The sequence below is a fragment of the Colius striatus genome, chromosome 3 (genome assembly GCF_028858725.1).
Source record: "Colius striatus isolate bColStr4 chromosome 3, bColStr4.1.hap1, whole genome shotgun sequence".
In the NCBI taxonomy this organism is placed as follows: domain Eukaryota; kingdom Metazoa; phylum Chordata; class Aves; order Coliiformes; family Coliidae; genus Colius; species Colius striatus.
In genome coordinates, this window is record NC_084761.1 from 53,488,824 (window position 1) to 53,560,912 (window position 72,089).

General features: G+C 38.1%; 1 protein-coding gene across 1 annotated transcript; it reads right to left on the reverse strand.

Annotated features, from left to right (window-relative positions):
* Window positions 1-6,371: 6,371 nt before the first annotated feature.
* Window positions 6,372-31,129, reverse strand: MAP9 (microtubule associated protein 9). The gene is made up of 11 exons (XM_061992971.1): window positions 30,990-31,129; window positions 30,106-30,190; window positions 28,710-29,135; window positions 20,779-21,011; window positions 18,961-19,019; window positions 16,631-16,796; window positions 15,029-15,118; window positions 14,166-14,327; window positions 13,584-13,729; window positions 12,989-13,121; window positions 6,372-6,592 (listed from the first exon to the last, which is right to left on the reverse strand). The coding sequence occupies exons 1-11, from the start codon at window positions 31,041-31,043 to the stop codon at window positions 6,470-6,472; spliced, it is 1,677 nt and encodes a 558-aa protein (XP_061848955.1). The 5' UTR covers window positions 31,044-31,129; the 3' UTR covers window positions 6,372-6,469.
* Window positions 31,130-72,089: the final 40,960 nt, after the last annotated feature.

Consider the following 72,089-nt stretch of genomic DNA (forward strand, 5'->3'; position numbering starts at 1 on the left):
AAGATTTTGTTAATGAAAAATGATAAACCTATGAGTGAATTTTCACTTCTGTAAATGAATAATTAATGAAAAAACTTTCTTCTAGTTGGAATATACTCGGCAATAAGAGCATCATAGAAAAAGATTATTCATAAATGAAATAGTCATAAAAAAGAAAAATACCTTGCAATATCAAGGGCTTTTATCAGAACTTTTCTTCTGTTTTGAGTTTGGGTGTTAAAATTATGTGTTATGTTGAAAACACGGCTTAACTGAATGCAAATTCTAGAAATTCTTCTTGAAAAGCCAGAGGTATCTGAAGGTGGAAGTGTAAGTACCATCTGAAAGTGTTGATCTAAGGAGGTGCTTAGGACCTTGCACAACTACGGAGATGAAACAACTACGGAGATGAAATAGTTTGAGTTGTGGACATTGATGGCTGCTTTGCTGAAACAACTCTGAGACTGAGAAGCATTAAATCCTTTAAGCAGCAAGCAAGACAAATGGTAGAACCACAGCCTTGGACTTCAGGACAGCTTCTGAAGATGATAGTTTGCTCAGAGAGGAGGCTGTTTGAAAAGATCTCACAGGAGTCTGCCCTGGAGAGCAAAGGGACTCGGGAGAGTCAGTTGACCTTCAAGATCATCCTCATCAGAGCACAAGAGCAGTCCATCCTGACACGTGGGCAGTTGAGCAAGTGTGGCAGGCAGTCAGTGTGGAGGAACAGGGTCTGAGTTCAGACAGTAAGCAAGCACAAAGATGGTGGAGAGCACTTGCCACCCAGGAGCAATAGACACATCACTTGAGTGAGCATGGAAGGATTTAGTAAAGCCAAAGCTCAGCAGGTGTTAAAGCTCATAAGTGATTTGAAGGGCAACAGAGGGGCTTCTACAAGTACATTGACAGTGAAGAAAAACACGTTGCTTGCTGCTCAGGGTGGTAGGTGACTTACTGCCTCAGACACGGAAAAGACTGAAGTGCTTGATGCTTCTTTTCCTTTTTTTCCTTTTTTTTTTTTTTTACTGGTGGGGTCTGCCCCCAGGCTCTGAAGCATTGAAGAGGAAGACAGAAATGTGGAGCATTTCAGCCAAGTGAACATAGCTAAGTCCATGAAGCCAAGTAGTCTGTTCCTGAGGGAGCTGGAGAAGTAGGCTGATGGGAAAACTTAAGTTTAACAAAGGCAGAGTAGGTCCCACACCTAGGGTCAAACAACCCTACACACAGCATGGGCTGAGCCTCAAAACGATAGCAGCTTTGCAGGAAAGGAGCTACGGGTACCAGGAGACAAGAAGCTGAATGTAGTAGCCATTGGGGCATTTAGAGCAAAGAATGCCACGAGCATTCTGGGCTGTATCAGCAAGACCGTAGCCAGCAGGCTGATAGAAGTCATTGTTGCTGTCTATTTGGCACATGTGAGACTGAGTTTGGATGCGAGGCTGCATCTGGAACACCATGTTCAGTTTTGGGGTCCCCAGTGCAAGAAAGATATGGACATATTGGAGTAAGTCCAGCTTTTGACTTGCAGCCAAGACTGCCATCAGCATTCACAACCCAAACTAGTTCATCCCTGTTAGTCAGACTCAAGTTCAACACCCAATTAACTGAAACACAGCAGTCTCTGATATACAGACCAGGTAATGTGACCTAGTATTTTGTGAATATGAAAGAAAAAGAAGATATGATGGAGAATCACATAGCATCTTTCTTACCCACAATGAGAAAATTAGAATAGAAAATAATTAATCATCAACTGGTCCCTTTAGTGCACCAAGACAACAACCTAATGCCCAATTGAAATACCCTGGGAAAAAAATGAGAGATACTGATCATCTTCCAGGTTATTATTTGGCAACCCCCACAGTACTTACATGTTTGTTTGCACTGCTGTGGCAGCAAGAAAAAGCGAGTGTCAGTAGCTGGAGGGAGGAGTTTTAGTGCCAGAAGCTCTGACTTCAGTGGGATACAGTTTCTTGTCTACTTGTCACATTAACAGTGATGAAAGAATAACTTGTGCTTAGGGATGCTGCCTACTTCATTTAGAAGCATTAAAGCTTTAAATAAAGACTTGTATCCCAGGATCTGATGAAAACATTGAGGACATCATGCTAAAATATACTTTATTAAATACAAATTATTTTCCCTCTGTCATCAATAAACATATTAACAGGATTTATACACATAAGTATACATTTTTATAAAATAATGTACATATGTTCTTATTTTTGTCTCCTTTTCTATGACATTTGCATCATGCTGTACTTTATCCAAGTTTTACAGTGTAAAACTAGACAAAGCCCCCAACATTTTATAATAAAAGTTAAACACACAATTGTATCAATTATTTTTCCATGCCTACAGATCTTCAGCATTTCCTTCTAATGGAAAAGTTGTAAATTTATGTGAGTGCCAGGTAGATCACTCCTCTGAAAAATGTCACCAACATCTTCCCACTTCTATTTTCTATCAAAATCTTCTACTCAATCAGCCAAGGGCTCAAAGCCAGTAAGGATGCAGCATTCACCTTAGGCACAGGCACATGACAAACCCTTTTCTGGCTCTGCCACTACCTCTACCATACTTTTCACCTGCATCCCTCAAGTGTAGGCCTCTCAGCACAGGCACTTACCTTACTCGCTCTAGCTGGACACTGTAAAAATCAAGATCCAGACAATTTGTTTCTCAAAGGCTGCACACTTTGCCTTAGACTGTCCTGATACGATCAGGACAGCTGTACAGCAAACTCTCCTGTGTGCTACACATTTCATCTTCTTCCTGAGATTAGAGCTATAGTTTCTTAACACACTAAACCTGAACTCAAGACTCCAAGTTCTAGAAGCACAGAGCACCAATAATGAGCACCACTGCTCAGGCCTAAGTGCCTGCACTTGCTCCTGACTTTTTCCATAACATTTGGGTTGGTCAGTTTCGAGTTGGCAATTCTGTTCCATTCTGCCTCTCTTGTAATTCTGCTACCTCTCCTGCTGGTATCTGTAATTTTACCATACCTCTTAGGTTGCCCACTGAAGCAGCACTAGTTGGGCATATTCTCAACTTTAAAGTTTCTGTTGGCGGTGGCTATTGATATTTCTCTTTGGATACCAATACTGTTGTTGTAATACCACTACTGGAAAAGATGCCTGACAGCCATAGCCAGACCCAAGAGTCAATGACAGCCCCATATTCACTTGTCTGAAATACCTGTGTTATAGCCTGGCTTAAGCCAGATACAAATCTGGATTTGCTGGATCTCTGCAAAACACCAAAGGTGCACGATTCTCCAACTGGGAACTTCTGTGGTAATACAGTGCACTGGAATCCTGCAATGCAGGAAGCTCAGCGTGGGTACTGCTGTGAAGACAGCCTACAAAAAAAACCCCCACAATGGCCTAGGAACACAATCTGACTCCAAGGGCTCTGCAGGAGTGCACTGCAGGCCTCAGGGTACTTCTGAAAGCTCTAGCTTATCTATTGCCCTCTCCTTGACCAAAGTCATCCTCCCCTCAAACAAACAAACAAAAAAAGATAAGCTTAGCATGAACCTGTACAAATTCTGCCCTGCCCACAAATTCAGCATTTGAGTGATGACTCTTGGCACAAATCTGAGTCTCGTACAAAAGGAAAAACAGTCACCACTGTCATTAAGGTCCACATCAAGTGTGCATTACCTGCAGAATGTACATAACCAAGGGATGGGAGTCATGAAGGTCCCTACCTTCTCTACATTCTTCAGTGGAACAAAACTGTTCCAGCCACAGCACCTCCAGGTGAACAGCCCAGTAACAGAAGGCTAGAAACAAACCTCCTTCTGAGGAAAACACAGAACCCAAAGCAAGAGGCAGGATCAGCAGAAACCTGCTCACAAATCCCAATGCACAACAGGGTCACTGTGAACAAGGTGCATGGCAGCTAACTGGAAGCTGGGACATGCAATATAAAATACCAGGCAGTACACTCGAACTTGATGCTGCATTAAAAATACTTCATAATCTAGCAGCTGTATCAAATCTGCAACCACTCTTACACTGGATCAAATCTGATCTGTCAGATGAATTGGCCATACACAAACCCAGCACAGCTACTAGTCAAACCTCAACATTATTCTCAAGATTAGCAAACACTTCTTGACACTCTTAACAAATGATATGCAACAGAAATATTGCACATTTTCTAAGCCTTCCTCTACACTTGCTTACTGATAGAAATTAGGTTAATGGTGGTAACGACAATACTACCTACTGTTCTAACAAATATACCTTATATTTTTTCTTTCTAGCATCCACTTCTGCCTGTCATAAAGTTTGCAAAAGGTCAGGATTAGGAATTCACAGAACTATGGTTCATACTAACAACAGGACCATACTGAACAATGAGACAGAACAGGTACCCTTCTGATTTCACCTTTACATACATACCAGCAATAAATTTCCTCTGTACAGTGTTCCAGTAATAGAAACAGTTATTGCCAAAGCAAATACCTTTAAATCCTCAGTGGCTCTCACTAAAATGTCAAAAAACAAGCAAGAAACATCGGGAAACTAAAGAAATTCATCTAGCTGCCAGTCTTGTGATTTTTCTTTTCTGAGGAGATGCCCCAAGTGCTACAAGAAATGCAGAATTAATGAGTATCTCAGTGATTTATGAACAGCACAGGATTGAGAGAAAAAGGCAAGTCTACTCAAATGCTCCTCTGACTGGAAGTCATCAGTCTAACCAGGAGCAAGATTCTCACTTGAGAAAATACATTTATAATTTAAAGACTCTAGTTTTTTACTTCTTGGTTGGTGGTGTTGTTTTTATGAAGAACAAACACATGAGAAGCAAACCTGATCTGGAATGATTACTGAAATTCAAAATATGAAATCACAAATATAAGTTACAACTTGAGTTTAGACAGTTAGGAAATAAGAGATTTGGAGATCTCTGAAGACATGTATGTAGTCTTGCCATCATTTCCAAAATAGTGAAGCAAATAGCCATGAAAATCCAGAATTGTTAATATTTTACTACACCATCAGCTCACCAGCAATGAGGAAAAACAGTGTGGGAAGGACTTACTGGATCATCTAAAAACAACCACAGAAGCCTTTAAATTAAGTTCAAAAGAAAAAAAGATTTTCAGTGTTTAAGGTTGTCTCATAAGAGCATGACTGTTCTGCCCTTGCAGTTTTTATGCAAGATTTTGTGTAAGCTGCAAAACAGGTCTCAAAAAACACTGTTTGCTGTAGGAAGCAGGAAATCTATGGAATGTACATCAAGACCTGAAATGGAATGAACACCTACAGATTTACTTAGTCCTGGATCATTTTAGATTACAAGGATTTCAGTTTAATTCTTTCATGCTGACTGGCTGACTGGTTTTGGCCTCATGAAATCCTGTTTCTGCTTGATGCAGTTTTAATTTAAAAGCTGTTTTTATATTTTGTAACACAACAATCTAAAAATTATGTTCTCTTTAAGTTGTCTCTTTGTGTATGAAAACTATGTCCCTCTACCATACTGCTCAGCCTTTTGTCTTCTATCATCACCAGAGAGCCAACATCTTGCCTGTCATCTTCCACCACCTTCACAAGGCATTTCTTCCAGACTTAATTGTTGAGCGGATGAGGTGGCCGAGTGGTTAAGGTGATGGACTGCTAATCCATTGTGCTGTGCACGCGTGGGTCCCATCCTCGTGGAGGAGCTTCAGTTTGCCCCTCATTTCAAGGACAGGGAGCTGCTGGACAGAGTTCAGTGCAGGGCCACCAAGATGGTTGTGATGAAAGGCTGAGGGAGCTGCAGCTCTTTAGCTTGGAGAAGAGACTGAAGGGTGATCTCATTAATGTTTACAAATATGTAAAGGGTGGGTGTCAGGAGGATGGAACAGCCAGGCTGTTCTCAATGATGGCCAATGATGGGGCAATGGGTATAAACTGGAACGCAAGAGGTTCCAAAAAATACAAGGAAGAATTTCTTCACTGGTGAGGGTGAGGGAGCCTTGGCACAGGCTGCCCAGAAGGGTTGTTGAGCCTCCTTCCTTGGACGTCTTCAAGATCTGTCTGGACCTATGTGACCTGATCTAGGTTGACCTGCTTCTGCAGGGAGGTTGAACTAGATGATACCTAAAGGTCCCTTCCAACCCCTACCATTCTATGATTCTATGATAACTCCCCAGCAGTGTGGCCTAGTAACTTAAAAATAACCATTGTGCTACTTATTGGGTGAAAAAAAGCCAGAGCTCAGCCTTATGTATCCCAAATCTATGCTTTCACCCAAAAGGAACAGAGATTCAGATTTAGCAGTACTAAATTAAATGTGGAATTAAAAAAAACTAGTACTTTTTCTAAGGCAATGGAAAGGGACAACTGATCTATTCAACAGAGATCAAATAAACCAAAAAAGAAAGGATGCAACATTTATAACGATCTAATGAAAATTAGCTGTTATTGAAATAATGACTAGCCACTGTCAGAACTTTGTGGATCATCTTTTTTCACAGAAGGCAATGGGCTGCTCAATAATTCCTTGAATATGTGACTTTGCCAGGTGGACTCCAGGGAGAAGGTGCTTCATCCCCATGGACAGCCTGCAACTTCTTTTGCTTCTTCTCAAGCTGCTCTCTCCTCTCCTTCTTTTCCTGAGAACAAAATGTGTCAAAAAAACCTCAATAAAATCAAATAAACAAACCAACCAACCCCACAAAGAAATGACTCCACCAACAGAAGTGCCAACTATTGTCATGCCTTCCTTGTGTCAAACAAAGAGTTAACATGCAATGGATATTTGCCCTTTGGAGCTTAACTCATCCCTTCTAGGGATTCAGTCACACACTTGTGCAATGCAACACAAAGGGCTCCACACATCTGCTGTAATTTATGATTAAGGTGACTGTCTCAAGGATGGTTTGTTTTTGTGCACTACTTAAACAAAAAGCCCAACAAAAGGCCTAGTGGAATAGGTATTGTATTTGTCTTCTATATAATTAGTCTCATCGTAATTACTTAACCTTTTCATTAAGAGGATATCCAAATCACAGTGCTAAATATGTTGTTCTCATTACCTGAGAACATCGATGTATCTTTGTAACTTTCTATACTTACTAAATCACATTTGCGTGTACTAGAACAAACTGGGATTAAACAACTTAATAATAAACAACTTAATTATTAAAAATATCTAACTTATAATAGAAACACTGTAATGTTCTGACGATATTTTATATTGTTTCAAACTGCGATGGGCAATTAGGATGATAAAGGATAAGCAAGATGCCTGGGATATTATTTTTGTGCCTGAATAACTAATGACTTAAGACACATCATTAAAAAAATAATTTGCAATGATTTATAATAATTTTTTATTTCTTATATTGTTCTGTTATACAACATAAGGTAAGTATTCCTCTTTATAAAGATGACTGCCATTTCACCCTTGTAAGGACCAGGGTGCATCTGCATTAGCAATATAGTACAATGAGGAGATCGTTATTCGGTACAAATTTTCCTTGTATCATACTTGCAGGTTTGTGATGCGTGCTTAAGCACACCACTTACTGACTTTAAGATGTTTCTTTCTTGGTGGAATCAAGGTTGACATTACAGATCGGAGCATAACTTACAGTGTCTGACTTGATGGTTAAATAAAAGGTCTCTTGAGCAGCTGTCTGGCTGACACATGGACAGTGCATTTATTCTCAGGACCAACAACTGGCATACATGTCACACAATCACAGAATGGTAGGGGTTGGAAGGGACCTCTAGAGAACACCTAGTCCAACCCCCTGCAAAAGCTGGTCCACCTAGATCAGTATGCACAGGAATGTGTCCAGGCAGGTTTGAAAACCTCCAAAGACGGAGATGCCACAACCTTCCTGGGCAGCCTGTGACAGAGCTCCCTCACTTGAACACTAAAGAAGTTTCTCCTCAAGTTCAAGCAGAACTTCCTGTGTTCCAGCTTGTGCCCATTATACCTTGTCCTATTACTGGACACTACAGAAAAAAGACTCATCCCATCCTCTCAACACCTGTCCTTTAGGTATTTATAAGCATTGATAAAGTCCCCCCTCAGTCTTCTCTTCTGCAGGGGCTAAACAGCCTCAGGTCTTGCAGCCTCTCCTCATAAGAGAGGATAAATGTAACCAAATCTAACCCTGTCCCTTTCCTCTTTTGCAACCTATCAGTCAGTATTTTGAAGCACCATAAAAGTTTCATGTTTTCACATGTACGAACTGCATAGCAGTGGAGGTACTGCTCCTTGAAGGTAGTTGTAAGATAACTGTCACTCTCACATAACTCATGATCCTACCCCTTTGAGAGACACTGTATATCCTCAGATCCCCAAGACAGTAGCAGTGTTTGCCTGTTATTCATAAGAGAAAAGAGAAATAGTGAGGCAACTGTGGCTAAGACAGTAGACTTGTGAATGGGAGTAGAAGCAGTGCTGTAAAAAAGGGAGCTTGAGTGTAAGTTTTCTTGTTTTGCACATATGCAGCACTCAAACTGCACTAATGCAAGCTACACATATGTAGCTAGCATTTAACGTGGACATTTGATGAATCACATTTGATATGGACAAAAACTTAAAAATGCAGAACATGCATTGAAAAGTCAACCATATCAACACGATTTTAATGTGTGCCCTTTAGGTCTCTGTTAGCATAAATCTGAAGATCCGATTCAGTTAGGAATGTCTGGTCTGGCTCAATAAATGCACATTTCATGTTGTTACTAGTAAAGCTGATTAAAAGCAAGGCAAGGTTTGCATGGGGAAGTAATGCTCCACTGAAACAAGTGACACAAAAGTTCATTAGAGTTAATTCTAATAAAAACATATTATTTCTCCATACAAACTGTATCTTTCTGGATTATATGGAGTAAATTAAGACAAACTGGGCATGTAGCTCTGTAAGACTATGACTCTTCTGTGTCATCCTGTACTTCTGCCCTCTTTCTCCTTCCATAGAGATCTTCCTCAGATGAACATAACTAGTGGCTTTCAGTCTTTAGAACAAGTTCAAGATTTTTTTCAGGAATTCTTAAAGGGAGTAGTTCGTACCTCAAGGTACTATCACTGCACTTACCAGAGTTATTTTGCAATAAAGATGACAAGATACGTGCGAGCAAGCAGTACAGATGGGCTTGGGAGCAATGTGCTCTGTAATGGAACACATACAGGATTCATGTTCCCGTTTTGGAGTATTTGCACATATACAGCCAATTATTTTTCTAGCATAATAATTTCATCGTTTCCTACGATTTAATCTTGGAATCAGAATCTGTGTGTGACATTCAAAGATACACCAGGACAGGTAATCGAAAACTCATTAAAAGTAGGACTTAGGGGAGCAGTATTGGCAGTTGAGAAATCACATGTTCCAAATAAATGTGCACATTTTAGGTTTATAAAGCACTCTTCACTGAACATACGTTGTGCAACAGACACATGTATGACAAACCCAAACCAAAGACAAAGCATGCACCCACCCAGAAAGGGAGATAAAGTCACTTTGGAATTTTTAATCATGTCTCAGTTTTGAATGTTTAGGTTTGAATATCCAATTTTTGTGAAAGAATCCTGTGCCAAGAGTTTTGACTTAACTGGTTTTTAGAAGATTAAATTTGACAAAAAGACTTATTGCCTTCTTCCCTGCCTTCAACACACATAAAGCTTTTAATCTTCTAGTTTAGACCAGAGTTCACATTCTCACAAGACATAAATGATAGAAATCTTTCCTAAAATAATAAGCAAGATGTTATTCGCACTAACAGGAGGAATGTAACAGAAATAGTTAAGGATGCAATCAGTGACTGTAGCTTGTCATACACTAGACAGGCTTGGTTTTACATCTGTACTTCTCTGTGGAAGTTTCCCACTCAGTAGCCCAGTAAGATGAATACATTTTCACTTACAAAATTCTGGGAAGACCACACTCTTTAGCAGTATGAAAGCCACATAGGATTTTAGATAGTATAGCTTTAAAACATTTAGGAGAAGTACTAACAGCCTTATTTATTACGTATTGCAACGCTGGGAGATGAAAATACCAATACCGAAAGTATTTTCAGATAGATCTTACTAAATCACATGAAATTAATAATCTGCATCACCTGTTTCTAACCCAGAGAAGCAACAAATCAATGAGACTCATCGGTACATCATTTCCTGATGCTTTTAAACAGCCTTAGAATACCAAACACAGGTGTTGAGCATGGTCAACCTCAAGGTAGAGTTTCAAACTTCTTCTAGGGTATTTAACCGTACTATGTTGACCTTTAACAATTATTTGAGACCAGCTTTACTTCTCATCAACTGATATTAGGTTAATGTCTACCACATAAAATGGAAAACATATATTTAGGATACTTGCTTTTGTCTGCAGAGAACAGGCATCAAGATTACGATTTCCAAAACAATGGAAAATAAACTGATCTGTTTTTATAAACTTTCTATGAGATTCTTCTCCACGTTCCACTTCTGAGAACTGGTGCATGTCATTAAGAAGTGTCAGATACTTGTATTATGTACTGAGTAAAAAGATATAATTTATCAAGCAAAACATCTAGATTGGCTTGAGGAGCACTTAGTGAATAGCAAGAGACAAATACTATGAAAGAAACAAAAAGATCAGATGCTTAAATTTCCTCAGCAGTACTAATGTATCTCAGCTTGTGATTATCCTTTTTATGTTAGCATTTTACAAGTGTTAATAGCCTCTTTCAGGGTATTCTTTTTCATGCTTAAAAAGTAATCTTTTCCATGCACTTATCCAACATTCACACAATGACCTCTAAAGTACAAGTAACAGAACGTCTATTAATATAAAAGTGGAGTGTTTTTTACATTTTTGAAGAACTACGAGGAGATTTTATGTCTGTTTTACCCACATCTGGTTCAGGAAAGCTGAGGATGACATAACATATTTCTGTACAGATTTCTTTTGACTCTAAATGAAAATACATTAAAATATTTCTGACTATATTACTCCTATTTTATTTCCCCTCAAACAAAAATCATCTTATTTGAAAGAATACAATTAAAAGCCCTCTACAATTTTGCTTCTCAGATTTGATGCCTCTTGATCTACTTGTAGACAGATATCATCTTAGTTCCCTTGACGACACATTGACAACTTTACAGGCATTTCTCTACCACAGTTCACTGAAGATATGTATTTTCTCTATTAGCATGCAAAGTGAGATAATATTCTGGCTAAACATGATGACAGAGCCACTGTCTGATATGCTTTCTCAAATGAAGGTGTGTTAGCTGAAAAAAAACAAAAACAAACCCAAAACCAAAAAAACCCTCCACCAAAAAAACCCCACAGGATTTTTGAGAGTAAAAATGCAAAGACTGGGCATGAGACACATCAGTCAACACTTGCACATATGCACTGAAAATGAGATCATTTTAGAGGTTTCTCTGTCAGTCAATTCAGTGCCTATCACATCCTGCAATGCCTGCTTAATTTTCAAACTGCTCCTCTCATGTAGGCCCATGTACATCCATTTAGATCTGGTCATTCCTCCAACCGCTAACATTTCTATTAATAATCCCACTGAAGAGAAGTGATGACCTCAGGATTTCATACACAATTTCAACAGCAGAACCTGTGCCAGGCAGCATATTTTCTATCCCTCAAAAAAGGGATATGTATTTTTTTTACCTTCAAACAGAGTCCAAGGCAAATGTACAATGGGAAGTAACATTCACTCTTTGGTACAGCTATGCTGAGGATAGTCTCAGTAAGCAGAGCATACCAGGAATATTGACTATGGAAGAAATAATCTAAGATTGGACACTAACCACTAGACAAAACTGAGCTGGATATTAGCTGACAAAGGAGACCAGAGAAAATGCTTTGTTACAGAAATCAGAGGTACTCCAACAAGAGACCATGTCAAAGAAGATCTTAAATGACTTAAGCTTATGTCTAAAAAAGTCTGAAAATAGAAAGGAAAACATGCAGGCTCTTGCTCTTCTACACAACTGCTCTTTCTGAGTTAGTCAAGGACGATTGTCCTTTTAAAATCTGTCCCTCACTCATACATCTGCCTGCCTCAGGTCTCATCTACACCCCAACCCTGTCCCCCATTCAAAAAAGAAGAAAAACAAGCCCACTCAAGCCTGTGGAAAAAAACCAAAAAATAGGCCACTGACTGTACAAATGAATCCCTGTAATGATCTTAAGCCAGCTGAGTTGCAAGGTCTCATTCTTATAAATAGCAACAGAGACCATATGTAACAGGTCACATGCCAGAAATCACAAGGAGGAAACACTCTCAAACTAAGAAAACTTTGAAAGTTAGTATGATGAATGACTGTGGCACAGGGTGAGGATGAAAAACGCAGGTTTTTCTTTAACTAGCAAGTTACACATCTTTAAGAAGACAATATATGCTAAGAATATTAGTGATCTCTCCTCTAGTTTATCTTTCTGCAGCAAGAAAAAAACCCTACCTTATTGTTGTGACTATTGTTGTGTACTATTGTGTTGTACTAGATTAGTCTGCTGGTTATCAACTCTGACTAAAGTATGCTCTTGTAGGAAAAATAGAATTGGGAGCATCAGAGCTACATCCTTTCCAGTAAATGGAAATAATCTCAAACCTCATTACAGGTACTTTTAGCAATTTTAAGATATACAAGTCTCCACTTTAAATGCTTCCTTGAATATGTATGCACTCACTGTTGCAGCTGGTGAAGCTGCTTAGCTTTGCAGGTTTTGTGCTGCGGTGAGTTGGCTCTTCAAAGATGGTTGCTCCTGACGTGGAAAGTCAAAAAATTAAGACTAACTATGAAATTCAGAACTCTGTGACATGTAAGTAGGGAGAATATATGCACACTAAATACCAAGACCATCGCAGTTTATCGTGATTTTGCCCAAGCTATGTAATGCCGCCATCATCTGGCCTCTCTCAAAACAGCATGAAAAACCAAGAGTATACCTGTGTATACACACACACACACAGTGTTCACACTCATTACTACATTAACCTTTTTGGTTTTGACAAAGTGAAAAAAGAATAAATACCAGCCATCTTTCATATTCCTCCACAGCCCTTTTATTTTTTTCTTCTTTCTTTGCCTGTTGTATTTCTTGCTTTCTTCTCTCTAGGATTTTTTCTGCTTTCTTCTGTTTGATATATTTTTTCTTTTTTTCATTCCTTTACAGTGAGAGGGAAGAACAGGAGATTATCATGTAAGAGAATAAATGCTGCATCTGTGACTGATAACTGAGTCAAAAGAGCTATCTATCTCATTTGCTTATGAATACATCTACACTCATTCATTGTATTCCACAAAACTTTAAGATACTTACCTTCTTTCTCATGGTTTAGTAATGAAGCACGAGACTAATCACATAAACCATACTACTCTGTGAATATTCTCAAGTGCAGTGTCTCTGCCTGGGCTTAGTCAGTAGCCTTTTGGGGAACAAAGCATTTAAGTCACCAAAAGGAAAGAAGCTGTGCTGCTTGTTCTCATTGTTAAGACTTATTCTCCCTTGGGACTCAAGATCCTATTGTCTCCCCATTAAAAGCACATGAAGCACTCACAGAACAACTACTGAATATATAGCAAACATTTGGGGAACCACGATATTCCAAATCCCAGTGGAGTAGTACCATTTTTCAACTGCTGACACGCTGTCTCTCTTCTTCTCTGCAACCAGTTCCTCTTCTTTCTTCTTCTGGATTCTTTCAGACTGCTTTTCCTTTCTGCATTGCTCTCTTAAATATTCCACTTTTCTTTCTTTCCATTTTTCGAATGCCTGAATAAAACCACAGATTCATTAGAGATCTTACTCCTTACCTTTTTGTCAATACTCTACTTGCTTGAACGTGTAATTTCTACACATTCCGATTTTGTAATATTTGTTTGTAGCATTGCTAGGAAGTCAGTATCGCTATTCCTAAAGTAATAGATTTTTTTTCCCCCAGTAAGGGTTAATTGCCACTGTGTTTACATGGAGCTTATTTTATGTTAATAGAATGAATACATGGAAAAATGCCTGTTTGTGTGCAAATGTAAATATTACATACTTCCAACAGAACAGAATCTAATATGAGCTTTTTTCAAAAATTAACCATGTTCAGGTTTTAGAATCTAGTTTGTTTCCATCTCTTGCTGGATTAATCAAAGTTATTCTCAACAATCTCCCAAAGCATATCCAATACACATTTATTTATGTACATATTTCACATCACCTTCTGTGCTGCTTCTATTTTCTCCTCATTCTGCTCTGCTTCTTTATTTCTCTGAATCTCCTCAAGCTTCTTTCTTTCACTTAGCTTCTTTGCTTCTCTTCCTTTCTTTTTTTTCCAAGCTTCAAAAGATGCAATTGCTTCCTCTCTTTTAACAGCTTCCTTCTAGAAGGAAAAGAACAATCAGCATTGAAATACATTTAAATATAAAACTATAATTGAAATAGTATGCTTAAACTCATTGTCAAACATAGGATGAGATGGAACAATGAAGAAATGGAAACTGATTTGCAGGAAACATTCCAAGTAATTCTCAAAATTAAATTTGAACTATTTAGAGCAGTTTTTTTCTGGGCTCATTTTTAACTTAACTTAATCAAATGAGACAAACTTCTCCTGCAAAACAGATGTAGAAGAATACGAAATACATGTTAAATGCTTAGAAGTAAATCATATTGAATAAATCAAATGAGAAAAATCTAAGAGTCACGTGTGGTACTATTTGAAATACAGTCCTCTGAAGATAAACACCTCTTAAGATAGGGATCCAACTCATTTTCTGACAGATGACAAATTAAAGCTTAACACCTGAAGTGTTGACCATCCTAAGGTCTTTGTAAACAAACTTGAAAATTAATCTAAGCAGCACACTTTTAACATACCTTACGTGTTTTCATCAGCCACACTCTTTATAGCAATCACAACAAGTGGGACGTCATTTACTGTTTCAACTCACCTCGTACTGTTTAGAGAAAACTTGATGCCTGAGAATAGCAGGGTGATGTAATTAGGCAGAAAGCACAGGAAAGCATACTTCAAAGTATTATAGTTGGTCAACTTAATTTTAAACAACAATGTAAACAAACCTCTTCAGTATTGTTCCTTAGACTTTCAGCTTTCTCCTTTTCAATTCTTTTTAATTCCAGTAAAACGCCCTTTTTCTTTTTCAACCAATTCTGTAAGAATCATTAGAAGACTTCTGTACTTTTAAAGTCTTTTTGAGGTATAACTAAAACAATTCTGTTAAAACAGACAAACATTATTAGATCAGCACCAATATAATGACCACCAAAACTACTCTTAGTTCTTCAACATGCTACATAAATAACTACCCCATGTGGAAGACTAAGCTGTGGTGACATAAATACTGTGATCAAAAGCGTCTAAGGTTCATAGTTAAAAAGCACAAAAAAGCTCAAGGATCTTTAAAAGAAATCTTTGAAAACCCACAAAAAATTTAAGCCAAAGAAGATTAGAATACAGATTCTTATCACCTGGTCTATTCTACAGGAATACTACTTACAGAATCACAGAATCTTAAGGGTTGGAAGTGACCTCAAAATATCATCTAGTCCAAACCCCTCCCAGAGCAGGACCACCTAGAATAGGTCACACAGGAACTTGTCCAGGTGTGTTTTGAATGTCTCCAGAGAGGAGACTCCACAACCCATCTGGGCAGCCTGTTCCAGCGTTCTGTCACCCTCACAGTGAAGAAATTCTTCCTTGTATTTCTTTGGAACCTCTTACGTTCCAACTTGTACCCATTGCTCCTTGTCCTATCATTGGACATCATTGAGAACAGCCTGGTTCCATTCTCCTGACACTCACTCTTTACATCTTTGTAAAAATTAATTACATTTACATCTTTGTAAACATCAGTCTCCTCCAAGCTAAAGAGCCCCAGCTCCCTCAGCCTTTACGTTTATTGTCTCTCTTGAAAATACCTATAATTAAAGAGAATAAAATCCAATTGGGAAGAATGAGATGTCAGGCATCCTAAAGTCTAATGAGTCATTTGCAGAATCAGTCTTAAATTTTCCAAGTTTAACTATATTCTTGGTATGCTGCTTAGAGAGAGATGTGCCCTAAATGAAGCCTACTTTACCTTTAAAAATTACAGAGAAAATATAAATACAGATTTGAAGTTCTAAATTTTGTTCTAGAACTACACCAAGTATTAAAAGCACATACTGATTGGAACAGCAACTGTTAATGAAAGTTTTTCTCACACTGATTAAGTAGCAAAAACCTGTTGGAAACCACAAACTAATTGTTACAGAACTCTGTATAGAATCCCCAGATTATCCTTCTAGAGAGAATATTGGGCTTTTTTCATTTTTCCTGAATGCCAACTGAACAGAACATACCAGGAAAAGAAACTTTAAACTACACATTTACTTATGTTAAGGACGAAGCAGAAATAAAGGAAAGTATTATATTTGTCTGAAAACAGTCTGACAATAAATTTTGAACCACAGCATGTCCCTCTCATCTTTTTACTTCATAATTTGATAAAAGAAATAGCTAACAGAATCAAAGGATTACTACAGCTGTATGCATTTGCAAGAAATATACTCAGTACTGATTTCAAGAAAATAAGACATGTTGACTCCTATACCAGGACCTTTACAGGTATAGTTTTGTTGGTTGGTTGTTTTGTTCATTTTTTGTTTGTTTTTAAGATCTACCTGGAAAACAGCTGCTCGTAAACTGTCTGCTTTGCCAAATTCTGTACTGCTCTTCTGCACGTGTTTGTCCTCCAACACCTTTAGCGTTCCCAGATATTGAGATGAAACAGGTGTAGCTGATGGAACTGCTTTCGCCTTTTCCTTTGAGTGTGCAGAAGACAGAGCCCTGTAAAAATACAGAGATACAAACATATTCATGGTCTTTCCATTTGTTGCAGATGATACTAAGTAGTGTTCCTTTTATTTCAATGTATACCAGAAGTTACTGTGGCTTTGTTGTTCATGCACTTGGCTGGGGACAAGGAAAAACAAAAGGAGGAAGAAGTCTGCTTTCTTCTGAGGACTTTATTATTGCTGAAATGAGCCACTACTCACCATATAGAGCCCAAGGAAATTCATAAGTTCCTTACACTTCTGCAAAACAATTTAGAACTTGTAAAGACATCACGGACTGGATTCACTGGTAGACACACTCATCATAACCACCAGCAAAATACTTGGAATCTGATCTGACATAACTCTGAGAAAGGCTTGTGGTAACATTCCACATCTACTAAACTGTTTTCCACAGATAGTCAGAGGTTGTCAGCAGTGAAGACAATGCTGACAGAAAACAAGAGTGAGGCATCATTGTCAGGGCACTTAAATCATAGAATCATAAAATGGTAGGGTTGGAAGGGATCTTTAGACATCAACTAGTCCATCCTCCCTGCAGAAGCAGGTCCACCTAGATCAGGTCACATAGGAACATGTCCAGGCGAGTCTTGAAAACCTCCAAGGAAGGAGACTCCACAACCCCTCTGGGCAGCCTGTGCCACTGCTCCCTCACCCTCACAGTGAAACAGTTTTTTCTTATATTTAAATGGAACTTTTTGTGTTCCAGCTTCATCCCATTACCCCTTGTCCAGTTGCTAGCTACAATAGAAAAAAAGGATGCCCCAACCTCCTGACACCCACCCTTTAGATATTTGTAAATGTTAATAAGATTCCCCCCTCAGTCTCCTCTTTTCTAGATTAAACAGCCTTAGTTCCTGCAGCCTTTCCTCGTATGAAAGACGCTCCAGTTCCCTGATCATCTTGGTGTCCCTGTGCTGGACTCTCTCCAGAAGTTCCCTGACCCTCTTAAGCTGAGGAGCCCAGAACTGGACACAGTACTCCAGGGTCTCACTGTACACAGGCCTCACCAGAGTAGAGGGGGGAGAAGAACTGCCCTTGACCTGTTGGCTACACTCTTCTTGATGCATCCCAGGATGCCTTCTTGGCCACGAGGGCACATTGCTGGCTCATATTTAGTTTATTATCAATCAGGACTCCCAGGTCTCTGTCTGCAGAGCTGCTCTCCAGCAGGTCAATCCCCAGCCTGTACTGGTGCATGGGGTTGATCCTTCCCAGATGCAGGACTCTGCACTTGTCCTTGTTGAACCTCATGAGGTTCCTCTCTGCCCAACTCTCAAGCTGGTCGAGATTCTGCTGAATGGCAGCACAGCCTTCTGGGGAATCAACCAGTCCTCCCAGTTTGGTGTCAGCAACGAACTTGCTGAGGATACACTCTGTCCCCTCATCCAGGTCGTTGCTGAAGATGCTGAACAAGACTGGCCCCAGAACCCATTCCTGTGGAACCCCACTGGCCACAGGCCACCAACTCGATTCTGTGCCATTGATTACCACTCTCTATGCTCTATCATTCAGCCAGCTCTCGATCCACCTCACCACCCACTCATCCAAGCCACACTGCTTGAGCTTTCTGATGAGGATGTTGTGGGAGACAGTGTCAAAAGCCTTGCTGGACTCAAGGCAGATAACATCCGCTGCTCTCCCCTCATCTAGCCAGCCGGTTATGCACTCATAGAAGGATATCAGGTTGGTCAAACAGGATTTCCCCTTGGTGAAGCCATGTTGACTCCCCCTGATAACCATCTTTTCCTTCATATGTTCAGTGATAACATTCAGGATGAGTTGTTCCATCACTTTTCCAGGGATGGAGGTGAGGCTGATGGGCCTGTAGTTTCCTGGGTCATCCTTCCTGCCCTTTTTGAAGGCTGGAGTGACATTGGCCTTTCTCCAGTCCTCAGGCAGCTCGTCCGTCCTCCATGATTGTTCAAAAATGATGGAGAGGGGCTTAGCAATCACATCAGCCAGCTCCCTCAGCACTCTAGGATGCATCCCAACAGGACCCATTGACTTATGAGCCTTAAGCTTGGCCAACAAGTCTTTAACTTCTTCCTCTTCCACCCAGGGCAAGTACTCTGCTGTCCTGGCTATCCTATTATCCTTGCTGGACTAGGCATCTTAGTCTCTGTAGAATGTGATACATAGCATCCTTCTCTTACCTGTCAGATAAAGCAGCTTTGGGGTTTTGTAGAAGTTTCTCCTTTGTTTCATTTAGTTTCTAAGAAACACAGAAGTAAAATTATAGAGCTTATCAAGCGCAGAACTACATAAGTATGTAACAGATTTTTTGCAGGCTAACAAGATGCTGGGAGTTGATCTGATGATCCTTATGGGTCTTTTCCGACTCGAGATACTCTATGATTCTGTTATGTTAGAAAAATATGCAAGACGACCACTCTAACACAGAAAGGGTATAGTAAAGGGTAAGAAAGTAAAAAAACCCACCAACAAAACAAACAAGCAAACTTGCAGAATACCTGCATCTTTTTGGAATGGCACCTAGAAATGTTTCTTTGTTTCATATAAAAATATAGTCTATAGTTCAGAAATACAAAGGAATAAAAAGAACCCAGCTAGGCTGTGGCTTTTACAGAAACACAGAATCTCAAGGGTTGGAAGGGACCTCGAAAGATCATCAAGTCCAACCCCACTGCTAGAGCAGGACCACCTAGAGCAGGTCACAGAGGAACTCGTCCAGGTAGGTTTTGAATGTCTCCAGAGAAGAAGACTCAACAAGCCATCTGGGTAGCCTGTTCCAGTGTTCCATCACCCTCACAGTGAAGAAGTTTTTCCTTATGTTTCTTTGAAACCTCTTGTGTTCCAGCTTGTACCCCCTGTCCTATCACTGGACAGCACTGAGAAGTGTCTGGCTCCATCCTCCATCCTCCCGACACCTGCCCTTTACATATTTGTAAACATTACTGAGATCACCCCTCAGTCTCTTCTTCTCCAACCTAAGGAGCCCCAGCTCCCTCAGCCTTTCATCAGAAGGAAGATGCTCCACTCCATCATATTAGTGGCCCTGCACTGAACTCTCTCCAGCAGTTCCCGGTCCTTCTTGAACTGAGGCCCTGAACTGGACACAACGTTCCAGATGTGGTCTCACGAGGGTAGAGTAGAAGGGGAGGAGAACCTCTCTCAACCTACTAATCACAGCCCTTCTAATACACTCCAGGATGCCATTGGTCTTCTTGGGCAAGAGGGCACATTGCTGGCTCATGGTCATCCTGCTGTCCACCACGACCCCCAGGTCTCTTTCCCCTATGCTACTTTCTAAGAGTTCATTCTCCAGCCTATACTGGTACATGGGGCTATTATTTCCCAGATTAAAGACTCTACACTTGCCCTTGTTGAATTTCATCAGATTTCGCCCCTCCCAAGTCTCCAACTGTCCAGGTGTCGTTGAATGGCAGCACAGCCTTCTGGTGTGTCACCCACTTCCCCCAGTTTAGTATCATCAGCAAACTTGCTGGCAGTGCCCTCTGTTCTTTCATCAAGATCATTGCCGGTCCCAGCACCAACCCCTGAGGACTCCACTACCAACATCCGTTTAATGGTTTTTTTAGCATCTAGCTTTAACAATTACATATATCTACACATTTTCTTTCTGACCTTAAAGGACAAACTGCTTTGCATCTTGTCCATTATTCAGGTCACATCATGGATTCCATCCTCTGCCAACACTGCTCATTCCAATTTACAATAGAGATTTGACATTTTCACTTGGATAAAGGTATTTCCTCAAGACTGGAAACTGCACATTTCAATACCTTTACGTGGCTTAAATGATTTGTGTAAAAATCATTCCCTGAATCTTTCATAAAACTATACAGAATTTGTAAGAGCCTCAGCTCTGGAAGCTGAGATAATCTGTCAGCTTTACATAGTTCTACACATTTAAGCTACCAACAGTACTTCTACAAAACTTTTCACCTTGCTTATAGGACATTGTTCTAAACAATGTTAAAAATCCATACCTTGACAGAGTCCTTTCCCTCCCCATGCTCAGACTGATCATTCACAGATACCTCCTGCATCCTATCAGTTACTATTTGCCCTTCGGCTGTTTTCACTGTTTCATCTGAACTGTCATCCACTGACTTCTGCAATTTCTTTGTCTTCTCATATACTGTGGTCATCATTACAACAGAAGGAGATTTTCTATTGTCCTCAGGTTTCAAGTCATTGGTGCTGATCTTCTGATCTTGACCTAACAGGCAAAAAAACAATTGAAAGGATGCATCACAAGAATGTCACTGCTATTTCTGAACTAAAAACTTCTGATTATGAAACATACTACTAAATTTGATACATTTTCTGTATACTTCCTTCTGAGAACTATATAGACTAATAAGAAGAGTATTCACTTGTATTGTATTTAAATGTAAGACTGGAGTAGCAACTGAAGTTTTAACAAATATACAACATGAGAGAATAACAAAGGCAAATCTTCCCGTCTGTTTGACCACCCACATATGGTTCTAGTGAAGAAATGAAAAGCAAGAGCCACCACAATCACAGCAAGTGTTCCTCTCACATCTTCATCTATCAATGAAGCCTGTATGTCAATTTGGGTAACGAAAACTACTTTGTGTTTTTCAGGGGTGTGGCATACATAAGAAAATAACAGAAAGATTTTGAGGTCTGGATTTAAACTAAATGTCACCTCAAATTAAATGTATGCCTAAGTGGTGACAATGTAATTCACAAAACACTTTATTAACAATACTTACAAATATTTTTATCAGATCTGAACTGCCATTAATGCAGAGATCTAAATTTGCAAAACAATTCAGCCACAAAGCAAAAAAGGCCATGGCAAATTCTGAATTACAGGCTTCCACAATTTTCTGACGGAATTCTTCAAAGAAATAGAAATTGTGGATGAGCAATTTAACTGCTAGATACTTGAAGAAAGGATTATCAGTGCTGACAATCAAAGAAATTTCACCTAGATTGATAACTGTGAAGGTGACCTTGAATTAGATTTCCAAAAATATACGAACCATTTTCTATCCTCAGTTAATTTGTAAACTTTCATATTTAACTTCACACTTACTAGATAACACAACTGTATATAAACTATAGGCATCAGAAATGGTACAACTCTAACTAAGGTTCATCTCTTAGTGCATAGGACACTGGCAACAGCAGGTTTACTGCCAACTATGAGCATTTTGGATCACGAACTTCACATGCAAGTCAGACTGGCTCTGTTTGCAAAACAGATACAAAATGCTAACCTTCTCATGGTTAGATGAAAAATGCCACATAAAATCTGTAAATATTACCATTGCAGCTTCTTGACAGTTCAAGCTACAAGTTTGATCAATCTGCTTGGAATTCTTACACCTGCTCACTTTAGCATCACATCTGAACAATCTTTTCCTATCACTTTTCCTCCACTTTTGTTGAAGACTCTATATCATTGTTGTTTCTGTGTCCTTATTTCTTCTGACACCATCGCCTTTATTATTCTCTCCTTCTTATGCTGTCCCTGCACTTAGAGAATTCTGGTACACTGATGCTCATATCATTTGCCCCATACAAACCCTTCTAAAACATTGTTTCATTAATGATCCTTAAAAACATCAATGTGTAACAATCAATCTTCAAATCCAATGTATCAGTAAAATATTAAAAAGAACTGAAATGAAACACTGATCCAAGCATATTTATTATTAATTACTCAGGACATTGCCAGAGTTTTCTACTTTTGTTCACCATTCTACATTAAATTCTTCAAGCCAGGTCCTATCTTCTCTCTCATTATGTTGTTGCTCAATCTCAAAGACCATTCTCATTCAGCAATTATCAGCTTGGAAACTATATCAGGCAAGTGTCAGGTCAGTGTGTTCCTCACAATGACTAAGATGATGAAGTAAGGAACTTCTAATCAGGAGTTAGTGGCCTTGAAGAGCAAAGCATCCCGGAACATACGTGCTTTGTTAAGGTTGTTCATTATAAACTTTAGAACTGTCAAATTAGTGGCCTTAAAGAATCTGTCTTCATAATATAAAAATCACGCTCAGAGGTCGAAAAACACCTTGCTCGGGTGAAGACCCTAACTCTTGGACATGCACAATATGGGAAAATGAACCTGTAATAATATGTAAATTACTAAACAATCCTAGGAAAGGGGCTGAGTTACACTCTAAATTGTGTGACAAGCAAGGGAGAGGTGAGCTAGCTTTGTAGATTTATCACTTGTCTCTGCACACACACTAAACAATGGGACAGCCCAGCTCCGTGTATATATAGATCAGCTAATTGTACACTGCGTACTGAACCCCGCTGGTGGGACAACAATCAGGTGGCAGCCTGTGGACATGACACAGAACACAAAGTCAGCAGCCCTCCTGCTGCATCTGACAGTCTATGGTATCTACCTGCTCCAGTCCTGCGCACAGCAAATTACCCCCAGTAGGATTCCCTCTGCAAATTTAAAAGGCGTCTAACAGCATTTCAGTGTTTTTCAACCTGAGCACCTTGGATTTTTTTTTGTAATTAGTCTGGAAAAGGGGACTAAGAAAGATGAGTTAAATGGGTATTGCTTAGAAGTCCACAGATTCGATATTTCTTAACAGTCTGTACATCCCCTAAGAACACAGTTTGTATTAAACATTGTGGAAGAAGTGCAGGAAGAAGTGAAAGGTTTACCCTAGTCCTTTTGACTGAAAAAGAAGAAATTAAATCAAAATTACTTGTTTTAAGTATCAAAGATCTCTTCCTGGGCCACTCACTCCTCCCCAGTTGTCATTGCATAACAGGTATGGGGCTTTGGAAGTTGAGGGCCAGGCAAAGGAATGTGAAGATATGCACTTGAGAAGGTGCCACCACCATGTCTTAGGACTGCATCAATTAAAAAGAAAAGGAAGGTTACAGTAGTAGGTGATTCCCTTCTGAAGGGAACTACAGGCCCCATATGTCGACCAGACCCAACCCACAGAGAGTTCTGCTGCCTCCCTGGGGCCTGGGTTGGACACACTGTCAGGAATCTTCCTCATCTCGTGTGGCCAACTGACTACTACCCACTGTTGGTAATGCAAGTTGGTACTGATGAGGTTATGTAAAGGAGTTTGAAAGCTATTAAAAAGGACTTCAGGACACCGGGGAGAACGCTTGATGGGTCAGGAGCACAAGTAGTGTTCTTCTCCATCCCTCTCATGGCAGGGAGGAATACTGAATGAATAAGGAAAGCACAACTGATTAACAGGCGACTCAGAGGATGGTGTCACCATTCTTGCAAATAAGTTAGTAGAGCTTATAGAAAGGGCTTTAAACTAATTTTGAAGGAGGAAGGGGACAAAACCAGGCCCACTATAGTTGAGCCTAAGGGTAATTAGCCAGTGTCAAGGGTAAATTCTACCCAATCAGCTTCCTTCTTGAAATGCCTGTACACCAATGCACACAGCATGGGGAAAAAACAGGAGGAGGTGCCTGAGGACTGGAGGAAAGTAAATGTCACTCCAGTCTTCAAAAAAAGCACGAAGGAGGAGCAGGGTAACTACAAACAGGTCAGCCTCACCTCCATTCCTGGAAAGGTGATGGAACAACTTATCCTGGGTGCTGTCTCCAGGCATTGAAAAGACAAGAGGGTCATTAGCAGTCGACATTGTTTTACCAAAGGAAAGGCATGTTTGACCAAACTGATATCCTTTTATGAAGATGTAAGCAGGTGGATAGATGGTGGTAGTGCAGTGGATGTGGTTTATCTCGATTTCAGTAAAGTATCTGACACTGTCTCCCACAGCATCCTCACGGCAAAACTGAGAAGGTGTGGGCTGGATGTCAGGTAGTGAGGTGGATGGTTAACTGGTTGAAGGGAAGAAGGCAGAGTTGTGATCAATGGGGCAGGGTCTATTTGGAGGCCTGTATCTAGTGGAGTCCTTCAGGGGTAGGTGCTGGGACTGGTACTGTTCAATATGTTCATTATTGGCCTTGATGAGGGAATAGAGGGCACTGTCAGCAAGTTTGCTGACGATACTAAACTAAGGAGAGTGGTTGACACACCAGAAGGCTGTGCTGCCATTCAACCAGCCCTGGACAGGCTGGAGGGTTGGGTGGAGAGAAATCTAATGAAATTCATCAAAGACAATTGTAGAGTTTTTCATCTGCGAAAGAATAACCCCATGTACCAGTACAGGCTGGGAAATGAACTGTTAGAGAGTAGTGCAGGGGAAAGGGACCTGGGGGTCATGGTGGACGGCAGGATGATCACGAGCCAGCAATGTGCCCTCTTGCTCAAGAAGGCCAATGGCATCCTGGAGTGTATTAGAAAGGCTGTGATTAGTAGGTTGAGAGAGGTTCTCCTCCCCCTCTACTCTGCCCTCGTGAGACCGCATCTGGAACATTGTGTCCAGTTCTGGGCCCCTCAGTTCAAGAAGGACGGGATGCTGCTGGAGAGAGTTCAGCGCAGGGCCACCAATATGATGGAGTGGAGCATCTCCCTTCTGATGAAAGGTTGAGGGAGCTGGGGCTCTTTAGATTGGAGGAGACTGAGGAGTGACCTCATTAATGTTTACAAATATGTAAAGGGCAGCTGTCAGGAGGATGGGACCAGGCTTTCTCAGTGATGAGGGGCAAGGGTACAAGTTGGAACATAAGAGGTTCCAAAGAAATACAAGGAAGAATTTCTTTACTGTGAGAGTGACAGACTGCTAGAACAGGCTCCTTCTCTGGAGACATTCAAAAACCACCTGGATCACTTCCTGTGTGACCTACTCTAGGTGGTCCTGCTCTGGCAGCTGGGTTGGACTAGATGATCTCTTGAGCTTCCAACCCTTAAGATTCTGTGATCAAAGATACTTAGACAGTGATGCATATTCTTGACGGAAGTACAAACACTAAATTCTCAAAGCTTAATCTATTCCTCTGCGTTCTCGGAATTCCTCTAGGGCCAAATTTTTCAATAGCTGGGAGGACACTGTACTTGGAAATAACTGCAAGAATGAGGCTGGGTCATTCTCAAAACCAGAACAGAAGGAGGCACAAGGGCATGAGAAAGACACTGAAAGAGAGTAGAAAGGAAATTAGAACACCACTGATATTACAAAGGTAACACTCATCCGGTTGTACATATCCAAATTCTACCTTTTACAATGGTAATTCTTCTCATATCAGTAAATCAGAGTCTCCAGATCTTTCATTGTGAGAAGAAAAATTATTGGAAACTTGTGGTTAAGTACTTTCTAGCCATTGACCCTTAGATTAGAAAGTGACAAATAAACAAGTGAGCAATTCATAACTAAGCAGTATAATTTAACTTGACTTTGCAATACTTCGATTGAATGTTTGTTTGGAACTCTCTAAGAGAACTATAATTCTTGTTTCACATTTGGAGAAACAAAACCAATCAGCACATAAGGCTGTAAACCCCCAACAAATCCTGTTTCTAGTTAGAAAAAGAGTGATCTGGCTCTTGTCAAAAGAATGCTACTGGCAAGGACATTTTTCCCACTCCTCTTTTTGTCCATGAAAATGTTTTCAGCTAAATAAAAGTTAGTTTCTAAAATTTCCAATGTAGATCGTAAAAAAATCATCACATATACTCTCTTACTTGAGGACCAGGGTTTTCAGCAATCAGTTTATTCTTGTGAATGGCTGAAGCATTCAGAATAGTTAGGGATGATGGTGCTGAAAATGAAGAAAATCCATTTCTATAAGTTATTTTTTGTTCTGACCTATCAAGCTCATTATCTTCCACAGGATCACTTTTTCTCAATATATTTCTTGGTCAAGGTGATGGTTTATAGCAGCTATCTAATGAAGAAATGCTGATATTCCCAGATGAAAATAAGTATTATAGTTCTAGATATGTACAGTTAAAGACATTTTAGTCTGTAACACTATTTTGTTCAACTAAATACTTTCAGTTCAATGAGTATTTAAATAATAGGACAGCTTTCTTAACACAGTGAAGCAGATAGAAACACCTATGTAAAGAGTTGGAGCCACTTTTTCAGAAAGCTTAATGAAAGTTTTAAATCTGCTAATATAATCTCTACCTAGACAATCTACAATCTTATTTTATTCATATATCATTATTTCTGTCTATTGAAACTGCACTCCGGGGCTTATCTGCAATTAGAGTGAAAGAGTCTTCACAAATACAGAAGAAAGCACATATCTAATACAGCACTGTTGTAAGAAAACTAGACAAAGAGAATAGCAGAAAGGTTATCTACTTGCCAAGATAAAAATGGAAGACTGTTTCTCTCTGCACAGCGCAGAGCAGACCTAAACTGGTTAAGAGGAGACATGAGAAATACAAAGAGGAGCACTTGCAGTATGTTTCTAGCTTCTTCAGTGATGTCTCTGTTCCATTCCTAAGGCAGTCACTGGGCAGTAGAATCACCATGCAACCATTTCTTACATATTTCTATCCTCTGGCTCCTCATCTTCCTTCTGTTTAGTAACCTTAACTTCTTCATGTTTTTTCCCCCTGCCATACCACCACCAAGATCAAGCCAGACAACGGCTCTCAGCCTGCATTTTTCTTTACATATGCTGATCCACACATAAATGCTTATCTAATTCTGTACTTTGCCACAGGAACATTTCTTATTAAGCCCTAGTTCATACAAATCTGTCACAGGAAATGGGAGAATTGCCACATCTATTCAGCACAGTCAGTTGCATAGATTCTAGTTAATTAGTGTAGAGAGCTAGGAGGTCACCACCACATTCCTACAAGTGCACCGACAGTTTTTTCCATGCAATAAAACACAAGAAAAAAATCAAAGGAGCAGAAAAAGCTGATTAACTTCTGGACAGTCACCTCCTCTGTTGGACACAGATCAATTTATCTAAGTAAATCTACAATGGGCAGGTACTGAAGACAATATGCTAGGATCACTGTACTACTTTGATTCACATAATGATAAGGATTACTTCAACTTTTTTCTGCCAATCTAAAACTACACAGGTACATTGCCCAGGAAAGAGAGCCATCTGCAGTGCTCATCTGCACATTCAAGTATCCAGCACTTGAGTGACATCATGTGGGAAGAAAAAAAAAAAGGAGCCAATATTTCTAATCATGCTCTACTAATTTCAAAGTTGAAATCTTCCATCACTGGTAATGACCAGCCATAAATTTCTCTCAACATCAAAGAGGACGCATTCTTCTCAGATTAGGAAGTAGATAAAATATATGAAATCTTTTGACATTTAAAACCTGTAAAAGCACATACAGTCAATGAGCAGAATTCCAAGTTCTGCTTTGCACATTAAATACGAATTAGCTTTTCATATAATGAAATGTTTAAGTCTGTATGTTTTACATGTTTGACCGTACATCTGAAGTGGCTCGATATCTTCAAAGACAATTTGAAATTTTAACTTTGTGATTACGAGAAGTTTATCATTCATAAATGTTTTTGTTAGTGCTCATTTTCTGACTTTCTGTAACATTACAGCACCATAACTTCTCAGCATCACAACTTCAACCCTGTATCCATGAACACTATGGCCCAGCTTTGCTGGCCATAGAAAAGGGACACCTGTTTCAGGACCTTTCCATTAAAGGGTGCACGGATGCTGTGGACACTATGTGAATATGGCTTTCTGGCCTATGCACACAGAGAGGAGGGCACTCTGGAGCCCTCTTACACCTTCCATGGACACACATCGAAGGAGAACTAAAGTACCCAAACAGATGTTTTTCATCCCCTGAAAGGAAAAGGCAAATAGGAAACTCCTGCTACTTGGCCTCCACTGGTTCTGTTTATCCCCTGGCAGCTAGAGGTCATAAACCCACGTATTTTTAGAAGAATGTTGAAGAAATTCCCAGCAAGCCAAAGCAGCTGATACTTAACACAGAAAGCAACCCAAACCACATCACTTTAAATTATTGTAATATGACTAAGTAAATAGCAGCACCAATATTAAAACGCTTTCTTTTCACCTGATGCTGAAGCATTTCTTATTTTCTGCACTCGTGGCTTTGGTAATGGTTTCTTTTCCTCTTGATTTTTTTTTTTCTGTAGTTCAAGGATAGGCAAGTCATTACAGTGGTCGTATTCATGACCATCAAATGGTACATCTTCAGCAGCTGAACTCTCTTCCTTTCTTCTTCTGTCATCACCCTCACTTTGACTTTCCAAACAATCTTCTTCCCTGCCTTTTCTGTCATCCTGTATGTTTTCACTTTCTAAAAGCGTTATTTGTTGAAGCTTCTTTTCATGAAAGCTTAAAGTCAAGTCATCAGCAGCTTCGTTTTCCAAATCTGCTTTTTGCGAAGGATCATCATCTGAGAGAGGATTCTCAACAGCAACTGATTTTTTAGGGCTTTCAGTACCTGAATTATTTTCATTTAGTTCTTCCTCAATACCTGAAAATAGCACATTATCAATTTACATTTGAGACAAGTGGAAAAAATAGGACACAGAAGCTGAATCTTCTGCACTTAGAAGTATTTTTCATACAACACTCTCTTGAGTTATATCTCCAGGCATTTTTTTTTCTGCACCTCTAATCTCTGCAAAACTACCAAACCAGATCCTTATTCTATTTCCTTTCTTGTTATGTTCTTTCCATGGACTCAATCCAAAGAAAATACTTAAAATATTCACTGCTTAATTCTTATCTGTCATGAAACTTAAATCCCTCCTAAAAAAATATGCTCCCAATGCCATAAGAAGTGAAAGCAAGTGGACAACAACAAAGCTAGGCATACTGGAGTCCATCTTCCTTCTCACTTCTGTCCCATCTGAAATTTACTAGAAGATACTCCAAGGAGGTATCTGCTACAATGCTAGGGTTCAAATATTTAACAAAAAATATTTTTATCTTCCTATAGCCTGTTATTTCTAATTTTATTTCTAATTTTATTTCTATCAGAGTTCAAATGCTCAAGGAAGACAATGAAAGAATATCATTGTAGTTGAGTAAGATATTTAATAAAAAAGGAGTTTTCTAAATCTTGTCAGCAAAAGGAAATCAAAATATAACACAAACTTTTGAAAGATGTTTCAGACGTGAACGAAAAACAGGACATGGAGGAATACTTTAAAAAAAACCCACAACATCATGATATTTAAGGTTCATAGTTCCCTTAACATGCACCACCACATCAGGCTACTTAACAATCTTGTTAAGCTAATCAGAAACAGCCCAGATCAAACTTGTTCCTGGTTTATATGTATTGCCAGGCAAGCATGCTCTACAGTGCATTGTTAAAATATGAGTTCTTGGAACATTAAACCATATTGACTCGCAAAGATCCTCTGTGATCTAGTAATGAGTTAAGAAAAGGAAGAACACGAGTAAAAATATTAATTCTGTCTTAGTATTTAACATACCATCTTCTTCACTCTCAAAGTCATCTGAGTATTCAGCTGTTTGTTCTCTTGCTGCAGAAATAGATATTACTTCTTGTGTCTCACCCTGAAATAGTTTCATCATTAACTTTTACACAGAAGGGAAGAGTCACTTCTTCAAGCTTAGCACTATTTCCCCCCTTCCACATAAATAAGTAAAACTGAGCAACAGAGTTTAACCCATTTAAATGAAAATTATTGTGAAGAATAATATAGCATTTTCACTCTATTGTCATACCCCCAATCTTTCTGTGTCAAAAGGCTCCCTCCATGTATTAATTTCCGTTTCTTCTTCCCAAGAAATATCTTTTGCAGATCCCACTTACATTTTTGCAATAATGGCATTGAGTCATTGTGTGACATTTTTCCTCCCTTTTATGTTATGATTGGCAAGTATACAGCAAAAAGATCTGCACAGAAAGAAGTTGGACAAGGCTACCTCTGCTGCAGGACAAGACCCTGAAGCAGGTGGCTTGTCCAAAAACCATGGAAGAACTTCCCATAAGCCACTGTTGATATCTTGGACTCTCCAGGATATCACAGTCATACCACGTTTATGTGGGTTCTGAAAGCAATTGGCCTCACTTTTTTAATTAAAAATCCATTAAGAAATGCAGCAGTATCTCCAGATCCAGGACCCTGAGCCACAAACTAGCAGAGGCTGGAGCGCAGGTGGTCTGACACGGGTCTCAAGCTCTTTCGGAAGCACCTGCTCTTGGTCACTGTCGGCCCTTTACCCACTGCCATTTTTGCAGGGCTATCGGGAACACGGAAGGCTGTCCACGTTTTAAAGCGACGGCTTCTCAGCCGCCGTGCCCCGCCCGGCCTCACAGGCCGCGCTCCCGCCCGCCGCCGCCACCGCTCACCTGCAGCACGGCGCGCCACCCCGCTGCCCGCCGCCGGCCGCCTTCCCCCGGCATGGCGGCGGCCTCTCCCTGCGTTCTGGCAGCGCCGCAGGCTTCTCGGAGCCCCGGCCTCCCGCGACCTCGGCCCTCCTGGAGCCCTGGCCGTCCCGCAACACAGCCCCGCCGCCGCCCCGCCCCGCCCGCCGCGGCGCTGCCTGTCGCCGAGCAACGCCGCCGCGCAGGAGAGGCCGGCGAAAGGGCGGGCGGCGGTCTGGGCCCTGCCGGCCGAGTGTCTCCGCCTGCAGGTCGCGGCTACAAGCTGGCGGGCACCCGCGCTCCGACCTGGAGTTTTACATCGTCCAGATCCTGCCTCTCACCCCGTACCTCGAGGCCCGACGTTTTCCAGAACTACACGCACAGACACTGAGGCACTGCACAGGACAGACAGACGTCTACGCGTAGAAATTGAGGCCTCCTGTCACTGCTGCAGAACTTTATTGCTGGTTGGGCCAAAGGCAGGCTTCACCAGTGTTTTCCAGAAACAGAGTGAATTGGAGAGAATTTATTATTTATGCCAGTATCCTGCATATAACGTACATAGCTGTTCCTACATGATATGTACAGATAGATATTTATATGTTACTCAGGGGCAAACTGTTGCAGCAGGACTGACATGGGTTAATCAACCCATATTTTACAGACAGGTAATTATTGAAAACTTCCCACTTAGGACTGAAGTGCTGATGTAGATAATGCTTTCCATGAGGAACAAATGCATTTTAGTGTTCTCTGGGAAAAAAAACCCTCATAGCACAGCACAATTTAAATTTTAGAGATGAAGGGATGATAGTGGCGTAGAAGTAAATCAACTGGTGCTTACACCTCCTTATACCCCAATTTCTATTTCCCTGAATTGTGCAACAGACAAGGGCAAGCCCCCAGCTAACTAGACAGCTTGCCAAACAGCACATACCCCTGCAGAGATGGCTGTTGCAGAGGTCACCTGTCCACTGTATGAGCACTGATGGAGTCAGACAAATACCAGGATGCTCTGGGAATATAAATCTCATGCATCAAAAGGGAAATCGTAGACTTCAGGACCATGTATAGATATAGGCACTTCTATCCTTTCTTCAGTTTAAATGCGTTTGATCGCTCCTATTCTAAAATAAGATTAGTGCTCCTGTTGTCTTAGTGATAATAAAGAACTTCTGACATTCTCTCTGTAGTGGTGGTATATTTGCATATATTAATCTTCCCCAAAATGCATTACATTTTAACATGTTGTGCAGAAGAAAATCTGTTTGACAGAAACAGGGAAAGGATATGTAGAGCAGAGCCTAGAGCCTTAGGTCTTGTTTGCCACTTGTTTATTTATTTAGAGTAGTATTTGAAATGCAGTGCAGTTATGCAAAGGTCAAAATACACTTGGGGGAAAGAGGCTAGAAGTTCTAACAAGTAACCTTAGACTTAAACTAGCAATTAATTGTGAGTGTTTAATTACACTGAATCACAGAATCTCAAGGGCTGGAAGGGACCTCAAAAGATATCTAGTCCAACCCCTTTGCCAGGGCAGGACCATCTAGAGTAGGTCACACAAGAACTCATCCAGGTGGTAATTGATATTTATGTGTCATTTATGAGCAATTTCTTACTTTTTTTTACCTGTACTTCTTTATGACCAAATAATGCTTAATCTGATGATTATTCACAGCATTTTTTGAGAATTACACTTGCACATTTTTTTCCTGTTTTATACACATGTAAAAGCCTTAAATTTGAATCTATGCTACTTCTTCTCTCTGTGGAAGATGAGATTGGACATACTTGTTTAGAGTATAAAAAGTGTAGTGTTTAAAGGTAGAAATATATGTAGTCCTTCTCTGTAATAATGTTAGCAATTGCTGTTTAAGGCTGAATCATGTCCATGTTACCGAGATGCACATCTCATTAAATTCCAGAAGGTGGCAGCAAAATATTTTAATATTTAAAAAAATATTCCTTTAAAAACGTGGATTCTAGCATCTTTTGCACTACTGTTGATGTACATGGGATTTTTTCAAGATACTATATTAATTTTGATCAATTTCCTATCCTTGCATACATTATAGAGAAGGAGGAAGGTTGGTTTTCAATTGTTATTTCTATGAGTCAGATAATAAGGCCTCATATCACCTTGTATTATTAAATATTCAATACACTGAGTTGGTAGGATGTGAAGAAAAAATGCCAGATCAATACTCTCAGTGCTAGGAAGTTCACAATGTGTGAACATGTTTTTATCAAAATGCATGTATATCTTCTGGTCTTACCTGAGGCAAAAATCCAATCAAGGTCCACTGAGGTGAATATGAATATAGAGCTCTGAGTATAAATAGGAAAGTTTTTAAGAATCTTGCTTAAAAAAAAATAGGCTTATTAAGGACAAAAAGCAGAAGATTTTATGGTATGAAAATGAGCATTAACATCTACTTTTAAATCAATAACTGATGAATATATTACAAGTATGAACTAGACAAAGAAACATATGTTTGAATTTGATCTCTCTCAGGTTGTCATGGTTTAATCACAGCAGCTAAGCAGCACATGGCTGTTCAATCGCTTGCCCCACCACCTTCCCTGGTAGGCTGAGGGAGAGAATTGGAAGGGCAAAAGTGAGAAAACTCATGGGCTGAGATAAAGAGAGTTTAATAGGTGAAGAAAAGACCATATATGCAAGCAAAGCAAACCAAGGAATACATTCACCACTTCCCATGAGCAGGGAGGAGCTCATCCATCTCCAGGACACCAGGGCTCTGTCATACATAACTAGTACTTGGGGAGACAAATTCCCTTCCCCCATCTTTATATGCTGAGCATGAAGTCATATGGTCTGGAATGTCCTTTTGGTCAGTTGTCCCACCTATGCCCCCTCACAACTTCTTGTGCACCCCCAGCCCACTTGCTGGTGTGGTGATGTGAGTAGCAGAAAAGGCCTTGATTCCAGGTAAGCACTGCTCATCGGTAACAAAAATGTCTCTGTGTTAATAACAAACACTGTTTCCAGTAAAAAATCCAAAACACAGCCCTGTACTAGCTACTGTGAGGAAAGCTAACTATATCCCAGCCAAAACCAGCCCACAAGTATACATGGAACCTTGTGAAAAATATCCTATGTAATCCCGGCAATTATATTGATTTGGCTAAAATAAACCTAGAGGTAATATTTAATTCTACTGCCAAAACAGCATGTCTGCCATGCCCAGAACCTTAAAAAAATGCTTTTTAAAACAAGCATCACAATGCAGTGTAATTCTAACCTGTAAGAACAAGGTTACATTCAGAAAGCAGTCAAGCATGATGACTTTTTCAGATGGATAACTCACATGCATATAAACAACTTCCAGAAGCAGTTTATTTTATTCGTGCGGCTAAAGTTTGTAAGACTGAATTCAGGATTTCCTCGGAAGAAATGACACGTAGATTTACAATTCTAAAATTGTACACTATAAGTCACCTTAGGTCAAAACACATAAAACCCCTTACTGGAGAAAAATGGTGTCCTTCTTGCTTTGATACTCCCTCTCAAAGCCAAAAGTTATACTTGAGACTTAACAACGTGACAAAATGCCTGAGTTGGTGCACATTCCAATATAAAGTGATTTTTGATGTTGCTTGCAAAGTTCTTCTCTCATAAATGTCTAGTTCTCTCTTTGACAACTGTGAGAATTAGACACTAGCTGTGAGGGCATCTGGCTTTTGGGTTTTGCATAAATATTGGCTTACTAGTGTAACATAGTCAATGGCTTAATAGTTTCTTCAATTTAAAAAAACACAAGATTTTCTACCTGTGAGTCACTCTCGATTTTAAGCACAAACATTAAAAATTCATATTGCCGTATTTTCCTCCCAGTTCACATGAAGTAATCTATCACAGCATACCCTATTTTGCAGGGCTATACCTGTCCTGCTAAAATATACTGTTCTTTTTCTTGGTTGTCTGGAAATAAACCCAGAAATATCATCAACTTTATACCTTTAGGCTTAGATGTGCAAGGGAAGTCACAGGCCTTCGCTACAAAATATGTAGTATAGACATGTCTTAACTGGGCTTGACCTTTGCTATCTCAGATGGTGAGAGCTGTGTTGCTGTGTTGGGAAAACATTCGGCATAGTCTAAGCACGGAAAAAGCTGGGTGGATTCCTTGATGAGTTTGTAGACCACAATGAATGCTATCCCACCTCAGCTACTTGGAGGCCCAAAGGTGCCCAAATCAGTTTTAAATTGCTGTGGAGTAACTGCAGAACCAGTCACTGATCACCACAGAGAAATACAAAATAGGACTTCAGCCTTTTGTACTCCTCACCTATTATTATCTCGAATAAATTACATTGTTTCTCAGAGAACATTCTGTTCAAACTGTGACATTGCCAGTCTAACCAGGAAGGATTTGACAACTCATCCTAATTACCTTAACTCATGTTGGCAGTCCCCTGCCAGTATCCCTGGATTATTTCACAGCTGCTCCTGCAAGAGCTGAAGGACTTGGGTTGTTCCTTTAAAAAATCTCTTTTTGTGCCTCTCAGTCAGTTCCAGAAAAACAGATTTAGATATGTTTCTTGACCATCTTTTTTTTTTTTTAAACAAAAAACAGTGGTCAAACTAATACTCAATTTGAACAACCAAGCAAGCAAGAGTCAAGAAAAGCCAAACCTGAGGATGCCAAAGTATCTCCTTTTGCATATATATATATTCTTTAATTAAGTGAATGAATTTAAATATTTATTAACTTTATTTATACAGTAAAATTTTTTCAGGATAAAAAAAGTTTCTTCTTTCTTATTTTTCTTAAAGCAACTGTCATTACTCAGTGATTACCACAGCAGCTTGATCTCCACTACATAGAGAAAAGGATTTATATTCCAAGAGATTACAAAATAACTATGTTTTTAATCACATCTGAGACCACAAGCTGCCAGACTGAAATATCAGCTTAAAATTTAGCTTGTTCTTTTCTTCATCATTCATTCCTGTAGAAAGTCTAATGATATGAAACAAAAAAAAATTCTCTTTTTACTGGAACTAAATTCATTGGTTTCCTACCATGCTTCCAGAAGAGAGCAGCTAAATTTGCGGTAATGTGTCTTACTGCATTGAACTTAGCAATATCCATAAAATGTGGTTTCATGGAAATCAGATAAAGATCCATGTTGTCATCAAACGAATCCCCTCACTTTTACATCTTGGTCCTAATTTATAAGTAGTTAGAGAAGATGCTGTCAAGATAAAGAGTTATGCAAGCTTCACTTGGTAGATTGTTGCTCTCAGGCATATTACCAGGGAACTTGAATTTGATAACACTAATATAAGTAAATATAGATGTTAAAGGAACAGACCACAAAACTGGGTCAAAAGATGAATAAATTCACAACTGCTTAATTTATATAGAAATTTATGAAGAATACATGAATTCTTGACTAGTTAATTTATTCCTGAGAGTTAGACTTAGAAGCAGCAGATGGAGGCAGATATCCAAAAAGAAAGAAAGAAAAAGGTTCCTTTCTTTTTAAAAGCTATTTTAAGCTTTGTTTTGTAAGCTGCCTTTTTTTTTTTGTTAATAGTGCTTGATGTGATGTTAAGGAAAAGCATTGGAACACCCAAGAATGAGACACAGCTGTCTTGGTGTTGTGCCTGGTCATAGTTAACATACAATGAACTTTTCAAACAGACAAAGCTTGTGACAGCAGATTAGACTTCCTGTAAGGGGAGTGAGAAAATACAAACCTTTTCATATCAGGTGGAGTCATTTTGTGTGAAATAACTCAGGCTACTGCTATCTTTTGTATATAGATAAATTCTTCTTTTAAAGTCTTGCAGATGTGAGTTCTGGTTGAATAAACACCTTTGATAGAAACCTCACAGACCTGCAATTTCATTAAACATCTCTCACTCTCAAAACATCTCTAAGTCTAATGTTGTATTAATGTTGTCAGGAAAAGCCAACAGCTGTTAAGTGCTGAGCAGTAACTCAGACACATTTGACAGAGAGAGGAAGAACGCTTGTCATATTATCACCTGCACATTTGAGAAGTGTCAGGACTGCAGCTGCTTCCACCTGCAGGATCACCAGAGAGGCGGATTCAGGACCTTAGGTAAAAGACTTGGATGATGTCCCACAGACCTCTAGCCCAAAGGGAAAAGAAGTCTGACATAATTAAAATTAATCAGAGAAAATGGATGCAGTAAAAGGCCAAATTAAATTGCTTTCTAGTCAGAAAGATTGACTGGCTAATTCTCTCTGATGATAATACTGTCTACTCCTGCTCTTTATGTCTATATTCTTCCTTTGTCTCCTTTTAATTTTCAGCGCTATTCTAGTTACACTAGGGCAGGAAGATTTAAAGAAAAATAATACTGATAGGTCTGATTTTGCTACCATTATACTAATGAAGATAGAACTTTGTGGTGCAAGTAAAGATGTATGATTACTTTACTTAAGTAAGTGTAGCAAAACCAAGGCCTGTTGGGAGCACATTGACTTAACATTTTTTTGTTTATAATTGACTATATAAGGTAATATTTTATATCTTTGGAATGTATTGGATATAAGAATCTTACTGATATTATATATGAGGACTTTTTGTCTTCCAGGAGTTATCAATTTTCCCTGCCACACTGCTGAGAGAGGGAATTATTATTCCCATTTTGTATATGTAGAGATACGACTCCAGAGCTATGCTCGTGAAACAAAAGCATGCAAAAACTCTGTGGTGCTGTAACTTTGGAGGATTTCTAATGTGTCTGCTTTTCACTAACTTCTGTCCTTATGCAGTGAAGAAAATTCAGACATTGTGAGAGCTTGTATCCATCAGAGGCAGAGCTGCACCAGGAACAGAAGGATCTGAAGAACATCCAAGAATATTCATGCTTGATAAAAGGTTTAAGCACTTAATAACAGCTACATTTTGTAGTTCTGTTTTTTAATAAAAGAGCTACTGGATGACATTTTTTCTGGATACAGTACAGAGGAGGTATGTATCTATGATAATGTAGTAGAGAAAGTTATAACATCAGACCCACTCCTGATGAAATATATAGATGACTATAGCATATAGTTAGGCATTTCCTATTTTCTGTTTAGCACATAAATTGGTAGATTATGTTTTGTCTTGTAGATTGAAGCCCTGGATACACTGTAGTGAGGTGTTCCTTTAAAAGACACATTTTAAGGGAGGACACTTATATACCTTTCTCTCCTGACAACACATATCCACTGGTTATGTCTAGGGCTGCAGGCTGAGCTATACAATGTTAACACCAGAGAGACCTGCAAAATAGAAGCTCTAGTTTCTGTGGAAACCATGCTGCTTCATGATATTTTCCTTTTTCATGGGTTAAGAATTATATTGACCTTGTTATTAATATTGTTGCATACTTCTATGCAATCTCTACAAAGGCTATGGAAAGAACATTTCATTCAGACTTGTTAAGGGAAAGCGTTGATTAACCCCAGCACTTGGAATCAAATAATCCAAGTTAGTAATCTGGAACATTAAATTAAACTCTGTATTTGCAAAAGAAGCTTAACAGTTCATCTCAATGTTTCCTTCCTTCCGTCTTTTGACTTAGTTTATAGCTCCTGCAACTTATTTGAAATTCTACAGCTGCTAAGAATACTTAGCTTTGATTTAACAGCAAATGTTATCAGCCAAAAACTGTGCTTCAACTGATCTTTCTTTCCTTTTTACTATTTCTTTTTCAAATTGATTGGTCATCATTTTAAGAGATTATCTAAAGCTACTCTAAACCTGATTCTCTCTAACAAGTCTCGTTGGCCTGTTTTGCACAGAAGTTAATGGGTATGCCAGAAACACACGGAGGGTGCTGGAGATTCTGGGCAACAAACCTCTCTGAAGAGAAGATCTTGTGGAGTGAAGGAGGGAGTAAGACAGAAAGAGATGTTATCTCAGTGCAGAAGGGAGCTGGGCCAGACACAATGGGGTGAAAACAGCATGAAGAGAAAGGGATAACTGAGCTTTTTCTGTCAGTATTTTTGACTACGTGCTCTTCAGGAAAGGGATGATGCCTCCTCTAAGTACCTTCTCATGTCTGCATAGATTCAGATTAGCTGATGCAAATTGCATTTTCAATTACATAGGTCTGTCTAGGCTGTTTGATCAGGGAGGAAGGAGAGCTATTTAGCTTTGTTACTCTAGGATCATGCTAATGGCTGTACTGTTTCTGTTTCTGAAGTAAATTCAGTCAGCACTAACACTGCCAGCAGTACCTTTTGCCATGAAGAGATGTTCTAAATGTCTGAGGTGCATGAAAACATTTTTAGATACAAACCCAACACACTGAAGCATTACAAAGAAAGATTAATACTTGAAAATGCTGTTTTAAGACTGTATCCAGAAGATCATTTGTAACATGAACTTTCATCACCAATTTTCCTTTGTTTCTTAGTTTCAATATTGTACTGTTAAGGAGACAGTGGCTGATGCTGAACATACTCATTTTGAGGCTAAAATGTATTATTTAAATCAAGTGATTTAAAAACTACTTGCAACTTGGCAGCAGGCCTGTATATACATGCACACACATTTATACTAAAATATCTAAGTGCCTGCCTGCCTACCTATCTGCTTAACTGTTGGGCTCTCTGTGTTGAAAACAAATCCTGAAATACTTTATGAGAGGATCCAGCACGATCTTTTTAATCTGTTGCCTAAAAATCATCCATAGTATAGCATTTGCATTTCCCACCAATGATATTATCTGAAGCTTTTTAGTTCTATAACGTTGGCAAGCTTTAGATGCAAGATTAACAGGCGGCATCAGCAAAGCAGAATGTATTTATGCAGTTGCTGAGAGTCTTTTCCTGACAGTAGAGCTGTGAGCTATGAAAGCCATTTCATGACAAAATACAGCTGGGAACTGTATTTTGTCTTATATCAAAACATTTTTTTTCCTGTGAAAGAATAATGGAAAGCAGATGAGGTAGCGACACATGCTGATCTTTTTATGCAATATTTCAATGTTGAAATCATTCATGAAAACTCTTTTTACTAATGATGTGAGAGATCCATTTACGTTGCAGTAAATTGCTAAATGAATTGTGCAGTGTTTTTCTTAGAAAAGATTGTTGCCTCTTCTTGTCTTCTTCTATTTGGTTTTTTTTTTTTCCAAATGCACAATTATTTACCTCATAATTGAAATAAAATATGCCAACTCTATTTCAAAATCGTCTAGGGAAACACTATGTAACTCAAGCACTGATAATAAGAAGCACATTTCACTTATTGCTGTCTTTTGAGCAGGAGCAGCACTGAGAGATGCTGCACAAGAATACCTACTACAGATCTAATGGGATTTTTTCTAATGCTACTTACTTAGTTTTTGTTTCTTGTTTTCTCTTCAAAATCATTAATAGATCCTTTGAAATCAGTTGAAATCTACCAAAACTGATCTATTTCCTATTAATGTCTCATTCTAATTTGAGTAGCCAGCTGCTGAAAGAAGACCTTTCTAAATGTCCTGGTTTTTTCCCTCTTTTTCATACAGTCCAATCAGCATCTAGCTCATTGAGAGAAAGGAAAATTTCCAGCAATACAATGTCATAGAATCATAGGATAATAGAATCATTTCAACTGGAAGAGACTTTTAAGATCGAGTCCAGCCTTTGTCCCAGCCCTATCAGCCACTAGACCATTACATCCAACTGTCTCTTAAACACTTCCAGGGACGGTGACTCCACCACCTCCCAGGGCAGCCTGTTGTGATGCCTGACAACCCTTTCAGTAAAAAAATTCCTCCTCATATCCAGCCTGAACCTCCCCTGGTACAACTTGAGGCCATTTCTTCTTGTTCCATTGCTTGTTACCAAGGAGAACAGACTGACCCCCGCCTCGCTATAAGTAGTTATAGAGTGATAAGGTCTCTCCTCAGCCTTCTTTTTTCCAGGCTAAACAGCCCCAGATCCGTCAGCCGTTCCTCATAGGAGATATGCTCCAAATCCTTTACTAGCTTGGTAGCCTGCCTCTGGATCCTCTTCAGCACCTCAATGTCCTTCTTGTAGAGAAAAGCCACAGTATTTGAGGTGAGGCCTCACCAAAACTGATTACAGAGGAATGATCACCTCCCTGCTGCTGCTGACAACACTGTTCCTGATACAGGCCAGGATGCCATTGGATACACTGCTGGCTCACATTCAGCTATGGTCAACCAACACTTCCAGGTCCTTCTCTGCCTGGCAGCTTTCCAGCCACTCCTCCCCAAGCTTGTAGCACTGCTGGGGGTTGTTGTTCCTGACTGTGAGGGTGATGGAGCACAGGAACAGGCTGCCCAGATGGATTGTAGAGTCTCTTTCTCTAAAGATGTTAAAAACCTGCCTGAATGAGTTCCAGTGTGACCTACTCTAGGTGGTCCTACTCTGGCAGGAGGGTTGGACTACAGGATCTTTTGAAGTCCCTTCCAAAACTTAAGATTCTGTGATTCTGTGAAGTGTAGGATTCAGCATTTGGCCTTATTGAAACTCATGGCATTGGCCTTGGCCCAGCCATCCAGTCTGTCTAGATATCTCTGTAAAGCTTCCCTACCCCCAAGTAGATCAACACTTCCACCCAGCTTGCTGTCATCTGCAGACTTACTAAGGGTGCACTCTACCCCCTCCTCCAGATTATTAATAAAGATGTTAAACAGGAGTGGACCCAATACTGAGCCCTGGGGGACACCACTCGTGACCAACCACCAACTGGATTTAACTCTGTTAACCACAACATTTTGGACTCGACCATCTAACCAGTTTTTCACCCAGGAAAGTGTGTGCTCATGCAAGCCAATAAGCACGTCCATTGTATCTGCTAAGTAAACTGGATTCAGCACAACAAAAGGCGGTGGCTTTCATATATGCTAACATATACATTTGAGATATTGAAAGTGTTCAGTGGTGGCCTGATTCTCTGCTACTGGTTTTAACATCAGGACTATAATGATCTGTGAAGGGGCAGAGCTTGAGCAATATTGAGAGTTTTTTTAATTTTTAACTGCAGTATTATCTCAGTGAGAATACACTCTTCAGATGTTGAATTCCTGCCTTTTATCTCTGGCTTAGTGCTATGTGATGTGTGGATTTAGTCGGGTCTGGATTTAGCGTAGCAAGGTTGTTAAATGAGCACAGAAAGGCACACAAATAGTGCTCTTATACAATTCAGCACCTTCTCTGCTAGCTGTCTTAGCTAGCTTTAATCTTGTTTGATACAGATAAAAAGACCAATGAAATCGGGACTGCAAAGGCTTGCCTACATGTTGCATCAATCCCATTGATAACACTGTGTGTATATTTAGTAGCTGACCTCTGCTGTACTAGAAGCTATCAGGCTGGAGAAAAGTATCCTGTGTTGCAGTCAGGTGCAACATGTAGCAAAAAAACCCAAACATGTATCAATGGGGTAAAGCAGCTGATTGTTAAGTGGTAGGGTGGAATGGTTCAGTTCTGTTCTTTTGGCTTGGGCCTAAATGCATTACTTTGAAAAAAGCTGGAGTAATCCTGCACAGTCTTGTAATGAGACTCATCCCTCAAGATTTTGATGCCACCCTACTTACTCTGGACAGATAATAGGAAAGTAGACAGAAACAAAGGTACAGAACCAAACAGAAATAGTTAAAATTATATATGAGTCTCAGTTCTTCAGAGTGGGGAGAGAAAAAGTGACCAGCCCTGATTTTATTTTCAGATGGTGCCTTTCTCTCCCTATAATAACAATACTGGTGACATTATAGAAGATTTCACATATTCAAAGTGTGATGTTGTAGTTAATGAATGATTCTTACAAACAGCCAAGTGAATCAGCAGCAAGTAAATATCACCTGCCCTTTAAATTACAGAAAATGAGTCTAACAGAGAAGAGTCCTGCAATGAACTTTAAAATATATACTGTGTACTACAGTACATGGCTTCAAACACAGTCTTCACACAGATTTGAATGTTTTTTTGATGTAGCATTTTTCCATTGTTGCCTGAAAATGCTTATTCTTGGCAAACAGAAAAAAAAATCCACCAATTTTTCATAGAATCATAGAATAGTAGGAGTTGGAAGGGACCTTTAGAGATCATCTTGTCCAATCCCCCTGCCAAAGCAGGTCCACCTAGATCAGGTCAAACAGGAACGTGTCCAGGTAGGTTTTGAAAACTTCCAGAGAAGGAGACTTCATAACCCTCCCTGGGCAGCCTGTGCCAGGGTTCTAATTTTTCCAAATGGATGAACCATGTAGGCCACTGGCCATTGTGATTGCTTAGTCTAATCTTTCAGTTCAAATGTTCAAATAACCTGCTAATCAACCTGGCTGGCACATATGGAGGTGACTGCACTATTTCTGTGCTGTGCTTGGGTCTGCAATGGGTCTATAGGCTTGTTTCATGGTTTCATTTATATGATAATGTTAGTGTTGTCTTCTGGGGAAGTTTCTATTTGGAAAACTATTTGCATGTTTTTCCCTCTGTCTTTGCTTCTTTCTTTTACACACACATGCTCACACATGTAATCATATGTATCCTGATTTTTTGTATGATCCTTATGTATACAAACTAGTGAATGGACATTATATCACATGTTTAATATGCAGGATATAATAACATGGCAGCCTTAGTTTTTGAGATTATATATCCAGTGCTATCATCATACACTGTATACAAGGGTTTTACACAGCTACTATGAGTGGGCTTTTGCAGTGTTATAAACTAAGCTAATGCTCTCCTTCTAAAGCACACTTCTATGTGTGGTCATTTAGCCCATGGCTATGAATTTCTGGACCTTCTCTTTTGGATTAAATCTTCTTATCCTAAGATAAGTAACTATAGTTACACTTGGCATTCTTTTGTCGTAACAGAAGAATCTATACTGAGTCATAGTTGTTAATTTGCAGATATAAGAATTCAGCAGTGCAGAGCTTGATTTATTTGCTTGCCCAGTGGTGTGCTATAATTAGCTTTGGCTGCCTTTCACATGGGACAAAAAACATAACGTTCCATGGGGAACCATCCAAGTGTGTTGAACTCTTATGTAGTACTCAAATCCCTTTTAATTTAATTTTTCTCCTATACTCTCTTAGCAACTCTCACTTAAACAGATTTACAGTGGTAGAATATATTTTCAAAGGATGTAGACTTTAACTTAGAAACTAGGTTTCAGATTTCCACATTCTACTTTCTTTTAATGGAGTGAGAAAAGATATAACGATGTGCTAAAGGTTCTTGTGATGTCTGCAGTCTCTAAAGTTATATTGAGGCAACAATTAAATGTAGAACCTATTAAGGAGAACTGGTGGAATATACATACTTCTAAGACTGAAGTTTTTGGCAGACATAAATGTTGTCATAGGCTGAGGAGAATCAAGTTTAAATTATGTGGATTCTTCTATCCTTAATTTTATGGAAAGTGCCTAGGTTAACATTCTGCCAGCATCTGAGATGAAGTATGTGAATAAAGGATAATCCTTTTGTATTCTAGGTTATAGATGGTAATCAAATTGAGAAAGGAACTAAATTGTAAAAACCTTGGTCCTGCACATGGAAGGGACCACTTAGTGTTATACAACTGCTATAAAAACACAGCCAGGGGCTAAGCAAACACTCCTTTGTTCATTAACCATGACAACAGATTGTTTCCAAAGCTATTCCCAGAAAGCAGAGATCCCAATTGATGGAGGAAACCTTGAACCACTGAACAGTGTTTTGCCATTTCTTCTGTAAGGTTTAGGAAAGTCTTTCTTAGAAAATGAAGTTTTGTAAGTGATGAGTACTTAAAATGGAGGGATCCTGTCATCAGTGTTTCAAATAACCTGTAATAAAGGAAAATACAGGCAGGTGCATCCTCTCCGCTGCCTATCAGATTACTGGTAATTGGCTGTGGTCCACAGAAAATTCATGTTTCTGCGATTCAGAATTGCTTCAGTGTTTTCTGTTTTAAATAGGGATTGTGGATCAGAACTGCATTTCATTCAGGAAGACAAGGTACAGCTGAGGCACAGGAACTCTACCTGCACTAAATAAGACTCGTCTCACTAATCAGCAAAATCCAGAAACATGTTGTGTTCCTGCCTTTTGGCAAGTTTAAGTATCTGATACTGCAGCACAGGATGTCAAAGTGTACTACTGAGATCATGTGAACCTAAGAACACAGCATTTGCCTTTACAAACAAATCCTTCCACTGTTGCCTTGTTCCGCCACACAGTGTTTTAGGTCTTTCAGCCAGCCTTATCCTTCTCAAGAATATTATTCTTATGAAGATTTTGCCAAGAGGCTTTGCTTTTCTTCTGGGAATTGAACTTCAAAGAGAGGTTAAATGGGTCATGCCTTCATAGAATTCATCAGAGACATTTGACTAGATGCTGTTGGCTTTCCAAATTCATGACAAGTTTTTAACATCTATGTTGTTTTAAAAATCAAATCCCTTAACACTCTTTACAGCACTTCCATTAATGAAACACACACAAAAACACCCTTCTCAAATCTTAAAAGTAAACATTTTTGGTAACTGACTTTCTATCCACCTGTCACACAAGACAATCACCACACCTTGTATAAATACACCACATGTATTTATAACATGTATTTGTCTCCAGAATGTCCTTCTTACGACATATATGCTGGGTGTGGAAGGAAGAAACATATCAGTCTTTACAAACATCCTTATGGGCAAAACAACTATCTTTCTAGATTTAAGAGTCTGAGAAACTGAACCACTTATTCTCTATCCATTTAACAAAATTAATTTTGTTCAATTCCAATTTGTTTATACTGGCAAGATTGAATATTGGATCATAGAATCATAGAATAGTAGGGTTTGGAAGGGACCTTTAGAGATCAGTCCAATGCCCCTGCAGAAGCAGGTTCATCTCTCAGAGTTATTTCCAGTTTTGGTCTTTACAGTGGACTCATCTACGGTAAGGGACAACAGACCTCAACTGTGATCCAGGTACTCTTGTAAGTTCTAGTGTTTCACTAGTCGTTCACTCTTCACCACCGCCCATGTCATTTAGTGTGGTTGTTCATATTAGATTATATCAAAGATCCATCTAATTCAACATCCTGCCTCAGTCACTGATAGCACTGAAAGAACACAACAAGCACATAGTGTAGAAAGTTTTGTCACCCCATAGCTGTGTGTAGCTCAGAAGGTTCCTGAGTTGTGAGTAATGGCTTTATACTTATGTTTGTTCTCCATGGATTCTTCTAATGATCTATGGAATGACTCTTGTCCTACACCTACCCACTGGTCTTTTGAATGTTGCTATTTAGACAGACTTCGTACAGCCAGAATGCAAGAATGCGAGAACACTTCTTGCTGACCATCCACAGAAAACAAGGAGAAGTTTAGTCCATAAAATTACTGTTAAAACCATTGTGATCTAAAGAAATTTCCCATTCCTGCTAACTCAGGAAGTTAGTTTTACTATTTCAATGTCAAAAACGCATAGCTGGATTTTAACAACTCTTCATCAAACTGGTTGCAAAGAGAAGAGAGAAACCTCATCCAAGACTGAAAACTCAGGACTCAAAAATCAACTTTCTTTTTCAAATAAATTTGAAAATATATCCTTGTAAAACAATTTTAGTTCAATGTGATCACAAACAGAAATGTTTCTCTTTCCAGACATAAATTCCTCTATTAGTCTAGATATAAGAAATTGCATATTTCTCCTCCTCAGTTGTAATCTGTCTTTATGTATTTTGCTTTAATCTGAGAATAATAACCTCTACATGACCTCACATGGAATGCCTGGAGATGAAGCTCTAATGGCTGAGATCCTTACTAAGCACTTCTAATCTCTAATCAGAAGCAAATCACTAAATCACAGTATTGACAAATGCTTATATTTTGTTTTCACCTACTGGAAACTCTTCTGCCATTAGTATATATAATTTGCCTACTGTAGGCAAGCAAATGTTTTGTGTACTCTGAACAGAAAATATTTAAAGATGCATAACCAAGTTTTGCTCCCTCACTGGTTCTGGTGAAACAACCTTTGAAACTTCATGTGAACAAGAGGCTTGTTTTCTGACCTCAAGTTCTTTTCTAAGAGCTAAATGCTCTTATGTCATATGTGCTTTAAATGTTATTTGAGAGAGTGTTTAGTAATTGATATCAATTTAACGTATCAGAGAACAATCATCATTGTGATCGCCATATTATTTTCTTTTTTTGACCTGATCTAACATTAAGCTGACCTAACTTTGAAGGGGGATCCTATTTTGAGCAGATGTTTGGACTAAATGACCTCCGGAAGTCCCTTCTATGCTATCTGTTCTGATTTTGCATTAATGTGCTGACATTGATTGCATTAAGGCTTCTCATGATGCAGAGTAGTGTGAGCTCAAAGTCAAAGTCAGAAGCAACTATTATAACTACGACAAAGGATGTCTCCTTTTTCTCCATTAACTCTTTTGTTCTGCTAAAAATTAAAGCCATATCTATTCCCTGTTCACTTTGAAGGTGATTTCATTAATGTGAGCAGAATATCTATGGGAGAAATGAACACTGATAAGCAAGAATGACAGGGGAATCCGGCCCAACAGTTTTTTGAAACTGTAGGGGGGTTTTTTTGTATGTATATGTGCAAATTAATTCTGTTTTTTGAATAATTTTGTCTGTTGAATAATGATTTCAGAAAAATTCAGATTATAGATGGTAAGCATAGTATTCATGTTGGATGCTCACTATTTATAGCATGTGAGTGGTTACTCAAATGAGAAGCGTCAGATTCTATTCCCCTAAAGACAATATCTATATTTTCTTTGGAACTGTAGCTAATGTTTGAAGTTAGGTATTAACAAACAATTAAATACTTCCAGAATTAACATTATCCTGATAATACATAGCAAATCTCAGTGAATCTGTAACAATAAACAATAGCATCCTCTCAGATAATGGCCAAATGATCTCTGTCTGCATTTACAGAGTATTTTCTGATTACTTTTTGATTTATATAACTAGGTATTCCTAATAGCATTTCACAGAAAATAATAACAACACTTCTTCGTGCATTTAGATTCAGCTCTATGAGCTCAACATCTGGAACTCTTTATTGTAAAACTATATAATACTGTTGTATTTCTGAAGGATACATAATTTATGTCAAGGCTGCAATGGGTGTCCATACTTTAACCTTTTTGTTGGGTTTATGTATCCCTTGGAGTAAGTAATGGACAAACCCAAGCATGTCAGACAACAATAGTTTATGACAAACACAAAACTGTTAAGAATGTTACACTCCCCTGAGAGAGCACTCAAACCATTCCAATATGTAGAATACTGTCGATGTAACTGCAAACAGAAATGTTTAAAGCACATTTAAGTGCCAGTTTGTAAAATTTGTTTATATGAATAATATTTGTGCCTTTTTTTAACTGGTACCTTGGCTTGCTGCTTTGTTATGGATTTTCCTACTTTCTGTAGATAACACTAAGAAGGCAGTGACTGTCAGTTTTAAAACTTTCTTGGCTTCTTATCTCTCCTAACATTTTACATGTAAGATGATTGTGAAGTTTGATGTTGCATTTGTACTTGAACCAAGAGACCCCATGATTTTTTTCTGAATGCCTTAATTTTCCAAGTGTTACAGTTTTGGTTTCGTTTGGGTGCTTTGTTTTTTCAGGCTATTATTTATAATTCTCCCATTTATGCAGGAAATGTAGGAGTAGAGAGATGCCTCTCTGAGTATAGTAATATGGAAGTGAATACTGTCCCTCCTCCATAGGTTAAAGGTGAATCACATTCTCCAACTCAGGGTGTGTCTATATGTCTTGAGTAGGTTTTGTAGGAGAAGCAGAGAACTTCAGGTAGGGAACCAGGGCTGAAGATGGTAAGGTGACTCTTTTCTCATTACAAAATAAAAATTCGGAAAGGACAGATGCCTGGTTGTGTAAGCATGGAAATGCTCTTTGCTCACATGCTGCATATATACCCTCTGTGAAAGATACTCATTTAAAGCTCAGGTGTGGTCCTTGATGGGCAAATAACATTCTATGAATTTATTTTTTTGAACACAGCTAAGTACATATTTGTTAATATTTTTGAGAGTGGGTCTAAGAACCAAACGTGTGTAGATTACAGCTGAAGGAACCAAAATCTTTTTTGCAGAGTTTATTACAGTCTGTAGATGCACAAAATACTTAATCTGCTTAGTTACTTTCATTAATAAATAGAAAATATGCTTGACTTTTAAGAGTTTCACAATAAATTAAGTACTATTATCTGATTTGGAAGAGCTCCTGCTCTGTGACAAGTAGGATAACTGTATAGGTGCTTGGGCATATTTTTTTTAATTGTTTTTTTTTCCTCAAAGGTTATTGCAAATTTGTTGGGAGAAATAGAGAACAGAAGAAAAGGAAATCTATGTATTGCTAATAAAAAAAAATTGAGAGCACAGGTGTGTAATGGCTGGTTTCATTGCAAAAGTATCAGTTTCACCACATTTGTATCAGCTTAAGTGAAAATGTACCAGCTGGAAAATTTAAATCAGCATGAATCATTCATCCAAAAGGTCACAGATCTAAAAATATACATCCCAAGAAAAAGACAAAAATGATGTATGCAAAGTAAAATTGCCAAGTAAAAATTAAAATCCTTCTAAACACTCTAAACTTGGGACATTAATTAATTTGAAAGTAATGTGGAAAGAGGCAAAAAGCCACCCTATGATGTCACTTTCATTGCATGGAACACAGCTAAGGAGATAAAAGAAGATCATGCAGAGCCCAGAAGAAGATTAACCCTCTTTATCTTGCTGGGAGAGGAAAGAGTATATATACAGGTAGTATGGAGAAGAGGGAGGAAATCAAAATGACTGAGTTTTAATGTGAACTTCTATCAATTAAGTGTACTGATGCATAACAGGAGATATGCACTTGTGTGCTTAGGATTGTAAAGTCACCTCACTTGTCAGTCAAAATTGCAAAGATAACAAGCGAAACCAAATCCCTTTTCTTTTTAGTGTTCCAAACATAAATTTTGAAAGGAAATGAAAACAACCTCTGTTAGATGCTGTACCTTCTTGTCACAGCCTAATGCTTAACAAAAAGGAACAAATAAAAAAGCATATGTGGTAGGAATGAAAATGGATTGCAGGTATTCTTGAATTCAGAGCCTTATTAGTAAAGCCTAGAGACGTTTTGATCTAAAAATAAGTTTTAAAATGTTTTGCCAGAGTTGGTTTGTACATGTGTGCATGCCAGAAATGTTGAAAGGTTACTATTTAGCCTTTCTTTTTCCTGTGGTAAAAATCTCATTACAATGTCATGCACTGTCAGAAGCACCTTTGCAAAAACTAACATGCCACTTGCTGTCCAAAGAAAGGCTGGACAGATAGCCATACAGGGAAGCAACACATATCTTGTCCTATATGACTATAAAATAAGACTCCTGTTTAATTTTATCAGTAAACAGCCTCTGTATTATTTTCTTGGCCATCCAGTTACAGCAAAATGAGCAGATGGGCTCACCCTAAGGTGGTGCAAACAATATAGTTCCACTAAATTCAAGAGAATAATATTGATTTACATTAATATCTATATCAGGCCCAGAATTTTTATAGAAAGCTTTGTTATTTTTTCTTCTACCTGCCAGCTCTCTTGAGTCTGCTTTAAAACCTCATGTCCATGAATCTCCATCTTTCTACCTGTCCTTTTTGATCTTGTCATACTGTGAGGGCACCTTCTGTGTAAAATCACTTCTTAACTGCAAAGTTCCTAATAGGCATAATGAGTTTCTCTTCTTTCTTGGAGTGTCTATTTCTGCTTGAAGTCAGATGGCATCCTTCTTTTTCAGGTAAGTTTCTTGACTTCATTAGCTTGACTGTATTTATTTTTACACATTTTTTTTCAAAGAGAGGTAGGAGGGCACATAGAAGGAGGAACTTTCGGATGATAGAGGTGAAGAGACTTTGCACTATTTTCTAAAGATGGATAAATGCCAAGTTTATTTAATTTCCCCTGACAGTACTTTTCACTACCTCATCTCCTTGACTGTGGGCCATCTAACACACTTGCAAATCAGAGATCAGACTGACTAGTGAATCATTGCATCAGCAAGCAGGAAGAAAAACAGCAGAAGGCCAAGTTGTGGATGATTGCATTAGAAAGAAGCAGTAAGGCAAAGGAGTACACCAGGAAACTGAATGCAGCTATAAAAGAGAAGCTAAAAAAAATTAATGCTTCGAGATTATCAAAGGGTCAATGTAGCAGCTACTTCAGTGAGGCTGTAAACATTGACATACTTGGTGAAGACTGAAAAGATATATTCAGATTAGCAAGGCTTGAGCAATTTAAGGTAAAATGAATGATTATTCAATTAATCCAAAGGATTAATGTCAATTAATCCAAAGGAATGAAACTCTGTTTTAAGAAATAAAGCCAATTATCCTAATTATGTAAAAGTATATGTGTTATTGTTGTTGTTTGTTGATACAGCTGTCATTGTCAGGATTCCTCCCTCAAGTGTTTTTCTGAACAACGTTCCCAAACTGGTATATTTTGTTGTGGGCATTATAATGTAAAACAAATTAAAATGTTGATTTTCTAATTGTTGACAGTATTTACTGCACAGTTGCTAAACCACGGGAGACTGATGTTGATGTGATTGTTTTTCTGCTATATCTGTTTTTTACAAAAAAGAAATCAAGAAATGCCTGAAATATTCATGTCTTTATAACACATAAGATCCTTCTAATAAAAAGCACAGCATTAGAGGGTCCGTCATGATCTGTGATATGGTAAATAATTCTGGTTTGTGCTTATACTTTAGGACTCTGATTTTTTTTGCAGTAGTTTTTATAATAATTTGTCAAATAGCTTGCAATGTAAAGTTTTTAGCTAAAACTCTTGCTAGTTAAACCAGTTTTCATTCTCTAAAGTAAAATGATGTCTGCAAGCAACATAATTTTTCAGTCACCAAAGGCAAGAAACAGCATCAGCTGTTTCAGTGGCACTATTAGATGAAGAAAGGCAAGGGATAAACTGGTGCTTCTCTCCAAAATATGCCATTTCTGGCTGCCAAAAACCTTCCAGTCATATTTGGATCCCCACTGTTACAAGTTAAAAAAAAGAAAGCAGAAAAAGCAGGGCAGCTTACACTCCCAATGCCTGTCAAGTGTAATAGTAGGGATCAGTGAGAAAGTGACACAGTGACAAAGCACACTTGAATCTACAGAGAAGCACAAAGGGTTAAAGTATAGCGTGGCTGAAGAAAAGCAGAAAGTACAAGACAAACAGTAGAAGAATGGTGAAAACTGTGAGAGTTCTGGGAAGTGTGTAACGACTTCCATGGAGAAGAAAAACAGATAAAAGGAAACATAGACAGGCCTGTGGGAAAAAATACCGGATGTGTCAGAAAATATTTAACACACATGTTAGTGTGACTAAGTTTTTTAAAACAAGTATTAATGCTCAAATTCATAAGCTCTGAAGTATATTGCTATATACACATTGTTTATCACAATTTGATATAACTTTGTTCTCAAATCATGAATTAGCTAATGACTACGACATTCTTATTTATACATATTTACAGGCTCTAACATCCCCTGTACCCTATTCATAGCAGGCATTTGCAAGTTATGAAAAATTCAAATCCAAGGCAACTATGTAAACAACTAGACCAAAGCTGCATGCTGTGCAATTCTGAGTAACTCTTTAAGGGGTCTTTACAGATTGGTTGAGCTCTTCTAATTGTGCCAGGTTATTAAAAATCTGCAGTCCTTGCACTTTGCTTCTCTATCGAGCTAGCTTTTGCTCCACAATAAGCAAGTAGCAACAATAAGAATATTTACTCACTACAGTTCAGGCTGGCCATGAGTCACTGCCAGGATTTTTCAGCCTGTTTGGTACACATTCAACAGCTTTGTTGTCCCTGTTCAGAAGAAAGGCAAGATGTTCTCTACTACTAGTCAGCATAAACCAAAGAAGCAAACAGTCACCTAAAATCAGCATTGACTTTTAAAATCCCCAAATGTACATCTCAGAATTCCATTGGTTTTGTTAGAAAAGGTTTTACATTTATAAGACTGCAGCATCCTATACCTTTCCCACCTAGGCAACTTCTCCCAAAATTGTAGAACTTCTTACCACAGCTCATTGTGGATACTGGAATTTTATAAAGCTTAAAAAAAACAACAGAACAAATTACTGGATTGTTGTGAAAAACCTCAGATCTAGGAAGTCCTGAGGTTAGGGGGGGTGTCTTAGAGGAGTGCCACTGCTTGTCTATCCTTTTTATTCCTCTCAGTTGCTGGTCACTCTTGGAGAATTATGAGGTTAGTTAGACATTTTATCTGAGTCACTGTAGCTGTCAAACTGAGTTACACACCACACTTTGGCCTCTTCCAAAATTCAGGTGTCCTATTATTTCAAATCTGCCTGATGTTTCTTTTGTCGTAGCCCTGGCACACCTGACTGACAATTGTGCTGGGCTTTCCAGCCTCAACTTCGTTAACCTTTGGTAACTATCTTGGCCAGGTAGAGACGAATTTTGAATATAAAAAAAAAAGAATGGTTGTGCATTTATATGTCTGTGAGGATACTGTGTCCTAATGCTAGAGCAGATTGAGCCTATTTAACAGTTCTAAAGATGGGATTATGTCTGCTGTAAACTCCCTGGTCCTTTGTGACATTAGTGAACCAGCATCTTGCCTGAGCGTTGGCAAATGAACAATCTCCATTTGTGTCACCAGTGTCTCTGTGCCAGAGGACTTTTCAACCTTTGTGAAGTTTGGAGTCACTGGTGATTTTCCTGGATTTGTACCACAGCATAACATGGCATGTTCTTTAACACTTGTTTCCTGCTGCTCTATTGTGCAGTGCTGATCATCAAATGTCTTTGCCCTTTTCAGTTGTTGCCATTTTCAGCCACTCCACTTGGTGCCTACCACAGCTCCGCTGGCTAACTTGGGAATAAAGTCTGTGGGGAGGTTTTGTCTGTCCACAGGCTCTGGAATGCTACTTATCTCTCTGGGGTCTTATTTCTGACTGAGACTGAATAGAAAGAGGAAAAGATATAACAAAAAATGTAAACCAGAAATGTGAATGTCAAAGAATGGGAAAAACAGAGTGGACTGGAAGAAAGGTCATTATGAGAATTTGAACCTGAGCTCCTTGTTGATATCCCACAATACACTTCAACTTGTCCTTAAGGAACTGAGGTCAGCGGAGTTGATAGAAGGTCTGTGTACTATATCTTTTGCCAAAAAGAGACTTTTAAGGGGAGGACACTTGGCACTAGCAAATGCAGTTCAGCAAGTACATATCTGTCCTTCCATTGCCATGTGTACTATCTGTAATCAGACCAAAGTCCTGCCAGAAGAACTTTCTGTGGTAGACATGACCTCAGTCTTCTATAACAAGAAACCCAGGCTTATATTCGTGCTACAAAACTATGTGCCCAATTTTTGTGCACATCTCTTCTGTAACCGTATAGGCATGATTGCTTTGAAGCTGAATAACCAGTGAAATGGTGAGCTACTGTTCACACAATCCTGAGAACTGTGCATACACCTAAACTATAATCAAACTGTACAAGCTATAATCATGCCTTAGAGAATTCTGGAGGAGCTTACCTTTGCCTTTTTTTTTTCTGTCTTAACTCGCCTCCTCAAGAAAGGGATAGTTTTTGTCTGCTTTTGGTAACACTCTAATCATTTAATAAAATGCATCACATGTTCATAATACTTTTATTATGCATGATAAAAAAGTATGACACTATGTCATTATGTAGTTTATTATGAACCTTGCTGTTTTGCAAAGAACGGTGTAGTTACAAACATAATTTCCTCCTTTTTTTTGTGAAAAGAACTGTAGCCTGCATTCATTCTGTTAAGCAGCAGTTTTCTCTGAGTCTCAGATACTGCCTCATGCACATGGTACCAAGACTTTTTCTCTGATTAAGTGAGATTAAAGTGGAAAATCTTTTAATTGACATGAGTACTAATTTTAAATTGAGAAAGTACTTTGTGATCAGCAGAGATCTCCCACTCTGTGATTAGACGGAGTGACATGTCTTTGCCACTAGCTGACTTGTATGTGTCACTTATGTTGCCAGCAGCAGTAGTTTCATGTGCTGATCCTAATGAATCACGACATTTATTGTTAATTATTCTGACACGATTTTTTCTTTTGGACAGATGTGTGTAGCATTAGTAGAGTACAACCCAAATACACTGCTGTATTACTTTTTTCAAAGAACGTTGTTCCATGGAATACGTGTGGAAAAGCAGCTTCGTGTTAGGAATGTATTTTTAGCTGTATATTAGGATGTGCATCTCATCATAACTGTTTTGGGTAGCTCTGGAACATGTGATAGAGTTACATGGAAATGACACACTGAAAATCAATTTGTGAAAACAGAGAACTGGTATCATGGTGATATGAATACATACCAGACAAATGACTTTGTTTTTATTACACAAGACTACAGAGGAAGTGAAAATAGTAGACATGCATTTGAGAAAGTCAGGGAGCAGTTAGGGCAGGCAGTGGGAGGTCTTCAGTCTGCTAATGTGTGGTTAAAAAACTTGGATCAGCAACCTATCTCCATTGGCATGTAAAGCTCAAATTCCACTTAAAAAAAATTAGGTAGACTATTTAGAGTTTTTCATGCAAAATGGTGGCTTTCCATTTTCCTACTGAAAAGAACATATTGAGTCTTCAGATAATATTTCATCTTACTTCCTTACTCTTTTAAGAATGGTGCTGGGAGTTGGTTTTCCTGATTGGAAAAATTTTCTATTGAAATTCAGAAACCACTGCCTCTATCACACTTTCAATATTCCTGCTTGATATCCATAAAACATGTGGCACTCATGGCTAAAAGAGGAATGGAAAGAGAGGACAGTTTCCTTTCATGTAAGCCACAACATCAGATAAAACCCTCTCCAGCATGTACTGCTGCCGCATGGGTAGACAGTGTACATCTCTAAAGAAGAACAAATAAATTAAAATATTACAATAGAAAGTAAACTCTAGTCTTTTAAAAAACATATTCACTATACTGTTTTTTTAATTTAATCTCAAAGTAATTTAGCTGGATTTCAATCTTGGATTATATGTGAATGCACAAAAGAGTAGTCCGGCTTTATCCAGCTAATGCTTTAATTATAATTGCTGCTATTTTTCACAGCTGTTTTGCATTGATTTCTGTACTTTAAAGGTTTTTTCCTGCTATCCTGTGCAACAACATATAGAATTACAGCCTCACACAAAATGTTTAGTAGGGAAAGATGTTATGACTATAAATCCCAACAATCAGATTTCTGCACAGTTGGATATCTAACTTTGCATATCTTCTTTAGACTCAAGATCAGCTCTTCCTTGAGATGCTATTCATGACATGGACAGCTAATTCATAAATAATAGAATCAAAATAATAGTATAATAACTGTCCTCCCTAAGTAGACATAAAACCAAACACAAAGCCTAGCTGCAATGTATCTGATTAAAAGTAGTTTCCTAAATCCTTTTAGAATTCCTTTAGATACATCAACTATTTGCACGACATGTTTTTTGTAAAGAGCTGCATGAGTTTGTGAGTCCACCTTTGCGATCAGATGGAAACAAAGAAATATTTCCCTACTGTCAGTAGGAAAATTAACATTAGACGCCACTAATCTCAACAGTGCAAGATCATCCTATTGCTATAGGTGTTTTCAGCCTATCACATATTTTTACATCAAAGTAGTGGAAACACTAATTTACATTTAGTCTAGCAGTTTCCTTGTGGTGCACAAGCCCATGACTTAACGGTAGCAGTAGGATTACTTAGAAAATAACAATTTGATCATGGAAAAAAATCTGAGGTTTTGAAATTTTTGGGGGGATTCTATTCGGAGGTCATGCAGGAAGAGGGGAGAGCTCCAATTCAGTGTAAAAAAGAGACAGGTAATCCAATCAGCTGAGAAATGAGACAGTCTCAAACTACTTATCTGCCTGCCATGAAGAAATAACTTGAACTTCATAGTTTATTCCGGCTGAAATGACTCTATGATTCTATGAATCTATGACTGGCACATGCTATGGTCAAAATTTGAACCTGGATGTGAGGAAGCATACAAGTGGTTGTCAGACCAATAGACTTTCCATTACCAAAATGCTTTGATGTTGCTGAAACAGTAATTTTGTCACTTTTTTTAAAATTTTGTTGTTTTATTGATAGGTTACTTGTGGGTTTTTTTCCCTCCTTTTCTCAAAATAGTGATACTATTGAAAATGTGAACTGTCTGATGTAGATTGTAAATGTCTTTGATGCTCTTCTGAAAAGACAGCATTTTTAGTGAAGGAAAGCCTTTAGCTTATTTAAAATGCAAGTGATATCTCTTTGCTTGATTTTTGTCTTTGATGCTTTTAGGTTTATAGCATTAGCCAAAATGAATTAGATTATTTCCCACTGCCCTATACTTCTTAATAAAGGTCAACGCTCTGTTATTGAAAATGTTGGAAAATGATACATATGACATTTTATGCTATTGATCTATTTATAATGCATCATAGTACTTTAATTTCCTTGCTAGCCCACTTTTAATACTGCCATCAAAGTGGGAAAAAGTGTTTTGTGTCATCCCTGAGTTTCTCTGTCCTTACTTTCTGCCTATATTTCACCACTTGACAGTCCTTTCATCTTTGGACTTTGGCTTTCTGTATTCAGGACATGTAGCTAGTAGTCTGTAATCTTTTTTACTTCATCTCTTGTCCCTCAAAAAATTTAGCACCATATCAGCTGTGTTAATAACCAGTACACACTTACTGTAGAGAGATGAGATGCTGGAAATAATGTAAAAATTAAATATTCATTGACTTGGAGGTTAATTTGACTAGAAGTGCATGTCTGTAGGAGTAGTATGCTCATAAGCTCTATAGTAAGTCAGTTTTCAAATTATATAACTGACAGGTTGATTTCAGAGTTACAACATTTCATCTTCATGCCCCACAATGGAAATGGAAATGAAGACATGAAAAAAAATCTTGCAAATATACTGTCTTATTTATGCCAATAGAGCAAACCTATACAATCTATGGAGCAAATTCCTAATGCTGGAGCTAATACTTATCTACATAATCACCCTGAGATCAGGGTGAGGCTTTACTGATTTGGTCCTTAACACCAACAGCTGTCGTTCCTAAATACCTGGGGTGAGAGGCTGAATTTTTGGTTATTTAACTTTACTTTTGGTAAAGCTGAAAGCCCTGGCAGTAAGAAAAACGGATGTTACATTTAAAGGTTATTGATATTGCTTCCCATTTGGAATTTGTGGGACAGAAAGCTGCTTCTGTGGTGAGTGTAAATTGAAAAAGAAAAAGTGCTTGTAGCTTTACAGTATATGGGGACTCCAGTCACAGCAATGACAATGAAAAACAAATAAGAAATATCAAAACACAGTACCACATGTTCCCAGAAGTAGAAAAGGAGCAGTTTCTGTGGGTAAAAAGCTGAAAGCCCAGATATCCAAAAGTACTAAGTAAGCCTTTAAATTTTGGTCTCAAACCCACTGGAGACCCTAGTAAGTTAGAGAATAGGATACAGTCAATAGTTTTCCTAGCTTTTTCTTAGGTTTGGGAGCCATTCAGAATCTTTTTTAATTAGATCACTACTGTTCGTCTAAGGAAGTTTGAATTTTTTTCCATTCCTCTGCACTATCTTTTAACATTTTAACAAATATGGTCAGAAGGAAGATTAAAAATAGATCTTGTAACACTGAAATATATTAGTTACTTTCAGCTTGGAGCTCTCCCTTTGTTTATCATTCTGCCTAGGACAGAATTGGTTTTGTTTTAAAACGCCATTTTATTTTATAGGCTATGTGATCTTGTGTTCATCTCACAGACTTGAATTTTTACTACTGACACATCTGACACACAGTACACTCATAATTAGAAATCATTGCTTACCTTGAAATATTGTTTTTCCTAATATGTGTAAGGTGTTGGCTCCACTTCTCCCCAAAGACTACCTAAGGCTGCTGGATGATTTTTCTGTACATTGCCCAGTTATGTTATGCTTGGGTCAATTAATGGCTGATGTTATTTTGCTAGACAGTTCTCTCATGTTCTTCACGTTGAGTGTTTCTATATATGCCTCTGAGATATCCTGTAGCTCCTTCAAAATAAAATAAATTTTTTTAAAGCTACAAAACCACCAGACCAAAATTTCAGCCTTCTGAAAGTTGATTCTCACTCCTCATATAAGTTCAGCTTTTGTATTATGTGTCCTCTAAACTAAATATTTGAGTTGAGCTTAATGAAATCTCATCTTAGATTTCTGCCAAAATGCTAAAAGTGAAGCTTACTTTTGCCTTCTCGGTGCCTAAATCTGCTTTCTTGTTTGTGGATACATACATGAGCCTTTATCATCATGTATTATACAGACATGCAGTGCACCCTTTCCTTTTTACAAGCAGCTCTTTACCAAGAATTCAGAAAGTAGAAAGGAATTTAAATTACAATTAAGTTAAAGAATTAAAATGAAAACTAAAATTAAGTGTAAATAAGCTTTACTGGAGCTCACACTGGAGCTCTGATTGCTTCCATTTGCCTCAGTTGTATTCCTCTCAGGATAAAATATGATAATACCACTTCTTCCCATTCTTCTTAACTCCAGTTTTATTGTTCATTGCAGGGTAAGACCCAGTCTTACTTTCAGTACCTAATTTTCCTAGTCTGGAAGAAAATGTGACAGAGCTGTGGATAACAGAAAAATTAGGACTATTCTGAAGAGTAAAATTCAAGAGAATTATCAATGATTTAAGAAACAAAGAAATAGACACAAATAGAGGTAGAACTCATTTTAAAATGCAAATTCATAAGGCTTGCTGTAGGTAAGTCAGCAAGCTGGCAATCTGTTTGTGGTTAAAAAACTCTAAGAGAAAAGCAATTTTCTGAGGTAGCATGTTCCCCAATAGAAACTGCCTGTCAGAAAAAAAACAGATGTTACGTTAAAGGAGGGGCTGGGAGCTGTGTGAAATCAAACATGCCATCACACTGTAGGTGCTGCACTGTTTCCTGTTGCAGGAGAAGAGAGGCTGCTGATAGCTGTACTGAGCTCCATCATGAGAGTTGCATGTGTTAGAATTTATTGCAGTGTCAACAGCACAACCAGGAGGAGGCAGTTCTCACTCCACGGGAAATCCGAATTATGTCTAGATTTAGTACTCAGAGCTTTATACTCAACCTAAGTACAGGGTATTAGGTGAAACTCTTCTAAAGGAGCAAAGCTAATAGAGAAAACACATCAGCTTTGGTTGCTTTTAGACAGAAATACGGCAATAGATTGCGAAGAAAGGTTAAAACTGACACAAATATGGGCAACACGTACAGCTTCTGTATAGTTCAGTGTCTGTTTTGCTTGGAAGGAGTATGAATAAGCAAAATAAAGAGATTAAATGGGGCCCAAGAAAACAAGAGAACAAGAGATTATGCTGTAAGGTTGGCTGACAGTGGAGGAAAACAGAGATTATTCTATTTTTAGCATCTAGTCTTTCTGGGCTTTAATTGCATATTTCTTTTAGAATATAACTTGCTCCAGCTTCATTTGAAAACACAGCGTACTCATTTCTTTGCTGCTTGCTTTGCATCACTGAACCGCAGTATTTGAAAAGGTAAATGAGTTTCCTTCTGTCATTGTGGTTTATTGTGAGAGAACCAGTCCATGATAAATCTACTTGCATTGCTGCAGTATCTGAAGTTAGAATAGTCTATTGTCGATGTTCCACTGAAGGAAGAGGTGAAAAAAAATTTAGCCCTATCTATCTCATTGAGAATTATCTCAGTATTGATTTTAAACAGATTCTTTGTGTCCATTATAAAACATTAGAGAATAACATTGGTATGGCATTGAACTATTACACTTTTTGTTCTTTATTTTTTTCCAAGTAGTGGAATAGAGCACAGGAGTGGTCTTAATCCATTAGATGGAGATTAGAGACTTAATAGTTCTAGCTAGAGGAAAAATTGGTCCTACATGTGATATGCATAAATGGATATACCCTTAACCCAAATTCCTTGTGAGAGGGTAATAGATCCACCCCAAAACTGGAATGCTACTGTTCCTTTTCATTCACTACACTATTACTAGTGGAAATAGAATGTTGTTAGCCTCTAATGAAAACACATTTCTTATCTGAAAGTTTCAAAAATTCTTTTCAATCTTTATAAGTTACCTGAAAGGCGAGTTTTAGACTGATTCCAATTTAACATGCAGAAAATGTTGTAGTATGAAGCTAAGTAATCCTAAAAAAACCCTCAGCTCTCCTCCACACTCCGCAACAGAAAAGCAGAAGCAAGTCGGCAAACTTCATCAAGTATTTTGTATTTATCATTTAAAAACTAATCTAGCCATGCTTTCCCACATACTGACAAACACATAACTAAATCCAAAGAGATTTTGTTCCTAAATGATGAACAATTCATTCTGTGTAAAACCTTTGACATGCATTGAACACTTTTGCTCATTATTTTTTATTGTATGTCCTTTTTCTATTAATTTTTTTCTTAAAATTGCCTGGTTTATCAGCAGGGTATAGTATATGAAATTGAATAAGAAAGAATTTCCTTTCTTGTAGAGAGGAAAATAGTCTGTATTATCCATTTGCTTTGATTAGATACCAGAGATCTTCATGTACATTTTCAAAGCTAGAAAGACGAGTTTTCAAAGTAAATGTATCCTAAATACCATTAAAAAAAGTAATGACACCAGTGGTCAGTGTGGATACAGAAGTAGATGCAAAGCTTTTCAATGAAAAGGAGAAAAAAGACCTTTTTTGTATGAGAGAATGTCTGTGCTTCTCAGAGGAAGAATTGAAGCAGAGTTTGTTCTTTTCTGGCAAAACTCTTTTAAAATTTGTGGTCTGGATAAAGAAATATGCCTTCTGAGAAGTAATTAATATCTTTTATTAACATCATGTCTCAGAATGAGACAGTAATTTTGTTTGAAATTCACTGCCAGAAGATAAATTGGCATGATTGAAATGGGAAATGTGAAAGCCATAATTCGCATGCTTTATTCAGATAATTATTTAAATTATAGAAAAGCAAGAAAGGAGAGACTTACATTTTAATGTATCACAGAATAATCATGTGTCAGAAAAGTATGCAAAACTTGAAAAGAAATGTCTGTGAATTAACAATTTGGAGTTCTTCTTTCCCTGAATATAAAAAGTACTATATATAATCTGTAGGCTCCTAGTGATGCAGACTAATAAATACTGGCAAAGGTGGTAAAAAATTCCAACCCTTCTTATCCATTTTATTTTCTTGAAAAGTTTAACACAATTTTAATGGAGATGATTGAAGGTAATAATTGAAAATAATTTAAAAAACCTTTCTGACTTGGAGTTCAAGAGAAACTTTCAAAGCATCTAAACAAGGGGAAATCTACAAACCCCACATTGCTCTAAGAATTTTGAACTTCTATTTCAAAAAATTAGAAAGGAAATTTAGTGTGGAATTCCAAAGTTTATTGCTTACTATACCTCATTAGACTCATTTATTTGATTTTTACTTTTTTACATTTGCTGAAATATTTTTTTAAAAATATTTTTAAGTGCTTGGCTAAAGAAAATTCAAATGAAGACTAAAATGGCAATTAAAACCAGGAATTTGTAGGGACTGAAAACTCAGAAAATTGTATTACTGGGGTTTTGCAGAGTGGAATAAGTCAGGTTTAGGCAGAGATTTTTGTTTCTGTACAGCTTTGTATCATAAATAAAATGAGATTTCACCTAAAGGTTTAATCTCCTGAAGAACTTCCTACAACTATTATGACTTATTGATATTTTTAAACGTTAGTATTTTTTTGCCTCTTGCAATAAACAGACAAATAAATAAATAGATTGTGCAAGAATCAATGCAAGTGAGTTTCCTTGTGATTATACTGATTGCTTGTAGTAGTGTAAAAAATTCATTTTTTAAAGTGCATTGAACTGTGTGGTGAACTTGTTCCACATGGGCAGTGTTACAATTCTACAAAACAGTTTCAGGACCAAGTAGGAGAAGGACAGGACTGTTATGAAATATTTCCTATTTTTTGCAAATGCATGGCATGACATCAGATTACCTTTATCCTCATAGACATATGAGGTTTACATAGACAATGATCTCATAGCTGTCAGAGCAGTATTCAGTTGATTTAAAAATCCATTGTAAATCAATAATAGTACTAATAGAAATCTTATGTAGTAAAAGCAACCTCTGGTGAGGTCTGACTAACATGATATTAACTTAGTGCTATCAGATGTACACCAAGTTTGAAAATATTGAAAATATTTAATAGAATTCAAACTTTGTCCACACCTAAGGTTTCCTGACAAAAGACAGGAACAAAGAGCATGAGGTTAAGAAACCATTCCTGCTCATTCCTTCTGAAGTGGGATTGTAGTCAAAGAGATTCCTGTGAGCCTCAGGCAGCTCCTGGAGCCTCATCCATCCCCAAGGTTGAGTCTTCCTGGCTTATGCACCAGAAACAGGTGAAACATTTCTTTATTCCTCCTTTTCTCCAACAGGATTCTTGTTGGGTGACATTTTTACCTCTGGGGACACTTTTGGTACTCAAAATCCACTTAATAGATTCAACTGAACAATGGTCTCCCGCATCCTATGTTTGTAGCATCTCAGCTGTTGTTTTAAAGGATGCTGTTGAGTTGACCCTATTGGCTCAGCTCAACAGCTGGCTGTAATCAGTTTTTTAAATGCAGTGCTTCTGATGTGCTGTTTCTTGATAGATATCTCAAACATGTGCATGAGACTAGCTACAGTAAAGTTTTTAATAAATTTAGTAACGTCAGAATCTATTTGATGTTTGAATGCATAAATGAGAACAATGAATGCAGCCATCATATGAATATTATGGAAGCAATGTCCAGAAAGTTGATAAAGAAGTATAGCTGGAGATGAGGTTGTTTGCAGCAAGGAACTTCTACTTTCTACAATAGTCTCCAGTGCTAAAAACTATTATTTAATTACCTGCTTTGAGATACAAGGCTTTGTACTCTGTTATACGTACGAGACTGTGTAATGACAGTTGGTCTGCTCACAGAGTTTCAAGAAAAGCCTTGAAATCTATGTTAAAGAAAACCTGCTGGAATATTGTGTTCAGTTCTGAGCCCTTAGTTCAAGAAGGTCCCTTCCAACCCTTAAGATTCTGTGATTCTGTGAATGTTACAGAATATAAAAACTCTCACTTTCTCAGTAATGTCTGGAATATTTCTTATTTGCCAGCCAAAGGGAAAACTAACAAACAATATATTTAACAGTGAAAATGATGAGAATGTTGTTTTATGTGCAGGTCTATCTTTATTTACATGTAATTCTGTATAGAGTAAATCAGAGTTATTATTATTTTAATTACTGTGATGGTGGTGCTAGTGTTACGATTACTATCTGACTTTGCGGCTTTTTTTTTTTTCAGGAGTAATGTTAATTATGAATACTAAAAACTTCCTCTGAGGGAAAGGTACAAATTGAAAGCTGTAGGTAAGAAGTAATCCCTTCACTGATACAGTGGGAGAAGAAAGAGAAAGGACCAAGAGAATAAGATACATAGTGATGGGGACGAATCACTCTTTACGTTCTACAATGACAGAATCCCTTCTTTTTGTGGAAAGGAAATAAAAGGTTTGCAGTAGAAGCTATACCAAAACCGAATTAGTAATGAGTTTTTTTGTAGAGAAAATAGATAGGAGACAGAAGATATAGCCACAATGAAAAGTGAATTGTTTTGAGGTCACCTGTTCTTTTTCATGGCCCTACCTCAGCAAGGATCACAATTACATGCGCTAGGAGTCTGACAAGCGCACATAAAATGATAGTGCTAGCAAGAAACAGACTAGAGACTGAACTATTTTAATGTCATATGCTGTTACAAAGAATAGGAGAAAATAATGTAGTCAATCAGTGATAGGCTTAGAAGGAAGAGAGGGCATATCTAATATTTGTGATTCTGGGATTTATTAGTGTTGGAATATGGGAGAAGTATTGGATGTTACAGATAGAATTTTTTCATAAATTACTTTTTACTTCAAGTTGTGAATTTTTCAAAACAATTAATACAGACTGTTTTTCTACTTAAATAATACCTCACTCCATCACTAGGGAAATGCATGGCCCAGTCCATAATCTACTGTCACTTGTATGCCTATTGTTTAGTTGACAGTGGCCAGTTTGATTTTCTGTTTTTTATAAAACTGTTGGCAGTTCTCAGGTTTATGTTTATACAGATCAACAAAGAGCTTTGAATTCTCAAAGATCTCAAACTTCAAATATGTTTTCAAAAGCTTCTGTTTTATTTCCTAGGCTTTGTTCCAGTGAAAAACATAGACATTTTCTCAACTATTGCTAGACATCAGACTAGAATGAGAGAAAGCATGTCAAAAAACCAATTCAAACGTGTAATTCTATACACTGATTTGGTATAGAATTGTTTCTGGATTACTTGATATTAAATTCTATGTTTTAAAGATATTTAAAAATACTCTATGGAAGAATAATATTAAACAAGAAAGTGCATCTTCATTCTCCCATGTTTTCAATGCATTTAGTCTTCTGTGCAGAAAAAAGAATCGATATCTGATTCAATAATTAAGTAATCTAAGTGCTGTCTCTAAATGCTAAAAGAGAATACAACATCCTTTTCTTCCTCTGAGAATTTGGCGATACATTTAAGAATCCAAACAAGATGGGTTTGGCAAAGTTTGCAGTTCAGGAATGGGGAGAATTCACTGGGTGCTTATGTTTCATTCTCAAATCCAGACATGTCTCCTAATTGCAAAACAGGATTCAAATCTTCAGATGATGTCAACTGGAATAAGTCTGGCCTTTGCTAATTTATACAAGAGTGGAGATTTATCCAAGGGGTATGTCTACTTTATGCCAGGCAGTGTCATGCAGAGCTGCTTAGGATGGGAAGCAGCACAACCACATTACTGGGTGTTTTTGAGCAGAGTTGATTATCTGAGATCTCTGACTGCTGATGTCCTGACCTTCCAGGGCTGAATCTGCTTGGATGGCACTGCAGGATGTCCCATAGACATATTCTATGCTTTCATAATGTCCTGTCATAGATGGCCAAAAATATTAGGGTTATACAACAAAACTTGTGAAAGTCATTTGCATTACCTGGGAAGGCTTGATTAAAGACCTCGAATTTAAGCTATACTAGAATGTTATTTTTGTGCTGATTAGTTTGTGAAATAGAAGACATGGAGTAACTGAGAAATTCCATTCGTCTGCACTGCATGTAACCTGTCAGAGGAACAGCAGAGATAACATTTTTATTTCAATGGGTACTGGCTTCCCTTTATATTTTAACTTTCCAGTCTATCTGCCAAAGATGTCTTTCAAGGTTTTAAAGTTAGCTGAAGCACATGAAATCAATTCACTGCATATAGGCACAGGGACTTTTTTCATTGGACAGATACAGTTTTTTAGTGTGTCAAAAAATGTATTTGAATTTTTTCCCAAAGATTCTGAGTTAAACCAAAAAAAGAAAGCAGCTGATAGGCAAGTACCATCATGACAAATTGAGTGACATTGCTGGGGGAAAAAAAAGTGAACAAAATCATATAGGAGGACTGTTATCTAGCCCTGGAAAAGAAAGGGAACAAAAAGGACTAAGGAGTAATCAATAATATTTTATATATGCATGTATATCTGTGGTTTATATGTGTGTATGTGTATATATATGTTTACACACATGCAGATATGTATGTGTGTGTGTGTGTGTGTGCATATTGAATTTGTTTTCCTGAAAGAGTTTTTGGATTCTACTGACAAGTGTCACCAAAATATTCTGGTAGCTTTGGCAGAGTCAGACAACTTGAGGATTATCACTATTGAGTCCATCAGTCACGCTTGCTTTCTATTGAAAGTGAAGATAGCAGTCCAAATGAAAGACAAAGTATGTTTTAGCAGCTTTCACCTTTCAACCGTCTCAGAATAGAGCTGTTAACATCGCCAGCAGCCTCATCAGCAGGGTCATTGCTTTTCATTCTGCTGATCAGGCTGTGCTGCAATTAACTGGATGGGCCACAGCACACAGTCTTACTTGAATCGAGCTAGTTCTAATTCAGCTGCTAGAGTAGGGAGTACAACAAGTGTGTGGTTTGAAGAAAGCCTACCAGGGACTCAGTGGACTTGTTCATGCAGCTAAAAACAGGTTATGTAGGCTATGCTAGGCTGTGCTAGTAACTAGAACAAGCTGTGCCTATGTGTTGGCTCCAAGGGCAAGTGTCACAGAATACTGCCCACCTATACAGCCACATTCTCTTCATTTCCCAAAAGAGAGACTGTGTCAACTGTGTCAACTGGGATCCATTGTTGGCTTTTGCTGTCCCCAGCCTATTCCCCCAGAGTACAGTAATTGGCATTGGCCAGAATGTGACTAAATAGTATGATCACAACAGGAACATACTGGACAATCAGTGCTTGAGTCCTTGGACTTATCTCCATTGAGTCATGTATATACACATGACCACGTACACTGGTATCTGAACAAGCTAAACTAAAGCTGTCCTATGTGCACTCCATCTAGCCTTTCCTCATACGTGAAATCTAGGTGCAGACTAGAGTATAAGCAAGAAACTTGCTGAGATTAAAATAGTATTCACTTGATTCTGTCCTGACTGTAAACAGTATAATATCAGTTTTTGCACTTCTCTGTCCTGCTGTGTTTGTTATACAGGAAGGGAAGTCTAAATCATTTCTCTGTGTTTATGAATTCCCAATGTGCATTAACATTCAGTGCAATAAACTGGAAAATGCCAAGTACTATTTTAAAGCTTCTTTTTCCAGACATGCTGTGCTTCATATTTGGTCTTTTTTTTTTCTTGCAGGCTCTAGAGCAACAGAAAGAATGGTGAAGACAAGGAGATGAATAATGTACTTAATTTAGAATGATTTTGCAAGCTTTTGCAACTAAATTTCTAAAATCTTGTATTAAAGAGAATGATTTCGGTTTTTTTTTTGTTAATTTAGGATAAAAGTGTCTTCATATTTAGGGAATTTTTTTTTGTTGTTTTTTTTTTCTCCAAGCTAATGGTAATGTGTAATGTTTTTAGTTTCTTGGACCAGTAGGAAAGCAAAACCTTTTATTTATAGAAGTTTCTAAAAAATATCTGATTCATTCTCCAAAAATCAATGATTTGGTACAAATAATAACATGTTCTTTACCTGCATTGCTGAGAACCACTGCACTGTTTACATGGGAACGGATTAGATTTTATACCAAAAATCTCCCGGAATTCAGTGATAAACAAAGATTTGGAGCTGGTCACCAGTAACATGACAACAGTGGGTGGACATTGAGTGGGAAGAAAGTAGAAGGAGGGAAGTTGAATGCCATCAATTCTTTGAAGCTGAGAAGCTGGTAAGGAAAAAGAACCTGGCATTTATCCTTAGGATTTCTTTGGATGCAGTCAATCACCGCTCACAGTGGCAAATTCCCAGAGAAGTTGAACAAATTCACATGCTCTATCGTTTGTTATGATTAGAGGTAGAAATAGTATGTTTAGAAATATTATCTATTTGAGGAGATAGTGGTTACTAATACTGCAGCATTCCAAGTAAGTGTTGTATCACGACATCAAGGTGCTGGTGCACTTTGTTTTTCTATATATAGTATTAAAGCTCCAGTTGGGTAGAAGGAACTAGTGGCCAAAGCATCAAGTTGGAGTGGATTTGCACATCTCTCCCTATTTTCTGTTACCTAAATTATATGCAATCTGGTTTCCTAGTCCCTTTTCACAGCCACACTGACAAATTCTCCTGCTATGGTTGCACCCACTCAAGCACATTTAGTGCAGTCAGTGTAGTTTCTCAAGCTTGACAGGAGAGTAACTGAGTCAGTCTGAATTATCTCAAAAATAACATGACAGAGCCAAGGAAAAGCAAAAGTTCAAAAACTATTCTGCTGTTTTCTAGGAGTAGCTGATGGAAAAGTTGAGGAGGAGAGGCAGAGATATTTTGTTCTTCTAATAACATAGGGTAACTTACTCACCTTCATCAGTCCTCTGCTGTCTTTACTTCCGTATTTTTTAAATAGCTAAGATTTAGAATAGGAACAGATAAGGAGTTTTGATACTCTCATCCAATGAGAGTTTTGTCTCATCAGTATAATAATAAAACACTGACAATTTTGGGAAGGATTACATCCCAAGGACAGAAATAGAGAATCTGCAGAATGTTTCTAAAGAATTAGAGTAATTTTGCTTGTTTTCTGCCAATGACGGAACCTAATGTCCACTAAAAGGAGAGGGAGAAGCATGCAAAGCAGAGATATTCAGGACCAAGCCACAGATACATATATATCATAGTCTTATTTATCATGTTTAATGAAAACGTTCATTTTTCACATTAGTAGCACTGGCTAACCAGTAGATGTGTCTCAGAGAGCTATTTACATTACTGCAACCACAATTGCAAAAAACCTTTGGAAATGCTCTGCAGTACCTTACCCTAATTTAAGTAAATCCTTGAGAACAGCTGACCCAGTTATCTAAGATAATTTGAGCATGTTACCCACATATCAGTCCACACTTATGCCAAAAGCCAAACACTTTTGAAGGTTTTTAGTTTAGACAAATTTAAATGTATCAAGTGCAAACACTCCCTAAACTAGACTGAAGTTACACAGTGTAAAAAACCCAACAATAATGCCTGTGAAAAACTGAACTTCTTATGAATAAAGGATGGAATGATCTAAAGGATCAAGGTCAATCTAAAATTTAAGTTACAGTTAAAATGGTGATTGTTTGCCATAATAGGGCAGCTGAGACAAAGAAACAGGAACAAATCTGATACGTGTGACAGCTATTTGTAAGTAGATTAAGAGTGCGTGTGTAGCATGACGTGATGAGAATTTGTTTCACAAAAAAAATAATCTTTCTGAAATTTGCAGACTGTCCAAACACACTGTGCTATGAAAACATATGGACAGTGAATAATTTAAAGGACAAAAAAAAAAAAAAAGCATTATCACAGAATCGCAGAATCTTAAGGGTTGGAAGGGACCTCAAAAGATCATCTTGTCCATAGTTTGAGGTAAAAAAAATATTCATTCTTACTCCTTTTCTCACAGGTAGCAAGGAACATAATGATGGAAAATGACATCCTTTTTTTTTAAAAAAAAAGGAAAGGAAAAAAGAAAAACCAAGGTAAAAGAGTTGAGACCTATAAAATGTATCTAAACCTTTTCCAGGCTTATCAACAGAACTGCCTGAGATACAGTCACTAAAGATGGAGGCATATATATCTCTATGACAGAAAATTACTATAAAGGATACTGAGGTTATCAAGCATGCATAGAGTATGTACAGCTGCTAAAAAAATTTAGCTACCCATTTTGCTATGAATACCTTTCCTGCCACTTCAACACTGCATAAATGTTACAATATAATCCTGGAGATATTTTTATTTTAATGAACCATTTAGCTTTCTTTAAAACAAAGAAAATCCATCTAACACTGCCACAGAAGGTCTTGTATCCTTGAATATCATTTTAGTATATATATATATGCTCAGAAGAATATCACTGTGATGTGTTAGAGCTGAATGATGACATTATCATGGACACTCAACTGAAAAAAGTAACCCTGCAAAAAGTAATATTTTTGTCCAAGAGCATCAGCAGCACTACACAGAGGGTCAGAGGACCTATGGCTTAGTGCTGTGAGACAGTGACATGAACAAGCCCTGTGACAGACTCTGTATGCTTCCAGTTTTCTCATCGTCTCATACTGTTACTATTGCTAAGTCTTGACAATATAATTTGAAATAGGTTTATTCCCACTTTCATTGATGACACAGTAAGATTAACTTGAAAAGAGATGTACATGGACCAAAGAATTTATTGATACGTGAATATCTGTGGGAATTATTTTATGAAAAGATGCTATAGTGAAAGCTCTAGCTAAATCAGCAATCCTTTCTGAAACCTGGGGAATTTGGGACTTTGCCCAGCACTCTGAACTGGGTTCCTGTTATGAAGTTGTATATTTCTGCTCAGGGAAGTGATGTTTATTTTACATTGTTACATTTAGCAAAACCACTAAGTATGGTTTGTACATTTTCAGACTGCCACAGATTTTTAGTACCACACTATAAATACTCTTTGAAATACAACTGAATAGGCATAACAAGGGGAGACAAAAAGAAAGGAAGAGAATTCAGAAGTCAAATGTTCATTCTTTGTAGGAAAAATCCTCACCCTCACTTTTTTTTCTCTTATAAGAATACTTCAGAGGTAAAATAGCTTACAACAAAGAGTTTCTTGTTTTGCTGAATGTCTTTCTGGGGAGTTGAGAAGAAAAAATGATCAGTCGGTGTACTCATTCTTTGTGGATTTTGATTATAATTCCAAACTTCCAATGAAGTTGAAAACCCACAAGGAATAAGAGAAAAGTAATGTTGTATTGATGCCTAGGAAAGATGGGCAAAGTACAATAAGAAAAATATGACTGAAAGTCTTCTTAAAAGGAGTAAGAGACTGTTTTTCCTTTACTAATATGTAAATGTGTGTGGAATATACTCCCTTGCTCCAACAATAAATGCAGTAATTGTCACAGCTTCTCTAAACCTCTCACTGAAAATTCTTTGAATTCTGTCTTTATTTTTTCCTGAAGCATCATGAACAGGGGCATCACACTGTAGTAGCCTGTTCTCAGACAGTTCCTAGCACTGCTTTCATCACATAGACCAAAGATAACCTTTCTCATGGAGACTATATCTCCTCTGCAAGGGCACAAACAGTGAGATTTAAAATGTGCTCATGGGACTTTGGGGCATGAGTCCCATTCATATTTTTGTTTTGTTGTGGTGAAAATGTCACTCCTTATTTAGAAGTCTTATCTTTATTCCTTCACCTTGGGCTCTTTTACTGAGCAGGCTCATGTGGAACCTGAGGAATATGTAAGAGTCATTGTGCAAGCACTGATGCCCCTGTAGTAGACCTCAGAAGCCATTTCACAGCACACTGCAACAGTACGCAACAGTACAGAACCAGATCAAGTGCAGAACACTTCATAGTGTTCTTCACCTTACTGCTGCAGTTGTTCAAAATGACAACAAACCAGGAAAACCAATATTATTTTAGACTACTCTAGATTGGCTTCTAAT

Bases quoted from the DNA above. Each gene is read 5' to 3' on its own strand.
- MAP9 (XM_061992971.1), bottom strand. From the start codon at position 31,043: ATGCCGGGGGAAGGCGGCCGGCGGCGGGCAGCGGGGTGGCGCGCCGTG. The intron at 16,797-18,960 runs GTAAGAGAAGGA...GTATTTTTACAG, and splicing joins AAAGCTGCTTTATCTGACAG to GGCTCTGTCTTCTGCACACT. The intron at 15,119-16,630 runs GTAGATCTTAAA...TGATTCTTACAG, and splicing joins TACGAGCAGCTGTTTTCCAG to AATTGGTTGAAAAAGAAAAA.